Genomic DNA, 72,089 nt, shown 5'->3' with positions numbered 1-72,089 from the left:
CCTGAAGGTGCAGTTCCACGTAGCTGTAATTTGACCTCAGGGTGACAAAGTAAGATCAATAAACACGCTAAGGTCCCTAGCAGGAGACAAGGACAAAACCTGCCTGCCAAACACACAAAGTACAAAGAGCTTGGCAAGTCTCTCAAGTTCATTATATTTAGTAACTCACTCGCTATATTGGATTTGCTGTGCATGGTGCAAACGAGGATTTTAAACTATTGTGAATATCTTTCATAATGATCATCTAATGCTTTTAAGGACGTTGCATTTAGGGATCAAATAAATATATTCCAGAGCTGCTTGCTGCACAACCATAAAGAAACAAATAGAAAAAGCCAAATAAAATGTCTTCATTTTCTCCCAGAATTGTATGTATGACTATTCAGAAGCATGGATTTATCTATTGTTTCTCCACATATGAATTGTTCAGAAGGATAATCTTTAGAAAAATAGCTACTGTATGAGTAATTTTTTTCAAAATCTTTACAGTCATCTTTATTTTTAGTACAAGAAAAAGTTTTTTTGTACTATGAAGGACCCAGAAAAGACCGATCTGTTGACAGATTTTTGGTTCTGCCATTTAAAAATAGGCAAATAGTTTTTTTTAATAGATTTTTTTAATATCCTTCTGTCCTGAGAATATACACTATACAGCCTAGTTTTAAGGCCAAGATATAAATTCTCTGGCAGACCTGCCTACCCAGCACAGCTGTGATTAGTTTGATTCCAGCCTTGGACTGACTCTCCAGCTCCATTTGCATCTCTGACAGAGTTGATACTGCCTTTCCAAATACAATTACACAGCCACAAAAGGGAAAGTGGTTTAGAAGACACTGCAGCTCCATTTTTGCTTGACAAAAGAGATGGCACTGCTGCATGGAGCCGAAGCCGAGCTGCATAGGCTGGGGAAAGGTCTGGTTCAAACAGGCAGCTGTAGGGACCGGGAGCCCCAGCAGGAAGAGGTAAGGGATTATTGGAGGTGGCAAGCTTCAAGGAAAGGGAGGATGCAGAAGTTCAAGGTGTGTGCATATCTGAAACTTATGTAAGAGACCGATTATCTCACGGTCTTGCCACATTGGCACATTGTGTCTTTTCCAAAATCACTTCAGATAGAACAAAATATTTCTGTCAGGCAATTACATAAAAACCTTGGCCCTAAATCAATACAGGAATACAGTCCTATCTGAGGCTTGGGGATGTTTGAGAGGGGCGGGGGGAGGTTTCCCTGTCGTGCGAGCTCATGGCTGTTTGTATTTTCTATTAATACAAGTCACCACCTGTCAATTAAAAGCAAAAGCTCTAACATCCCATTGCATGGATTATTTTTAAGATGTCCTGCTAGATAAATAACTGCATTGAACTGAGCATGAATGCTTCTGCTTCTTTCGTGATATTTAACTCTTTCCTTTAGAATTCTTCCACTTAACATGAAACAATCAAATGTTCCTAAGGACAAAGAGAGCAAGAGAGAGTCCACTTCGGGCATCCAGTGGATGAAGCAGGGAGTGCAGGAATGCATGTGCTGCATTAATGGATATTGCATTACTTTGTACAAAATATTTGCGGGTAAAGAGGCTGGATTGCAGGCCTCCCTCTCATTTACATGTTTTATATTCGTGTTTCTGACTGATCAGACACCAAAGTGATTCCAGTAAGAAGTTTCCTTGAATGTAGAGCACAGAAACATTGTACGATAGACTCATACAGGCCCTTGACACAGAGTTTAGCTTGTCCTGTGCCAATATGCACAATATATGCCAACATCCCCTCCCTCCACAGGAATTCATACTGCTCACAGGAGGAGGAATGCTTATGCTCAGGGAAGTGGTCAGCACACTGTACTTTCAATATCCCTGCTAGATGTCATGAGCATGGGACATGATATGACGATATGATATCTGCCCAAAGGCTTAGGTTATCTTTGAGAATATAAAATGAACATTATCCACAATTCAGTAAGTTCTTTATGGGTAATTTGCCACCTACACATACATTATTAAAGCTCTTGATGCACCCGAGTGCTCATCTCTAAGTTACAGCAGTAATATGAAATCCCACAAAGTTATTATTACACAATTTTTCTTGCAAAGATGATATTTTACTGCTGTAATCACTTCCCTCTGGGAGACTCCAGAAGATTTCATCTCCATTACTAATGATTTATAGACTCAACTCTGTGCACGTATCTTGAGCTTTCCTGTGACCTGCTGAAGCACAATTAATGGAAGCTGTAATAAGGAAAGTTGACTTCCCTCTTCCTACTAAAGAGGAACCTTTGCAAATAGGGTCTATTTGGAAGTTTCATACAAAGTAAAATGGCAACGTGTCTCTGCTCTGTTAGAGAAGGAAACAGGAAGGGGGAAAAATCAATTAAAGTAAGAGGAAAATGGAGAAGAACAAGAACATATTAAAATAAGAACAGTTACAGGGAACTTGACTACAATGGAGCAGAGAGGTGGAGAGAGAAGCATTATAATGAAATAATAATGCATGTGCTACTCAGTAAACCCATTCTGGCAAGGGTCTTTTTTACACAGAAAAACCTTTTGGCTTTGTTTTTAAAATCTCATTGCCCCAGGGACAAAATGAGCTAAGATGTTAGTGGGGAAAAAAGCCTCAGACTTCATTCCTGTGTTGGAAACACATGAGCCAAAGCTCAGCAACAAAGGCAATGCCCGACCCCCCCACAGGAAAAGAGAGCTGTCTGCATCATTGCTCGGAGGGCCAGGGTCTCAGTCTCCACATGCTGAGGGGTTCTTTGGCTGAAGTCCCTCCTGATGAGATTAGGTCTGGAAATAGCACCGTGTTCTTTGAGGACAAGGAATATAGAGTGGAATTCAATAAAAATTCCACTGAGTATGGTATTCTCCTTCATTTCCTCTCCTGCTTTGCTTTACTGCAGCATCGCTCCTCCTGGCTACTGACTGCAACAAAACCTGTCTGGGGAGAATAAGGTTTATGTACAATGCCTGCTTGCAATAAAGCTGGCTGGGCTGAAGAAGAAAGCGTCACATAAAGCTGTGCTCTTACTTTGACGACTTGTCTTTGTTGCTTCAACCTTGTTGCACCAAAAGGGTTTGTACTGTTTTAATTCTGTAACATGGGAATGCTACTGAACTCACATGTGGTGTATGGTGAGATCTAAAACCTTCCACGTGGTACATCTCTCATTCTCTAGCATTATTACTTTTTAGGGGAAGTCTAATATTATAATTACTCACAATAAGAAGTATGTTCTTGACTGCTGTTAAACTCTTTCTGAAGTGGATTCCCTCTATGACTGTAAACTTACCAGTTATGGAAAAGGAACGCTTTCCTTTATAATCGTCATAGCATCCTTGCTTTTCTCTTGATTGGCAGAAAAAAGACATTTAAGGAGAATTTTCTTACTTGTTTTTGTTGCAGGTCCTGGGAGCTCAGAATTTACAGTCTAGTTTTTGTCCTTGGGAATGTATCTGCATGTTCACACCTTCAGATTGAAGTATAAATATTTTGGCTGCTCTGCTGAAGCCCTAACTTAGGTTTCCTGCTGGGATTTTACGGACAGAAAAGATACATCTCTGTTGTCTTTTTACTTTTGAAATATTTTGTGTATTTGAGTTGTGCTATCTTTTGTTTAGAATTTAGCTTTGTGTTGTTTTGTCTTGAAGCAGTTCAAGGACTGAGTGGCAGGGTTAGAGTGTTAGACCTTCAGGAATACATGAAACAAGCAATTGCAGAAATAAAATCCAAAGGCAAGACAGCTTGGAGATTTGGAGAGAAGGTATGGTTGCATTTTGTGAGGGTGCTGAATTGCAACTATTGAAGAAGAGTGCTAACGAGTAAGTAGGTGATAAACCTGTACTCTGGAAAAAGAGTCATCGGTTTGCAACTGAGGTTGCGATACTATTTGTAGGTGTAAGCCCACATAGTCTCATTTGTATGTGTGTTAATTCCGTGTGTGCATCCCTATGTGAATTTGTGCTCCCACACAGCAGGCTTTATTTAGATCCCTCATACATGTGGAATGTGTCATTTGTTCGTGTGTACCACATTTTTTTTCTTTTTTAATTTTGACTTGTTTCTTGCGCTACTCTTAGCTTCCAAACTTAATGCAAGGGTATAAACTTGTGTGAGAAGTTACATGCTTTGGGCAGTGATGTGCTATGATTTATACTAAGAAATGCTTCACGTGGCTTCAATTTCTACAAAGCTCCATGAAACAGACTGCCTATTTTTGTATGAACACATGAATAGATGTAGAGACAGAGTCATAAAGCTGTCATCTTGTCAACTCTGGTTGCTAATACGTACTTAGCTTTAACATATAGATATATCTCTTGATTGCTCTGCAACAGTTGGATAGATATATGCGTATGTTTTTTGACATCAGCACTTATACAAATATTTATCTATGCAAGCATAGATGCATATGTGTTGCTTGTGTAATTATTTCAAAAAAAAACAGAGAAAAATAACCAAAGCATGAGCATGTACTGTTGTTGCACTGAGTATTTTAAATAACACATGTATGTACGTGTAATGCATAAGTATGTAGTTCCTTAAAAACTACTAGTTTGCCCACCAGTAAGCAAAACTACAGGTCATATCTGTGTAAAATAAATACACATAACATTACAATAGTAACAGCTGACAACTTAATATACTGAAAGCATAGAGCTTACTGAAAGACTATTTAAATTAAAACCTTTGTCCTTTTACACAGGGATAAGTTCTTGTCCAGGTCAAAAGTTGTATCTCCTTCCCAAGAACATCCCCTTCTGCCTATTACATGATTATAGTTGAACATCTAAACAGTAAATAAAAGAGATAGAGAGCGGGGAAGAGAATTCAGGAAGCAAAGACATTTATGAGGGAATAAATTAGTTACTGACTAAACATTTTCAGCATTTTGATAAGATGTTTCTTGCATGCCAGAGACATTGCTGAGTAGGTGTCAAAAGTCCAAGCAGATTCAATCTAAAGATAACCTCAAAGAACATTCCCTGCCAGCGTTTTGTTGATTTTAGCAGTTCAATATGTTTCACAACATGAGATGAATTTTCATTACATAGTGTATCATACTGCAAGAACCTGCGATGACCTGACTTGAATTTTTCACCCACTCAGGAACAGTTTTTCCATTAGCCAGGCTGCGTAGGGCCTGGGGGTGCAAAGTTCCTGCAGCTCTCAGGGTGAAGAACATAGCAAGCATGTTTGGAAGATGAAAAATCTAAACACAATTCTAGGAAAAATGGACCATCAGAATTAGATAAGAGGTAAATAGCTAGAGTCTGGTGAAATCTGACTGGTGGGGATGCACTTTCTCAGAGCACATGACAGAGGATAATGAGTCTCATTCCCTGTCGTGTGGCAACTCTTTTATTTTGTCCCCATGACATAAGGGAGGATACAGATCCCTGGGTAGCACGTCCTCTGATGGAGAGTGGCACATTAATCTCTCTTTAAAATGCCCTTTACTGTTTTCCAGGAAGCACTCCAGTGAAAGAGGGTCATGGCTCTGGGGATTTTTCTAATTCCCAGTGCTCCAGCCCCTGGTAGATCTACCTTTGAAAGGAGACACATATCCAACGCTGCTGCGAGTCCGGCTCAGTCCAGCCGGATGGCAGGCCCAGGCACCAGCCGTGTCAGGTGTGCTTCCAACCATTCATACCCATCTGGTCACATCTGGAATGTCCACTCATGTCTTACCAAGATAACTTCAGATGGAAGAAAAAAATGCCTTTAAGCCACCCATGCTACAGCAGAGGCTCCTGGCTACGAGCTTGCAGTGTGTGCATCCCCAAAGCTTCCCAGTCCCCTGGAACGGGCAGAGTGAAAATGATGTGTCTCAGCACAATGCTAGAGCTCACCAGGTAAAGATGCACGTGACTGGGATAATAAGCTAATAGGTGGCAACTCTGTTTAAGGCATTAAGAGGGGGGGCACCAAGGGGAAACACGCAGTTGACTCAGAACAGTCTTTTTTTGTGGCTGAATTGTACCCACAAATGTTATATAACTAATGACATTATTATATATGCTATTACAGTATGTTATATTATAAAATCAATCAGACTAAGAAAATGGAATGCCTTAGTCTAACTTTCACCTGTCTAAGGGCTGCCTGTAAAGTATGAACACCTCCTAAAATCAGTGACAGTCTTTGCTGGACCTTCATTAAAACACTGCTTTTTCTGAACAGGACAAAATGTCTGAGACTGGCACAGTAAAATAATTCAAACATTTTTTATATTTTGACTTTATGCCTATCAGTCTTTGTTTGAACCCAGACTTACCAAAAGAAGCGCATCAAATTTACGGAGGAGAGCACAGTAATCCCTACCCTTTAGAGGACAGGACGAAAAAGTAAAAGGAGAGCTGAGGACATATTTTACTTGAAAAATTCAAAATTATGCTAGACGATTTTTTGTCCACACAAGCACAACATGGTTCAGCAGGTTTTTTATAGTGTGAAGTCTGAAATGGCCAGAAAGCAGGGAAAAGAATCTCAAAAATATTGGTATGTTTTCAAGCAGGTTGTACAATACGGAATAATACACCAAAGAACTGCTCTACGTACAGACTACGGGCAATCCTTGTGCATAACTACTAAAGAAATTAACTGCTTTATCCTACAGGATTGTACCTGAAGTGACTGTTGTTCCGGACTTGTATTTTGTCATTTGGTTGGCCAAGAGCATCTCTTTTGCTAAGTTTATATAGGGTCCAACAGAACAGCGTTCTCAACCAAACATAGGGTCTCTGGGCAGTATAGGAGTAATATGTAAAAGGATACTTTAACATTGTTCTTTGGAGACCTGGAATTAAGTCTTCCATTTAACTGTGATCGTTACATTGACAACACAGTTTGCGGTTATGAATGTTGGTCTTGTGGTTAATGGGGCTCCAGAGATCTGGGTTCAGCTCTTGGCTCAAGTACTGGCTTCAGCTGGTCAATTAATCTCCATGTGCCTCAGTGCATAATCTGTAAAAGTCAGATAACAACGTATTTCTTCACTATCCTGTTTCTGCTTCATGTAGTTAGCATATAAACCCTCCAGGGTAGCGACAGTCTCTTTCTTTAGGTCTCTATAGCTTCTAGTACAATTAGGCTCTGATCTTGCTGTGCTTCTGCAAGATCTGCTGTATTAGAACAATGAATAATTGCAAAATATTTCATGCTAGTTTTTAATTTTTTAGTGAGGCTCACAGTCTTTCTTTCTTCTGGTCTCCCTACATAGCCCTTGAAAAGACTTCGTTTATTCTGTGAAATGTGCTGGGCCACCTCCTAGAAATCCTTCTGTGCATAAAAATTCTTCTCACTCTGCTGTGATGCTGGTATGCTTTTTTTCACAAAAAATGAGATGCTGCAAATTATTAAAGAGGATGACAGACCCTGCCATCTGACAGTGCCATCAGAATGCTCCACGGTCCTCTGATCAAGGCAGAGATCATCATTTATTGTTAAGCATTCAATTAAAAAAGAAAAAAAAGGCACAGAGAATGCTTTCCAAGGTCATTGTCTTGCTTTCCTTTTTTTTTGGTAGCAGTTATGCTATAGAGTGAATGTCCCCTCTTTTTGCACAATTTTTTCAGTGAACAGTTAGAAACAAAACCATTTTTGAAGGAATAACACCTTCCTAAGAGAATTGCAGTGTATTGACAGAGTACCAAAATGAATTTACTCCAGGGCCAGAGAGGAGACCTTGTGCTAAGCCTCTGAGTGGGCACAAGCGCTCCTCTTAGCCATGTTTCCTTATCTCCATCTGAAGAAATTTCTTCCTCATAGCAATGCAAATGGCTATAAAGTTATTAAATCCCAAAGACTATAAACACATTATTGCAAAGTGGGACATGGTGTTTATAATATGTCTTTGCAGGTTCTTGTTTTGTTTCATTTTTTTATCTGCGTTGGGTAACGGGTAAGTGCTACTCTATGTCAGTAGAGACAAAACATATTCTTGATATGTATAAAAACGCTCATTCCTTTTTCATTTTCTGTAGGTTCTTGACTACTGTGATTCCGCAGTCCCCTTATGCATGGTGAGAAAAAAATATGTCCTTTACGAGTTTTGAGTTTGCCGAGCATTCAGTCCATTCACTGAATGCTCCCTTGCTGCTGCAGGGGCAGTGATCTCTATCATCAGTGATATCTATCATCTCTAGCTCTTTCATTATCCTTCAGACTTGTGCGGTCTCCCTTCTTATTATTCTCCTTTCTAGGGACAACGATTCCAATCTTTTCCATTTCTCTGGCATATGAAAATTTTTCTGAGCCTTTGCTCATTCCTATCAGCCATCAGCAAAATCCTTCAGTTCTGTCATATTCTCTCAGAGATCAGGTGGTTGGTACCACATACTGGATTCTGGAGAAGTCCTCAGCATTGCTTTAGAGACAGGCATCCCAAGAGAATCTATATTCTTCTCTGTCCTGCTCTTCATTTCAGCTGCCTTTAAGATGTTTTTAGGGTGTGCAAGTTTTCCCGCAATGATGGATGGGAATTTCCTAAGTTGGTGCAAGAGTGGGGTGCTCACTGCTAAAGAACGTTTTGCTCCCTAATAGATGGATTTGTTAGAGGAGGACAACAGGACTTTCATGGGCAGCATGCATACCTACACCAGATACAGTGAGAGTTCCTCCCAGAAAAGAAATGCCTCATGGTGTCTGAAGCATTTACAAGAAGCTCACAGGTTTCTGCTTCTGTGCCCCAAAAGTAATTATTTTAGAAACCCAGATTCAACTGACAAGATCGTGGCATGAGAAGCAAAAGTCACATAAAAGAATAAAAGAAAAACTCTGGGCTACTCGAAAGTGTGTCATGGACTTGCAATTTTTTAGGTGAAGGTCTCTCCTAAGATACTGCTCTTTGCAGACAAGAGTCCCAAGATAATATTCTGTCTGCAGAAAGGTTTTTTCCTGATTACTTATCAGCTACTTTTCAAAGTGAACTTAGTGCTACTGAAAGATGCCAATTCAACAGCTGAGAGGACAGAAGGTCCTTCAGAGGGACACAAGGACACACATACACCCATGAGCTGTTCAAGCTCCAGTGTGCTGGCAACGTGGCTCGGTCCAAAGGGAACTTTCTCAGTTGGAAAGAATTCATCTTCTATCTAGATGATATTTATATGGCCCTAATTACAGTGTTATTTAAATTATTCATAATCTTGAACTGCATCATTGTCAAAAACTGGGACATTTTGCAGGTACACATGCAGTCACACACGCCACGTTCTGGAGCCGCATGGCAATGGCCTTTTCCTCAGCCATGGCTGCTACTGTGGCACCTTACCAGGGAGGACACGTGGGAATCTGTGTTTTTGCTGTGGAAGACACACAGCAGTTGTTGAGCATATGCATGGCAAGTATTTGCCCATGCTCCTCTTTTTCCTTCCCAGCTGCAGAGCTTTATCCAGGCTGCCATTTGGATTGCAGCATACTGGATATCCGTCTGGCTTGTCTGCTCCACTTGCCAAGTAATGCACATTAGTTTGGCCTTTGCTATTTTTTCAGTACGTGAATGTGCTTTCTCAAAATACGGAGAAACCATGATCTCATTTCATAAAACCCATCAGGTTTCTAAGCATTGAACTGTAGTTTAAGGATACATTGACTCACTCACTGACACAAACTCCTTATCCTTCAGTCCATTTAATGCTTAAGACATTTTCTACTTCCTCTGAAACCTTCTAAATATTTGTTTCCTTTTCCATTTGCCTGGATGATAAGAACAGAATTACTTACCATACTGAGAGTAAAGACCCAGCTTCTAGAGAAACAGACTGACAGTCCCTGAATTTCACCTCAGTGCCCTGTCATTCCTCCCTCCGGAGCTGCACAGGTGACAAAGGTTCTGTGCTACCTGGGGCTGCTGCGAATTGCAGCCTTTGCCCGGCTTCGTTCATGGGGCAGGGCAGCCAGAAGCAGCACGCCGAGCCGCCACGCACTGAACCAGATATGGGACATGCCAAGAAGGGGAAAGGATGACAACGGGCTCATCCAGTCAGACGTAGATATGCCAGTCTGAACAATGTCCTTGGCAGAGAAACTGCAGCTGCAGCATTTCGGGCAGCCGGGCACGCCAGGCAACAGGAAGGGATGGAGCGTGCCCAGTTCAAATGACTCTGAGTGACGGAGACCGAAAGCGCTGGTGAATTGACACGCAGCGGCCTCGCTCTAGCCACAGGTAACAACACCGTGTTGCAAACACAGCTGGGTTACCGTTCTCCAGAGGGACTCTGGTGGGACCGAGTGAGGCTCTGCCAGCCATAAGATAAGTGGCCGTGACGTCCTCTGGCTCTCTGAGCTGCTCCTCACCTCCAGGTCACAGCAGGGATGGCAGGGGGTGGTGTGCGTTCATTCTGCAGCTGCTACAGTTCACAGCGCCGATGACAGCGCATTTGCACTTACATGACTGACCATGCACTGCAACCACTTGAGGCACAGGCACACTTGGTTTTCCCCGCCTTACTTCATGCCACCTTTTGCCACCTTACTGTGGAGACACTGGCAGAGGGATGGAGCAAACAGCTGAGGGGCCAGGAATGTCTTAGAGGACTTGGTTCATTGCACATCATTTACAATGCTCAATCCAGCCCAAGCCAGATGCGCAGAAGAGAGGAAAGAAACACACAGGAGATGCTTCCTGTTGGCCGTAGGAGTCAGACTGCACAGGTTTATCCTCAGGCATCTCTTTTTAATGGTGTTCTGTAAGTTTCCAAATGCTATGTTGTGAACATCTCTCAAGAAGTACTGCCAGACATCACATTGACATTCACAGCTTCATTCATTGCCAGCTCTTACATCACCTGTTGTTGGCAGACTCCATCAATGAGGATGGTTTTCTGGCAATTATGTCAGCCAACCTTCTTCTTTATATAGCTGTGGTGTTCTGCATTTGATATCAGCTGGTGTGGTTTATGAACTGCTTTCTTGAGAGCTTTCAATTGACATATTTGCCTGTAGTTTCCAGTTTTACAGTTTTAACACACCTTGACTGCAGGTGCAATTCTGTCTTCTGCACATGCACTGATTATTCTTTATTTGGAAGTGGGCTGTCAATTAAAGGAAAAGCTAAAGACCCTCTTTGGGGAACAACCACCAGAATCCCTCTAAAACGTTCAGAAAGATATAGAAGGTGCATCCTGCAAACCTATCAGTCAGCTTCCAAAATCCCCAGTGAGGGCTTGGAGGTTAGGGATGGTTGGTTGGGGATTAGGTGGAAGCTGTTATCACAGGCTGGCTAGGTTATGCATTTCCTTCAATTCAGTCCCTCCTGTGCACACAGCAGCAATGTACCTAACAGCTGCGTGTTCTTCACTTCCCTTTCAAGCCCTGCTCTGGCCAAAAAAGCCTTTATCAGAGGACACATTTGGGTACCTTTGTTCATTAATGATAGCTGAGATGGAATACAATTTCTTCTTCATCTCCATTGCCTCTGCCATAAACCCCCATGGAATAAAATCTCCTGGGACTTTGCAGCACTACAAGTCAATAGCTAAAGGGAATTTAAATAAACAATGCCTAAGTTTGGCGGCAGTAACCAGTTGAGGTTTTTTTTTTTCCTTTGATGTCCGCAGTCTGCAATCACAGCAAGCCTTACTAGCCCAGCTTAAGGGAAAGGGGATGAGTCCGCCGCAGTTTTGTGCTCTCCTCTTGAGCACTTGCGTGCTTGTCTTTCCCTTATTCATTATAATGACTGGGGGATCTCAGCCAGCCACCAGGACGGGAGGGAGCCTGGATGCCGTTCTTGTGGGAAGTCCACATTCCCTGCAAATCTTGCATAACGCAGACTTTCCCTCGGACTCAGTCCAGGATTACTTCCTGCCAGACACTTTTCCTCCAGCAATGAGACCATATGAGGAAAAAAGAAACATTTATTCCCTATTAGGGAAACACCTCATTCTTCTTCTTCCCCTCAGACTTAAGATACGTTAAAACTCTTATTATATAAACATAAAAGAGCACTCTAATGAAACTGTCAGTGTCTTTCTGTGGCGTCCCAATATTCTGGTTCAACAAGTTTCTGTGTGCTCTTTGCCAGTCTCCCTAAAGCTTAACACCTTCTGCCACCGGCTAATGACATTACTTAAGTAATCTGTGTTATGACACTGAAGGTCACGGGTTTAAATCCTGCTGATCAGTCAAAGCAAATGTCATCACAAAAGCAGTGACTTCTTTCCTCACTCATTTTTTATCCTAGAATTGCTGCTGATGAGCAGCACATGTCCCACTGGCATGGATGCCTCAGCAGGTAGGACTTGCCGTGCCATTCGTGTTTCAGTACTGGAAAAACAACCACTTATGTAATTCTCATACTGCCAAAAATCCACACCACAGATGAACCATTAAAATACAAGCTGAATTTACTGTATGGCCAGATGAGCAGTCAGAAACTAAATACTTACTTAGAAAAACTGCAAAAAACAAACTGCTGGAGCTCACAGAGGTTACTCACAGCAGAGTTGTGCATGGCTTTATCAAAATCATATTTTAAGCACAGTTTTAACGACCAGCTCTATATTGTAGAGATTTAGTTATCTTTTGGACCATAAACTCTAAGGACGCACAGGCAACGAGACAGAAGCTAATCTTATGGAGTGAAACACCAACCCTCTTGTTCGTAACTGCTTGCCCTTAATTTGCCTTGTTTCTGCTTGTGAACAACCATGAATCAGACTTTGTGCTCACTGGCGGTGTGAAGTTAATAGGATGTTGCGCAGCTTTAGGTCAGCTGAAAGCTGATTCTTCATATCACTGAATTTTCCCAGAAGATTTGCAGCATAAGCTTGTGAACATTACTAACAGGGAAATCTCTGACCCAGGAAAACATACAGCTGAGTTTATATGGTGTAATTCTACTGAAAGGGGTAGAATAACAGCCCAGGTGGCCTTCGGCCAGAGGGGAGCCAGCGTCCTAGAGGAGAAGAGGTCCTTAGCAGTGCCAGGCTGCAGTGAGTGCCAGACTGTGGTGGCAAGAGGTCCTCAATGAGAGCAGATGGACTGGTGGCAGGGGCCTCCCATTTTTCCTCCTTGTTTTCCCATTCACCTCCACTCACCCTCTGCCCTTATGTCTTGGCCCTGCCAAATGCCAGAGGGATAACTAACCTCTGCAGCGTTGCAACTTTTCCCTTTACCACAGGACAAATCAGTTTTTCCAAGTAAAAAGCAGGGCAGTACCCTTACTCATGCCGCTTGTGAGAAAGACAAAAGCTGGGAAACACAGTGGAAGAAAAACGTAAAAAGAGAAGAAAGATGACCAATAATACACACATCACGTGGCATCTCTGCAGGAGAGAAGAGACCTACTGTACAAAAGAGGTTTTTTGTAATGTGTGAGCATGCTAACACAGAAAACCGGAGTGGATGGCCACTCCTCTTCTAGAGAATAGCCTAACTCATTCTCACTCTCTGACTCTCCTGGAAAAAGGAGGAGGATTGCTGGGCTGGGTGGGAAAAGTATTTTTCCGTGAAAAAGTGAGACAGATGAACTCTGTCTCCCCTCCATGTGTGTTTTTTTGAGCTTAGCTCCTAGTCATGGCTGGGGTTAGCACAGGTGAGCCCTGGAGGCAGCATAATGTGAGACACTGAAACAAGTCGAACTGCTGAACACATTTGTGCCGTGACCCAGATTTCATCAGTGCATGGAAAGTCCCCAAGTTGAACTAGGAAAATATTCCCCAAATTCATTAGAAAATTAGGGGCAATCTGAGGCTTGAACTCAGTATTAGAAATGCACTCACACCTTGTTCGTTCCAAGGGCTGTGAAGCAAAGTGCAGTGGAGATTATTAGAAGTTAACCTGATGGGTCTATTACTACGTTAACGTGGCAAACCACAGTAGGAAATCTTGACTATGATTTTGACCAAGATTCCTATTATAGAACTGTTGTTCTCATGACTGGAACAGGTTCAAGCACCAAGGACACGGTTTTTTCAACGTCAACTCATGGGCAAAGTAACCAGATTTTAAGAACTGCAGCTGCTTTTCTTTTTTTTTTTCTTCTTTTCTTTTTTTTTCTATGTGTAGTTAAATATTATGACCGTAAGTGCCGAGCCACAGGATAAAAGTAGGGTAGTTGGAAGTGGCAAAGAAGAGAAATTACAGTAACAGAAGAATTGCAGTGACAGGTTGACTGAAAGCTCCTCTGATCTGAGGGATGAGTGCTCACAAAAACTCCCAAGCAATGTCCACAGCCTTGGCTGTTCCTTTTGATAGTCATAAACCTGGGACTGCATATCAGTAACAGAAAACCACTAAAACCAGCACAGTATAAAAGAGTCAGAGCAGTGAAAAAATTATAGAGGTGGACAAGAAAAAGCTGTTGTAGAGGCAAAATGGGGAACAGGAGCCAATGTGCCCGACTGGCCCTGCAGCTGCCAGCATTGACCAGCTGATTGCCCCAGGGAGCCTGCAGAGCCTGGTCAGAGCCAGGCGACCTTGCCTGCTCTCCTTGGTGGCCTTGCCTGCGCTCTCATGGACCTTTTTTGTGTTTTAACCATTGGCAGGCTGGATTGTTCTACATGTTTTTTTATGGTGAGGTGTTTTATGGCAGTGTTGTGCTTTGGCCTGCTGCTGATGGCAAAGCTTCGAGTCCACAGGTCTATAACGAAGCAGCCTGGCCAAAGGTCAGGGCTGGCGACATGGGGGTAATGACAGTTGTTTGCAGTATGAGCATTATCCTTTGTCACGTCCTGACGTAAAAAATTTTCAGCTGTTGTAAAATGTGAAATTTCCCATTCCCCACCTTTCAGAGAGGTGATTTTTTTTTCCTGTGAGGTGAGACCAGAGGAGTCAGACAACCCCCGAGCTCTCTGAGAGCCAAAGGAGACTCAGCCACATCCCTGTGAGAACAGTTGTCTACCTGTCATTATTTAACATGTTGTCAACAGTATGTTCTGCACTGTGAAGGCAAAAAAAGAAACAGGAAGATAGATTAAGCCTGTCTGTTATAGTGACTGTGTTTAAAAGAACAAAGGGCATTTCACGCTGCCTGGAGTTAGATGCCTAGGGTGGGATTTATCTTTCCTAGCTTTCCTAGTCTGTCAAGTCAGTCATCTGTATCTGAGAAGGCAACTTCGGCTGCCTGCATAGTCAATTGAGGAGAACAGGAGCTTCCAAAGAGCAAATCACTGTCTTATTTCAGACACCCATAGCAGTCAAAAGGACGACCCACCATCTACAAGGTTTTCACTATACACTGTCTCTGGTTTGGTCCCAGGGACAGGACATCCACAGACAGCCAGGGCATGTCTTCAGGAGTCTGTTTCATGCAACCCAAGATGATTTGCAATATGATAGCATGCAGCGTGTGGGGGTGACCGGGACTCCCATTTCAAAAGCACACTCCTGATGTAGGCAGAGATGAAAATGTACACACACAGAGTCTCTTCACAGAAGACAAGGCTTTGGATAAGCATCAAGTACAGGTTGGACCAGGCAGGATATTCTTGCCTGGTCCTTATGCACCACTGTCAAGTGTAGGTGATCTACTTGCCTAGCACTTGCATTGGGGGAATATTTATCACTTATTCATTAAGGAGTAGGCAAGAATGATCTTTGAAGAAAGAAGATTTCTAACTTTGTATTCAGTAAACTCCTTCTCTGTGGACATAGAGTCAACCTGATTTAGCATCCACGAACCTTTTGTTCCATATTTTAGTCAACATTATTGCTGCTATAAATAACTTTTATTGCTATTTACACTTTGCTTACAGTAGGTGTAGCCAGGACAGGAGAATGGGAAGTGGGAAGTGCAGTGCACAGATTCATTCCTAATTTATTTTGATTTAGTTTCTGCCATAACTAAATGATTTTGACAGTGCTCCAGATGTACTAGATACTGTATCATTTCAAAGATCACTGTCTTTGCTGATCTTACAGCTGCACAGAGAGACCAATACAACAGACAGGGCAGAAGACAGAGCAACACCAAACATGGTTGTGGAAAGATGAATAATTATGCCTCTGAAAGCTATTTTCACACACTCAGTTTTTCCGAGTCGTTTCATATCCCCTACACACACACACCTAAATGGCTATTGCACTGTGCTCGTGTTTAGGGGGCCTGTTCCTGTTGCTATGGTCCTCAAGTCAATAAAAGCTCTTCTAGCATGTCTCCCCTTTCACGGAAGTTAATGCCGGGTTTATTTTCAGTAGTTCTGCAGTCTCTATTCCTCCATTTTGCCATGAACATCCCCCATGAGAACGCAGGGAGGTACCTTATAGTTGTGGGCACTGTCTGTGTCAGCAAACGAGGGTCCTACACAGGCAAGAACAGAGAAGGAATTGAATGCACCCAGGCTCGGTTCTCTGGATTTGGGATTTTAAAATGGTAACTAATCTCAGTGAAACTGAAAGGGACAGTTGGAAGCATGTTGATTTGAAGCTGTGTGTTGATACCTCATTCTGAAAACTGACAGCAGGACATTTATATGGTGCACAGTGTCTCAGAGTGTAGAGTGCAGAATCACTTAGTGTCACATGCTCCGTGCCAGAACAGTTGGGAACCCCTTGGGAAGTCTTTTGTTCTAACATTATTTAAGATATGGGTTCAATACTGCCCTTAATGGGAATACCTAAAATGTACAAAGGGTCAATCACCCTGTAAAGGAACAGGAAATAGTTGCAAAATACACAGGGAGGGGCCAGTGTTAGAGAAGTCCAAGGAAATGTGTTGCCTTAAGTAACTGCCGATGTCTTCTGTGACTAATGTGTTATTGTTCATAGAACAACACAGGTTATACACTTGCCCATACCGCTTAATGAGGTATAGAAGCAAACAGTTTTGTAACTTAAAGAAAACTGCTATTTTTCTCCTACAGCTTATGCATAAGGCCCAGATTCAAGGGAAAACTTCTCGTCTCTGAATTCCTATAATGTCTGAGAAAGCAGTAAGATACGCAATCGTGAATCATAGAGAAGAAAGTCTTGCATTTCAGCAGCAAATACATGTTGTCAGTGCAGGAAAGTAGAGCTGGCACTGTGCAACTTTGAATTTGCAGCTGCCGGTTTGGCACTCAAAATTGCCTGAAGGCGTTTGCAGTCAAAGTCTGAAAGGTACAGCGTAGCAGTTCCAAGGTAAAGAAGTGCAACTGCTTGGGCTTTTTTTTTTTTTGCGGGGGGGGAGAATAAAAGATTTCTAAAGAAGTGTCCAAACAAGAAAAGGGAAGAGGCTTAGCGCATGAGAAAGTGGAGGTAGCACCCACTATGAGAAAATGTATGGTAAAACACCCAGGAGGACAAAGATGCCAAGCAAACAGCCTGCCTGGAGCTACTGAGAAGCCAAGGAGCAAAGCAGGTAGAAATGTAACTGGAGAGGAAAAACATTTAGGTCTGTTGTGGAGGAAAAAGTAGCAGAGGTTTTTGAATTTGAGTATTGGAGAACTGTAGTAAATGTTGGAGTGACAACCAGAAATACAAGCCTGGACAGTAGGCAAAAGGTCAGAAGTGAAGAGAGAGATTTGTGAGTCACCACCACTCAGGTAGCACCTCTAAGTACTGGAGCACATGAGGTCATGAAGAATTGTACATATGGGAGCCCATAATAAATCCTCACCCTCCTTCACCTTTCAGGTAGTTGGATTTATTCCATTTCAAAGCCAGGGATTCTTTAAGGTCCTGGTTGTATTCTACCTACCTTCAGCACCTCCTTCTTAGATACCCTTCTTCCTTCACACGTACACTACAGCCATGTCGACATAACAGCACAACGCGCTCTTATACTCCAGCAAGCGCCTCAAACTACCTAATGTTTACACACAGAAATATCAGGTGTAACATGTGAAGCACCTCCTCCTCCCAGAAAGTAAGATATTCAGGTCAAAGCTCTGGCATTCCAATGGTGCTGTGTGGACATAGCAGGTACCTAGGTCTGGCATTGTAAGCAGGAACATCTCCCAGTTATGCTTCACTACCACGAAAGGAGGACGGGTAAGCAGCATCTGCCTTTCTGCTTCTCATATGCAGAAAATTTAACTTTTTACCAATAGCACAGTTTCACAGCAACTAAATACAGGTTTTGCTCAGACTAACTTGTTATGGCTTGCCACATTGTCAAAAGTCAAACTGGCAAATTCCTTTTCTCAACTCCTCAGGATGTATTAATTTGTTAAAAAAAAAAAGTTACATCTAAAAGACACCCTTAATTGTTGTGTGCCTTTGATGCAAACTCCTGTTTGTTCTTTTTTTCAGTTCATCTATGTAGATTGCAAAACCGGCACCATTATTTTCTCTGTACTTAAGTGCTAAGAGCATTGGTGCTTTGGTGCAGATTTCAGGCTACAGGAGCTTGGAAACCTAAGTGAATCCCATTCCACAGAGACCCATTAGACAGTCATTTATTGAAAAGAGGAGAAGGAAGCTCTCCAAATTCGTCTCTTTCTTGGAATAGCTTTCATATGCATACACACTCTGAAAGAAAACAAATTCTACATGAGCAAGTTTGTGGAAGAAGGTCACGACATTTCCACCGAAAGGACGTGATCTTGTTCCTGTTGAGATTACTAGTTAAATTCCCATCAGCTTCAGTCAGAGTTAAAGTGGAATGTGAACAAAATCCAGAATGGCTCCCTCGGCTGCCTAATAAATTTTACGCAGTTGTTGCTGGTTTTAGGAATTTGTTTTTTAGACAAATGATAGAGATATGGAAAGTGGAGGAGCTAGAAGAGAAGCAGAGAGAACTGTTTTGTCTGGACCAAAGGAATGCTGTTACAACAAGTTCTTTAAATAATAAATTGACATAGTGAGTTGAAATGAAATGAAAATGTTTTTCTTTCTCAATGTCACTTTGAAACAACTTTTTTTTTTGCATCTTGCTTCCCATGAAATGGATAATATTCATCAGAATTCAAATGTTCTTGTGCCAAAATGCTGCCCTCCCATATTGAGTTTTAAGCAAGCAAACTTTTTCACAGAATTGACAAACTTTGTTTATTTATTTACCGTTCAGAATTTCCAAGCATATGTCAGGTATATCATCAAAAACCAGAAACAGCTGTTCCTGCTCTGCTGAGTATAAACAGCAAATTTAAAGACAATGCTGCAATTCCCAAGCTGGTCATAAGGGTTTTGTGGTGAGGAATGAGGATAATCTCCTCAGGCCTCAGGACTTACCTGGCAGCCTCTGGAAGGCAGTGAAGATGACAAGGATCGGGTTTTTGATCCTCACATCTGGCTAGGTTTATTTTTGAAAAAGCACAGGTACAGGATGAAGGTCAGTGAGAAGGACAATTTTACCCACACAGACAAACATGGCACAAGCAGAGCAGTCCAGGTGCCCAGACCTGAGGGTGCCAAGGACATAAACTCAGCTGTGACTCAGGTCCAACAGCAGACCCTTCTGGTGGAGCAGCAGGAGGTCAAGCAGCATGGCCAAAGGTGACCTCAGACACCTCTGCGTAGGCATTTGAATTGCTCCTGGGGCGTTTTGGCGTCCCCACTTCCTGCCTCTCGACGCTGCTCCGGTGACCGCTCAGCCCTCAGGAGCAGCGCTGGACCGTGAAGCCACAGGCTGCTTTTCCGGGGAATCATCCTCTCCTGGAGAAAAACAGTTTCCTGGTCACTGTGGGCCGGAGGGGCACTGAACTGCCAGCCGTGGTCAAGTGCAGGTTGTAGCTGTCTGTTGCCAGAGAAGTAATTAGGACAAAGCCAAGCAAGCAGCAGCTCTTTTTACTCATGGTTTATTCTTTCATCTTTTGATTGTGGCTACTAATTGAGGTGTTAGCATGGCTGTGGTCACATCAAACCCAACATCAGATTTGCCACTGGCTCTACTAGGAACCTCGTGATGTCCAAAGGAAGCCTAAGTGCTAAATGGAGAAACCTCTTCCTAACAAGAGAGAAAAAAGACAAAAGCTCATTATTTTTCAGTTTGAATACATATATACGGACATTCTATTTTTAGGTATTTTTTACTCGTGATCTGTCCTGCCTGAAACTGAGCTTCTCCAGCTGGATGTGCTCCGCTCCTGTGCCTCCCACTCAAGTCAGTTAGGCCCACCGTAGAAGTCTGAAAATGACTTACAACATTTGGAGGCTTTAATACAATTAGTGGAAGTACAGGAGGATCCACAGGGCTATCTAGCCTGACCATTAAATTATATTACATGCAGACTGTGAAGGGAGAAAGCCAGAGGGGAAAATGACACTATACATCAGCTGCTACAGTATTGGATTGTGTAGTTGCAATCCAGACAAATTAGGCAATCACATAGGCAAATTCAACATCAACTTGTTAAAAGCTTGTTTTCATTCCAGTTCCTAGAGTGCTTTAGGACCCAGACAAATAGAGGCTCTTCAGTTGTTAACCACTCAGTGGATTGCAGACTGGGATGACTTCACTACCTATTTCAATTTGTTCTAACTCAGCCCCAGGGAGAAAAAATGACAGCATAATCAACTTCAGGAAGTTAGTTATTTGGATGAAAACATGAAGCATGAAGTAGCATGACGCATTTTAAACTGTTAATCAAAAATACTTACGGCTTGAATGTCTTCGTCAATGTGCTTTTGCTATTATTTTTCAGCACTGTGCAGCATAAATAGCCTATGAGACCGTCACATTGTAAGCTGATTTTGTTTTGGTGGCATGATCACTTCCTGTGCCTGTGACTACCTCCTTCTGATCCATGGTGGGAACTCTTGAGGAAGTTTGGGGTCAAACACATGGCATGACTTCAATTGGCTGATTAAGCAAGTTATCATTGAGGATGACATTCCAGCCTGAGGTGGTTCCTCATAGGTGGCACTTAACTTTATGTGTAATGTTAAGACACTTGCCGTAGTTTATAAGCACAAAATGACCAAATCAGGAAGCTGTGTCACACCTCCATTTTGCATAATTTGCTCCAAGAGTTTCAGTGGTTTGTGACACCACCACAGATGAAGGTATTAGAATGCAAACTTCCTTTAATTATGCAAAACAAAACCAGCAGTGCACTGCTTCCAGAAGGATTTAACATCTAGCAATTGTGGGCAATTCAAAAGGTCATGGGGTTCACGCTAGCTGTGTTTATATTGAGACAGGCATTTGGGCCTTCCACACATTTCTTCGTTCCATTCACCTTCCCATCCTTCAGCCCCCTTCCTCCTGGGTCCTCTTAGCAATCACATACCACTTGGATGATCCTTAAAGCACTAAAAGACTTTTCATGGAGCTGTTACAACAGTGAAAATGGATCCAGGATACATGATCTGATGTCAAAACCAGTGACTAATGTCAGGGCCCTCTCTCTACTCATCCCCCTTTTGTCTATTGATACTTTAAATCAAAGTCCTTCTGCTGACTGGCATGCATTTCCTAGCTGGCTGCTAGAGACATTTGGTTTAGGCAACGTGCCTTATCTGGTTTTTACCCTAGTCAGCTGGTGGGGAAAATCCCACCCATACCAAATATTTAGAAGGTATCATTATCTGCCTATCCTTTTATTTGCATTGAGCATCCTTTGTTTGGGACTCAGAAGAGCTGTGTGGTTCAGGAACAGGAAGAGCCGAGACAGACAGACTGGGACTGTGCAGGGAACTGAGGAAACTCTAAAGAAGAAGAACGTGTCCTGTGTTGTGTCCTGGTTTGGCTTCGGGGTAGTAAGCGCTGATTTATTCTCTGAGGCTTGGACAGGAACTGCATGTATGTCAGCCAAAAGGGTTTGGAATATCTGGGCAACACCTGTGGATTGATTTGCTTTCTTAATATGCTGGTTTCCAGCCATCCAGCTCTGCAAGAACTGCAGACCCTATTCCAGTGATTACATTCACAAAGGGATATTTTGGTGTTGTGGGACCAATGCTCCGCTTTCAATTAGAAGAACTTCTAATTCTATTAAATGCTTATTAGTATTTTGAAAAGAATATATGTTTCTGTGAATGTTTAGAGTATGGTTTTCATTTCCACTAAACCAACTTCATCTTCAGATGACCTTAAAGTGCATTATACAGTACAGATCTATCATCCCCATAGCAATATGAGAAGGGGTCACCTGACTCTGAGCACTTATTATTAAAACTGAAGGATTTTTCTGAACAAATTTTAAAAAATTCATTGCAATAAACTTTCTGAACTTCTGAGGAAAGTTTTAAAAATAGTTGTGATGGTTACTTCACTAGTAACCAGGTAATTACTTGAGAGTTACTTTCAAGGGGACAGAACACACACTGTACAAGATCAAGCTGGTAATGGCCTGCAGATATTAGTTAATGAAGCAATCCATCAGGACTGGGCACTTGATGTTTGAGTGATGTTTATTACGGTAATAGCCATTGAAGTCAATGTGAATAACTGTGACAATGGCATTGTGGAATTCCAGCCTTATTTCCATATCAAATCACTTTCGATGACAGGTGAAAGGGTGAGGCTCCTGCTTGCCAGGCCGTCAGTCACAATGGGCAATTGAGGTTATGTTGATGCTTTCTCTTTAATGTATCCCCTGTGATCAAGATACTGAAAGCCAGATTCTGCCTTCAGATACAAGTATGTAAATTTGTTGTCTTAAAACTTTGTCATTGTTCTTGGGAATGAAGCAGTCAGGGCGCTCAGATTGTATCTTCGGTCACAGTTTAAGCAATCTTCACAGCAGCTTGCATGAGAACAAAGAGACTTTAGTTAGGAGTGCTTTCAGCCAGTTATGCATCAGATGAAGCAAGGGGCATCTACATCTGTAGCCAACCTGGCTATGCTAATGTAGCTCTTTTGCATTTGTGAGTGAAGAATCTATATAAATGATTAACACAAGGCTCAGCTGAGACCTGTCATTAAATAGCGCCTCCTGCTAGTGCAAAATACCCAATCTCATGTAAATGCACCTTTGAGCTCTGAAGTGGGAAACTGTCTAATGAACAGTCTGATGGATCACCCAAGATAAACTTGCTGCTTTTGGGAGTTGGAGATGTGCTTGAGTACAATAAATCCACATTGGGTAAGACCTGTTTACAGTTTGTCTTTTGAGAATCATTCAAAGGTTTGACCAGGAACACCAAGCCACCAGGGCGGCTCATCGAGTTTGGACAACTCCTTATAAGAGCTCTTAGGAGAAGGTCATGTCAAGGATGAGACCATATCTACCAAACCCTAGATTTAAAAACCTAACACGTAGCTAGGTACCAGGCAATTCCCCTTACTGTGTAGGTGCCTGTTTTTATCAGTTGCCACCCTAGCCTGATACCTTCCTTGGAATGGGTCTTCAGGCTCTTACACATGCTCCAAGTCTGATCTGGGAGATGGCTTGTGAATTATGTCCAAAGCCTCCCTCTCCTTGCCCTCCAAAATTAGTCATGGTATCTGTTTCATCCACATGCTTTCTTCCCAAGAAAATGCAAGGTCTTGGCCTCTGCAGTTGAAACTTCCTTTCCCACATCCCGAGGAGGTGCCCTAACTGCAAGATTTCATATAGTTCAGAAGATTAGGCCATGGAAAAGCCAGGAGTGCAGTGTCTCAAGACCTAAGGGAGAACCCTACCTGATGGCTATATCCACCTGGCAGGCAAGGGAGCGCTGGATTATAGACCCAGCTCCTTCAGTTCCTCATATGTTGGATCCTTCATGGCTGAAGAAAAACACTCTAGGAAGCCCTTGATATCTGTACTCCTGTGAAGCACGGAGAGTCAACCCTGCACACTAAAGATTTGCCTGCAGTCTTCTCTCTTTGCTTCCTTTTGTTTTGAGTTTTGGGCCAATCCAGTATCCCCTAAATTAATGGGAATCTTTCCATCAGCTTGGAAGGATATCAGATCAGGCGCCATCTGACTGGAAAAAGTGACATCATGCTTCTAATAACACAGATATTATGAATAGCTTGGCTTTATGTAGTGCTGTTAAGCAGAAAACACTGTGTAGTTTTAACCTCTGTGTGCAGGATTTGCTTTTACCAACCACCAAAAAGCAACCACATGTGGAGAGAAATGTGACTGCAATTAGACAGTTCACAGCAAAGTTATATTATGATAGCACAGCTCTGCAGTTCATGAAGCTCCAGGCAGCAGATGATATACTAACAACACAGCGAAGACGTGTGGTGCAAAGCCAGGTGAAAAGCATCATCTGCATTAGTTGCCCATGTCGGCATTTTGACTAGAAAAGGTCATTAAGAATTCTTTGGGTTTTTTTCCTTCTTGTCTCTCTTGCATGCACTTTCATTTCTGAGCAAATGTCCTGTTAATCTGACTACTATTTCTCATTTTATCCCCTTCTGCCTTTGTAAAGGAATAATAAATGAAATTGATGATCAGTCCATGTGCAAATCTGTTGCATAGTGACACATTTTTCAATAGACTATATTTGAAAAATTCTTTATATTTTGCAGTCACAGGATGAAGAAATCTCTACAGATTTCAAATTTTGAAACACGTTCTGAATCGTTTGCAGATGGACTCAAAAACCAAGAAGGAATGTATCTGCTGTAGAGACACTACGTCCTTTGAGGGTACCCTAATACTGGAACTTAAGGAAAAAAACCAAACCTGCTCCTTCCTCCCTCTCTCAGGCAGCTATGTTCCAGCACAATAACACTAAACTTTTGAATTACATGCACCTGTCAACACCTGCTTGCTTGCTTCATTCCCTTAATTTTAACAATTATTAGTATGTTTCCTAGAGATGCTATATTGTGATTAAGAACTGCGGATTCGAACTTACCCTGATACAAACATGAAGGAAATGAAGAGCTGTTTCCAAAAACAGATTGTAGCACTGAGTGATTGTAACTGTCCAGGTCATCCACATGTTTGGACAGCTGAGTCGAAATGCATGGGGTCTGTGTTATGAAGGGGTTGCAGCCACAGGGTACCTATAAAGGGCACTGAGAGGCTGGAAAGAATTTCTAGGAGGGATTTTCACCTCCAGAATGAAAGCAGTGGGATTTAATTTCGGGGAAAATATTACAGAAGCCTACCCTCCCCTAAATACACGTAAAGCAAGTGAAGAGCTCAAGCCCTGGATCCGAAAAACAAAGGCATTGGCAAAGTTAAAGCATTGAGAGATGGGAGGGGTTTTGTCAGCAGGAGATTCGTTTGCTTCAGGCTTCTTGCCATATGCCTCCCAATGCTGCCTCTACTGGATTGAAATTTACTTCCACAGGACAATCAATTAACATTATTAATAATGTTATTATGAATCTGACATTAAGGATCGTGACCAAGCAGCTAGGATGTGAGTCAGCTGCAGAAAAGGGGCCTGAAAATTGTCTGTCCTTAGGCAGTAACAAAAAGCAGAGCAACGGCATTTTTCATCAGATCCGAGCTGAAAGCTTTGCAAAAGATCGGGCAGGACACCAATTCCCTTGCGGTCCATCTTTTCCAGGGTATGGACTTCTTCTATCTCCCTCATTACATCTCAGACTGATTTTTGTTTTGGATAAACTGGCTTTCAGTAGTAAATACCAACTCGTCATCCAAAGCTTCAGCTCCAAGTGAACGTGACTTTGTCTTGTCTTATTCTACAGCACATCTGCCAGATGAAGTCTGTGGTTCCTCGACCTCAGTGATAGTGAGGTTCAGCTCTTCACAAATATAATTAAAACGTTTGTAACAACAGAAGCAGAGCTACAGAGCTACACCCCCCAGCATGACTTCAACAGGCTGTTCTTTTGCTCCCTTCTTGCCTCAGTTTCCCATCTGCTAGCCACTAGCATTTCTAAGCCAGAGTAAGGCCTAAATTTATGGTTGCCATAGGAATGCATGGCACCAATTAGTTTTACATGAATCCAGACAAAATACAGTTTCTTCTCCTCCCTCAAAGTCTTCAGTTTTTGCTCTCTGACTTCCAGCTCCTTCTTCCCCTGCACCCAGACCCAACGAAGCACTCTCCTCTCCTTCTGAACAAGTTGTCCACCCACTCTGGAGAATAAACCTTCCTTTTGCCCCCTTCCTTTCGGGCTGTGGTAGCGGCCTGACAAATCATGCTGTTTCCTTCACAAACTCTTCTGTGCCTCTCAGTCCAACCCATACTTCTCTTCTTGCCATGGTCTAGGCTGTGGTCCCTGCCTTTTTGGAGGGATTTCCCAGCCTGTATCAAAACATTCACAGCAAAATCTTCCTTTCCTTTCTTCACTATGGACCTGATGTTACCCTTGTATTTCCTAACAAGCTTCCAAGTGCTTCCCCCCAGTTGACTTTATATTTATTCCCTTTCCAGGACTGCGGGGCTAGACCTAGCCAAGTGCCAGTCCTAGGCTCCCTTAAAAGACCAGACTGCTTGGTTATGCTTGGGAAAACAGCATGGATTAAACTAGGCTGAAACGATCATCATTAGTGGTTTTTATTTTAAGGTGAGAAATGCGCATTTATAGAATGCCAAAAGAACATCTCCTTCCTCAGACTTCACATAAAGTTAATGATATTAGACATTAATATTAATATTTGAAGGAGGTTTGCAAAATTTATGTGTAATTAGTATATAAGTGATTCCTGCTATAACTGTGACAAAAATCACTATATTTCTGGAAAAACTTATAACTTTTCTTGCTGTCTTTTCATTAAGGCAATTAAATAGGAGTTGCTACAGGAACCTAAAGCTTTCCATCATTAGCATGAACTGTATTTGGCTATTTTCTCTAATTTTAAGAACTACTCTGAGGAAAAAAACAAGGAAAAAATGTCATCCACTGAGGTTTCTGTTTTACATTTATTCTGCTGGAAAACGTACAAAACCACCAGTTATTTCTTCTAAGGGATCTTATGGGACGTGACAAATAGTATGTACAGGAAAATCATGCGCCTACTTTTGTATATGTAAGGGTGGAGGAAGGTTCAGGATGGCAATTTCCAGCAAACCCAAACTGCTGACAGTGAGAGGCACAAAGCTGCTCTTTGCTGTGTAGTCCACTACCCTGGCTGCCAGCCCACGGCTGGAGGATCCCAGTTTGGGGTGGTTGTACCTTCAAAGGTGAAGTCCTACCCTTTGGCACTGGGGAAGTCATGACATTAGCCTCTCATCACACTCTGCTTCATACTCTGCCACTGTTACACTTGGACCGTTTGGGACAGCAGTGTCACTGCCTATGTCAAAGCATGTTATCTTTTTGCTTGCAGTCAGAGACCGGGACCGGGCTTTTCAAGTCCAGTGTTACAGATCTGCTGGCAGCCACAGCAGTCTCTAAACATTTTCCTGTCTTATGGGTGTTCAGGACATATTCCACAGGTTTTTTTGTCTCTTGCCCGTAAGTCAGTGTTTTAAAAATAAATCCTTGGGGAAATTGGACCTTTGAGATTCGGCACAGAGCAAGGGCCACCGTCTCTGAACTCTACAAATGAAAGCAGCAGCTGACATTGCCATAGAATCATAGAATCATAGGGTTGGAAGGGACCTCTGGAGATCATCCAGTCCAACCCCCCTGCCAGAGCAGGGTCACCTACAGCAGGTTGCACAGGAACGCGTCCAGGCGGGTTTTGAATGTCTCCAGAGTTGGAGACTCCACCACCTCTCTGGGCAGCCTGTTCCAGGCCTCTGCCACCCTCAAAGTAAAGAATTTCCTCCTCGTGTTTAGGTGGAACTTCCTATGCTCAAGTTTGTGCCCATTACCTCTTGTCCTGTCATAGGGCACCACTGAAAAGAGCCTGGCCCCATCCTCCTGACACGCATGCTTTAAGTATTTATAAGTGTTGATATGATCCCCCCTCAGTTGTCTTTTTTCCAGACTGAAGAGACGCAAATCCCTCAGCCTTTCTTCATAAGAGAGGTGTTCCAGCCCGCTAATCATCTTGGTAGCCCTTTGCTGCACCCTCTCCAGCAGTTGGATGGATACCTGTTGGACCTTTTCTGCTGATACTTGCACAGCTTCAGTCAGTCAATGTCTGTCTGACTGTAGCCAGAATCTGTTGAAAAATATGGACATAAGCTTGCATTCTTTAACTAATTTATCTTTTTCTCTCTTCTTTTCCTTCATATTTGATGACACTGATTTCTAGTCTGCTTGGAAGCCCCAAATACATAGAGCCTGGCTAGCAGGAATGTGGTGGGTTTGAATGATGTTGTCCCAGAAGGTCCATGAGATCTATCAATCAGCTGAGAGGAGACAGAATCATTGGGGTGCATTGAGAGTCACGATTTACACTTAAAAAGGGAAACTGTAGGTTGAATAACAACAATTTCCTATGGTCTGTTGGACCATGAATAGAAGCCCACAGCAAAATGACTAGAGAACTGTAAAGTTAGGATGTTTAAAATCATCTTGGGACAACACATTGCATGGGGAATGTGTAGGGAATAATCGTGCATTGTTGCAGGAAGGGACTAAATGACCAAACTGTCTCCAGCTTCTGTGAGTCTGTGTCTTGAGCAGTTTTCAGCTTGTACAATTAGAATAATTGTTTTGTCAGTTAGTCACTAGAAACTCCCTTTTGCTGGAGAGATTGTTCTTGGCTAACAGCTCCGGGCAAGATCCACTCCTGGCGTGACAGAATTATTCCAAGGATGAATAGAGCGAGTGTGTTCACTTGTGCCATATAATCTGTGCTTAGCAAATCAAGCCACTCTGCTAAATATCTTTACCTTTGATCTTTACCTTAAAAAATCAGCAAGAAAGAAAAAAAAAATCAGTAGAAGTTGGGCAAATAAATCTCACAGGCTCCTATGTTATTCCTAGCTTTGGCTTGCTGTACAGAGAAATTCTGGGTAAGACACAGTAAGGTTCACTCTGAGTAGCAAAATCCAAATTCTTTAACTTCATCATTTTCTATGCTGAAGTCAAGGCTTTTTTGTGACATCCTGGTTGATGTCATAGAGGATACTCCTTGCTGGCTGGAAGATGGCCATAAAAAAAAAATATGTAAACCTGCTTTTTAGCTTGTTTGATTGTATTTACTGGTGTTTGCAAGTTTCTAACTGGTGAGCTTTAAATGAAAAATTTAGTTTCAATTCAATTATGCATTGATCAGAATGAAAGTAACATGGAGGCTTTTCAGCTCTTTGCTCTCTAATTTGACTCCCTGTTATCTCATGGAAAAGCAAGATAGAAAAGCAGTAAAGTGATGTCAGGGACACCAAAAATGACCACCCTCAAGACAAAAATATTCAAATTGAATCATGTGAATGAAAACCTGAAAGTGTCCAGTGATAGGTATTTGTACAGGAAAGAAAAAAAAGTCATACTTTTCCATCAATGTATTTTCAAAGAGAATTTTTACAGAAGAGTTATGTTATTTGCTTAAGCATGGAAATGATCATAAGTGCTATTTTATTAGTAGCAGTGATGGAAAGGCTTGGCTATAAAATAATTTTTCTGTATATTTCAAGATTTGAGTGTTTCTCTGAGTTGCACTTTAGACAATGAGAAGAAGGAAAACTCTTTGCTTAGTTTTTTTACGTACAATTGTTTATAACAATAGCTTTAGCCAGTGGTCATGCACCATCTGCTATCTGCTATCCGATATACAGAGTATCACTAACATTTTTTTCTGACTAAAACAAAGTTAAGTTTGCAGTGTACTGTTCTTGAAGGCTAACCTCCCACTGCCTCCTTGGCAAGTGCCTTAAGCACAAGCATTCAACACAATGGAGCGACAACATCTCCTCATCCAGGAGCAGCAGCAGGTACGGCCTGTAGGAAAAGAATGAGATGAGATGGCTGGCTGTGCTTGAATGGGTGACTCAGGTGCCTAAGTTTTGAAAGCAGCTTCGAAGTACAGTTTCCTCTTTCACTCTGGTGTAATATTCAGGATGAGCCGCAGGAAAGCGTCTTAGTCCCTGAGAGTGACAGGGTTTCAGATTAATCCCACTCTTCAGCCTTTGCCTCTTGGCTGTCTTATGGGTTCTGGTGTTGTGTGTCCAGTCTCCCCTCCTCTAAACCCCCTGTTCGCAGCACTGGGAAAACAAGTGGCTTAGACAAGGCTGTGATTTCCACTCTCATAGCCAGGACCTTCGAAATTAGAGGGTAACAGTGTGTGGTATCATCATGCCTATATCTCTTTAGTTCTTAGAAGTGGAAAAATAGCCTCCAGATACAAATGCTATCATAAAACAGGTGTGGGAGTGGTTGCAATTTTTTTCCCTGCTGACCAGCATATCTCAAACTGTCATTTCAATTAAGTCAAAAGTACTGCAAACATTTGGGCATGGTGATAAAGGGAAGCCACTGTAAACACATCGGAACCCAAGAAATAAACATGAGCCCCCATATCCAGAGTAGTTACTCCTGAGCATCAGTTTCTTTCCCAGAATTAGGAAGGTAAGAAATTCAAAGGAATAAACCCACATCTTGTCTTTTCATGCCTTTTAGACTGTAAAGTTTTTCTGATGTAAATTCTCTCTGATACTTTGGTACGAAGCTAGCAGAGCAGAATCCCTAGAACAGAACTTTAAAATGTACAGTTTTAACCTAGTATAAAGGTTTACTACTTCTGAAGATAAATTCTATGTGTGAGAGTCACCATTTACAGGCTGGACCTCAAACACTCTATCAGCTGGTATCACTAGACAAATTGAAGTCTTTTCCTGCAGGGTTCCATTTTCCACCCCCCTTTTCCAGTTTCCTCCTCCTTTGAAATGCTTCATTTTGCACGTTTCTCTTTGTCGAGTGTTTTTAAAATGCTTCTGGCAGAAACATTTTACAAGAGGGGAGGATGCCCCGGGCTTCTTCCCGGAAACTAGGAGACTCTGTGTGTGGGGAGGCCGACGCCAGCTCTGCAAACCTTGTAGCTCTGCCTTAGAAAAAAGTCTTTCTTTACTTTGAGTAAACATTGGAAATCCATTATTTACAGACTGTATTGTAAACATCTATGGCAGAGAAGTCTTCTTATTGTATGCCTGCGATGACAAGGGCAAACCCAGCACAGGAAGAAGGAAGGACCAACCCACTTAACAGAATGAGACTTATTTGAATTCATTTTAAAGCCACCAACAAACAACCGATGGTTTAGCTGACGCAGGACATAAACAAATAAGGAATATACAGGATGCCTACATGACATTCTGGCTTCATCAAAATGAGCAGGAGGTTTGGTGTTGGCATTGGGGTCAAGGCTGAGTCTCTATTCTTTTTTTTTTCCTAAAAAAAACACAACTGAAATTGCTCAGCTCAGATCGTAAAAAGACTGTTAAAACTAAAGTTTTCTGATTGATTGGGGTACTAGACACACATTTTTTAGAAACGTCCAGGATATGTAACTACAGAAAAAGTGAAAATATTGTGCTAACTCTAAAAAAAAAGCAAAGAGGCAAAGACCTGTGTGTGTTCAGGTCTCTTGAGGCTGAGGGGAACAGGGTCTCACCTTCCACGTCCTCAGAAGATGGTCCATGGCAGGAAAAGTAATAAGGTAAGGTGTCTCCTGGACAAGATTAGCCACTGTCAGGCCAAGAGGAAGCTCACAAGGCTGGAGAGTGATAGCAAGCTGGAGGAGCATAACTGGATCTCAGTGATATCTCTTGAAAGAGAGCGGTCCCTACCTGTATGGGTTTTATTCGTTGACTTTTTAATGCAAAATAGAATCATAGAATCATAGAATGTATTGGGTTGGAAGGGACCTTTAAAGGTCATCTAGTCCAACCCCCCCTGAAGTAAGCAGGGCCACAAATATACAAATACATTCCAAAAGGCTTTCAGTATCAGACAGATGCGCAGACGCTCACTTTAGTCACAATGCCTAAATCTCTTCTTGGAGTTGGATTTAGCTTGCTATTAATTTCCGATCCTACCTTGAATGCAAAACGTGAGATGCCCCTTTTCATGCTTCGATAAGTTTATCTCTGAGCTCTGCCATAACCCTGAACTAGTCTTAGTTTTTCCTTCTTTTAAAGGATATTGTTGATGTCAGTGTGGTGACCTCATACGTTCTTCTAATAATACCCTGCTTCTTAACACCATAATTAATAGTACCTCCATGGCAAAAAAAAAAAAAAAAAGGCCAAGCATCTTTGCTCTCTTTTTAATCTAATTTGGCAAGCAAGAAGGTACAAACAGCAAGAGACCCATCATGAGAGGTCATACATTAAACATTTCATAAATCCAGTACCCCACTGCAGAGGGAGTGGAAGCTCACATATCTGAATTGTTTTTCCTAATCTCCTTTTAACACTAACTTACACAAAATGCACCTGCCCAGAAGTCTGGGCACTTTCATAAGGTTTGAGATTCACGCAGCAAAGCATGCAGTGCTAATGCCCTAGAGTCACTTTCCAAAATTACCTTCTTTAACCATGTCTCATATATATTTTCGTTGAAGTCTAAGAGAATGGGCAAACCTTCGGGTATTTCCAGAAAGACAGCCAGACTGGATGCCATCAGAGAGAAACTCTCGTGACATTTGTATTCTCTTCTCTTGCCACTAGGCCATGGGTTTTTTTATCCATAAAAAAGCACGTTTGGGTCCTTTCACTGCAACCAACTGCTGTGTCTCAAGGAGGGGAAAGTAGTCTCTGGGGCAATAGAGGCCCATAGTGTTAAATGCTGTAGAATTAGAAGATCACATTTTAAGCATAGAACAGAAACTAATTAGAAAAGAGTGCAGGCTAGTGCTGAATGCTGGCCTATTATGTTATTTTTCCTCAAGCAAAGGTCTGAAGTCAGACGTATTCTTCACTAATTAAAGTGCGTGAATGGTCCCAACATGTATCTTGCCACAGGAGCTTCCAAAGATTTCCTTAAAATACCGGCATTGCCAACAGCGGCAAAAGGAGAAGCAGCAAAACTGCTGCTAGGTGAGCCCAGGGAGTCGGGACGAGTCCCTCGGCCACGGGTCAGGGCTCACGCAGCGCTTGGAAACAGCCAGCACACGGGCAAGGTGGGAGCCCTTTCTTGGTAGGCATTTGGCAGCGTGTCACAGCAGGGAGCTGTAAAGGTCTGTCACAGAGCGTAACGGAGGGCTCCCACAGAGAACTGTTGATCACTGTCCCGCACCCAGAAACTGTCCCCAGAAGCTACAGGCAAAGGAACAAGAAGTGGCTGAAAGGAAGCTAGGGCTGTTGCACTAAGGAACAGGGTAAGATACTCCGTTTGGCTGAATCAGGACACCATCTGATTATTAGAACCGGCCACAGCTTTTGGACAGAAGACAGAAAAATGTCTCTTGTCAGAAAGATGATGCTGCAAAAATGTTAAATTCCACTGCATTTCAAAAACCAGATTTAAATATGCTGCCTCTGTTTTCCCAGTTATGTTTGATGCAATCAAAATATTTTGAATTCCTCATTTAGTTATATTTTCATGTTTCATTATGAAGTCAATATATCTAAATGCACCGCTAAATTAAATTTGAAATATTAATATTTCATATTTTTTTCCAGCATTATACTGCAATATTTCAGCATTACTGAAGGCAAATACTGTTACCTCAGCAAATGCTGCAGCATTATAGAAAAAAACCACATTTTCTTTGAAGTAACACTAAGAATTTCAGTGACATGGCAAGTTTGGGCATGTTGAATTTTCATTCCAGTTCAGAATGAAAACAAATGTCAAATCACTGTGAATTCTTATGGAATAGAAATGCTATCCCTGACTGGCTCTCTAGACTGTAATTGTAGATGGCCCTTAAGCTGAGAATATTTTGAAGGTCAGTACAAGTGGATCTGTGGCAGAGCACAGCAACTAATGACGCCTTTGATTTCAAACCCAGCCAACGTAACCAGCTAGCCAGCCGACGAGCAGCGAACAGCTGCTTCCTGAAAGGGGAGAGTAGATTAGAGAAAGGGGACATGAGATCACCGTCTTGAAGCATCCTGAGTCAGCAAGTTAGGTGAGAAAGTTTGCTCTGGTCCCAAGAGCTACATCTGCCTCCAGAAGTGCTGACTGGGCTGGTGCTGAGGCTTGCTCACCACTGACTGGATACCCAGGTGGCTGGCGGACTACAGTTTGGTCCCAGCACCCAGGCAGGGTATGCATTCTGTACTCACACTGAACCTATAGTGTCCTTGCTGACACAGGACGCTTTCAGATAAGAGCTCCAAGAAGCTGGTGGCTGGATAGCAGTGAGTAGAGCTTGCAACAGCATCTCCCTGACTGAACTGCTCGTTAATCATTCACCTGCCTGCTGGCGTGGCCAGCAAATCTCACTGGTGGCTAGCAGGTGCTGCTGCTGGCACTGGGATGGCCAGTGATGACAGCCCTGTTAGTGGGTCCCTGCCTTCGTGGGTACCTGTCTGACCTGCAGAGAAGATTTTGCAAGTTGAACCTTGGTGTAACAGCTAACGTAAAAAGAAGTGGGTGATTAAAATAGCAAGGTAGTGTCTCCCTAGGATCTAAATCAGATTTTTCAATTGCGACGGGAGTTGCAGCTGGATTAACTGTGTGTGTCGTGTGGCCAGACCAAACCAAGATATGTTTCCTGCTGACTGCCCGGTGAAGAGCGTTGTCCTGGGGTGTTGCTACCGTCAGTGGCAAGTAAAACACTGGACGGTCACTGGGCACTGCCCGCTGGTGAGGGCAGGGAGCTGGGAGCTTTCTGCTCTCTTGTGAAAGCTCACAGGTGTGAGCAAAGGCTTCTTTCCCACTCAGACATTCTCAGAAATTATCTGTATGCCAGCACATACACGCCCTGACTCCTTAATCCTAAACCAAATATTGCTTTGTTTATTATTTTCTATCAAAAAGGGTGGCTCATCTATGTGCGCATTCATTTTCTTTTCCTCTCTCTTTTCCTAAGCATGTAAAACTTCTAATTTTGAAGGAACAGGAAAAGAGTTCTTTATCTCAGAGATACTGCCTTGTTTGCTCCACAGGCAATCTAAAATAGCTCCTGGAACAGAAGCACAGGACACAGTTGCCTCACGTCTATCAAAATATCCTATCCATTTCTCCTTCCCCTCCAGCTTGTGTCTGCCGTGCCGGTTTAATCAAGTCATCTGAATTCTGCCACGTGCAAGCTGCAGTTACACAGTATCTCACAGAGCCTCCTACCTGAAACTGGACCGCAGAGCACAAGGAAGAGCTTTTATTAGTTTTGAGGTTGTTTTTTTTTTCCTCTTTTCTTAGATTTTGGGCTATAAGTGACTCATTTCTCCTTATTTTCCTAGTGATAAACCACAAGATGTTAAGAACTTCTGGCCTGGATACTTATCCTGACCTTAATGACAAATTGTAGGACCCTTTCTTCCTGTGACACAGAAACAACCTCTTTCTCAAGATGTCCTGGCTACTGTGGTAGCAGAAGTTTCTTAGGAAAGCCCTAAGAAACTCCCCACTCCGCTCAATGAAGCTGCTCTTGAGTCACTGAGGAGGCATTTTTTCTTTCCACAGTATATATTCAAGGGAAGAATCCTTTCCAACATCACACCCACAACATTTCTCATCTTCTGGGTGTGGTGTGGAGTGGGGATCTTAAAATCAGTAAATAAAAGCATTAAAAAAACCAGCCTGCTTTCAGGCTGGGAGACTAAAGTTACAGAAAAGACCATGCTGTGTCCCTGAGGCTCAGGAGAAGGGGATAGCCTTCTGGGATTCTGCAGCCACTTAAGATTCTCATTTCGTGTTGAAATTAATAGAAAGCTCCAGTGTTTGTCTGGGTCAAAGAGACGTGAAGGAAGCCAGCAACTGTGATGCGAGGAGGGAGGATAAGAAACCACTGAAGAAGTGCTTCAGATGATGGTCTGCGGCCCTGTTTTCTCCTCTGAGTTGCGGTAGTGGCCCGTGCAGACACCTTGCTGCTGGCTTGTGTTGCTCCGAGAGTGGCCATGTAGGGTGGTACTCAGAATATCTCAAGGACAACCTTGCTCAGTGGCTCCCCAAGGGGTTTTGCAAAGAAGCCACAGCATGAATGTGTCTCTCAAGGTCTATGGCAACCCGGCTAGAGAGGAACTGAGAGGCACAGAGGTGTCAGTAACATCAGGTATGTGCCTCTGCAAGTGTCCTTCTGGACTCACTGCCCCATGCGCTTACCATCGTGTAAGACTCCCTTCCTCTCAGTCCTGTAGTCCTAACTCGTTTCTCTGTACAATACTTAAATTACAGCTTTCAGATGCAAAGACACCTGATGCCGTGCTGCAGACAACTCCGAAGCAGGTCCAGAAGGTCACACTGAAACAAGAAGCAGACCTCTCCCAGAATAGGTAAAGCTGCCCTGGCATTTCAGTTGCTCTCTTGTCCCTAACCCGATGACTTTGCCACCCAAATGAGATGACACCAGCTGGGGCGACACTATTTCCTCAACATTCAGTTTGCCTGGTGTCTGGCTGGCTTTGGTGTGTGTGTAGGGTGCTGCAGGCACACGTATCCTGAACAGCCAAGAGCCTTGGAGCAGGGCTCCAAGTCGCTGCCATCCCCAGTTATGCTCCCTGGCTACACACGCCGGCTGGATGGGCTCAGAAAAACCACCAATTGCAATGCACCGTCGCGCTTCAAACCCGGCCAAGGAGGCGAGCCAGGGCACAGGGAAATATCACTGGACCCCGGCCAGCGTTTGGGGATTTTCACTTGACTCGTAGGAATGCAAAATAACACGCGCAAAAACCAGCCGGGGTGCCAGGTCAGGCCTTTTCTATCCCTTTTATATTTATAAGTGTAATGTGAACTGTCATGGGGTTCATTTATATATGACTTTTAGCAGGCAGCTTACAGTTCAGCTGTGCCATAGAAGTCCATGTTTTTGTAAGACCTTATTCTGAAGATCTATCTCCTCTCCCTCAACATAAGGCAAACAGCACCATAAACCAGGCAATTTCTGTGCAGGGCAGCGTGCTTTCAGCCAGCACGGTAAAGCAACTGGGTCTGTTTTATCTGTTGTTACCTTAATAGGAATCATTTTGTTTCTCATTTTTGGGGGCAGGAAGGGAGAGGAAGGAAGGGAGAAAAGGAATTGCCTCTGTGATTCACCTCCCCTGACAAAGCTAGAAGTGCCTGGTTATTCCTTAGAAAATGAAAAAAAAAAAAATCCACAGGAATGAGGTAAAGACTTTATCATTTTGGCTGGCTAATGTGTCCATTTGCAGCTTTCAGTAAACACAAATGGAAAAATAAGTTCAGCTGCAGCCTGGACAGTGAGCCTAGAGGCGGTCTGATTTCTGCAGGCTGTTTGAAGTACATTTTTGAAGAAGACCTGGGAAAGAGGCTGAAGCTGGCAGCCCCTCTGCGAGGGATTAGTACCCAACCCTGCCCTCACCATAGAACAGCCACGCTGCGCGGAGGGACGAAGGGCCAGACATTCCACTTTGGATGCTATAATCATCCTGGTTATAGAGGTATATAAATACAGGATAGCATGCAAAGGAAGCAACTCTGCAGACAGAGATTAAGTTATAAGTAGAAGGAGGGAAAATATCAGTGGGCTATGAGACAGCCAGTGGAAGCCAGGAGGACTTCATCAGTCTTCCAGCCACATACCTACCAGTGCTCGAGTTCCTTGTTCGTGAAGTACTGGCACGGGCATTAGCTGACTCCGCACGTCCCATCCAATACATGGTTTTAGCACTGACAACTGGCAGGCAGGAATCCTTGGTGCTCCTAAATAACCACTTATAACTCCATTTACTCTCTAATGACCGCTCATCTTCCATTCCATCTCTTCTGTTACTCACTCACAACCACATTTCAGTGTTTTTTTCCCTGCTCTATCTATCTGACTTGTTCTAGAGAGGTTTCTTGGTTAGCAGCAACAGTGTGTCAGCTGCAAATCTGTGTTGGAGTGTAGTGTAGTGTAGTGTAGTGTAGTGTAGTACAGTATAGTATAGTATAGTATAGTATAGTATAGTATAGTATAGTATAGTATAGTATAGTATAGTATAGTGGGCAGTAACAATTTTCAGGTAGAAAGAGATAGCATATACCTCACGTTACATAAATATATCAATTCTAAAGCCATTGAGAGCGATAAAATCAAAAGTCAATCTATATATGGAGAACATTTTGTGTTAAACATACAGCTAGCATTACATAAGAATAAAAGGCACCAGAGTTTTTCTTTGCTTACTGCATCCTTTGCAAAGGAGCTAGCCACAGCATCTACTCATAAATATTGGAAAGGTTGCGTCCCACCAGGTCTGGTCTCCCCAAAGTGGATAAAGAGGAAAATGGACCCATGGCCTATAGCTAGTGCTGATCCAGTCACCAGAAGTGAAAGAGAGCAAGGAGAAACTGTTAGTTGAATTTGGTTTAGATGCCCAAGTTTTAAGCTGGACTCTTAAGGTATGGGAGATGCAGAAACTTCCAAGTTCATAGCCCTTGTGCCAGGCCCAGAACCAGCAGTGCCAGGTCATTTACTATGTGGAAAACAAACTAAAAAGCCATGTCAGCCAAGTGCCGGCACAGAGAATCCTCTGGCTAAGGAATCCTGTTTGACTGGACTGCACAATGTGTGGAACTTACTGGCTTGGGTCTCTTCAGTAGACTAAATTTCATCCTGGGATAAACGTGCCCTGAGTAGACTGATGTAACAACTATTGGCTCAAGGCTACATTCAAGCTTATGTTTGTCTAGACAACATCACTGGTTAATATCTGAAGCCATTTTAATTGGAAAATAGTCTGTGTTTTTGCAAAATAGCATTATTTATACCAGTTTACTTTTTTTTTTTTTAATTAGCAATAAAGAAAAAAACATAGAAATACATCTGGATCTTATAATTTCACTATATGCATGTTTTCAGCTTTTGTGGAGTAAATCTGTATGTCTGCTACTCCATGCTTATACCACCACAGCTTGGAGCAGAACTTGGCTTTAATTTAGACTGGATCTCTAGGGTACGGATGTGTTGTAACTCGTTCTGCTGACTTTAGACACAGCCTTATGATTCATTATTCCTAAAGGCTTCCTCAGAAGTCCAATGATTACTGAGAAAACTCAACTTCCATGTAAGAGAAAGCCAAGAAGTTTTAGACACACCACTGAAAAGTCCAAAATACATGAATCCTTAGTCGATTTAAAAAAAAAAAAAAATCTCAGCATGGCTATTCTTTAAAATCACGTGCTTTTAAACTTGGTGGGCATTGGGGGTGTGTTTTCAGTGCTTGTTTTGGCACCGATGCAGTCTGTATTCTTCCTTGTTCAGAATTAAGCATGTGTTCAGCCATGGTAATAAGCCATGAAAGAGTCACGGCAGAATTTACAAACAGCACAGCGACCCCACTCCTCAATGGTGTTCTTCTATCCCAGCACACTTAAAAAGCAGAACATATATAGGGAAGCTTATATAATGATCTACAATGGAGCGAGAAGGTGAAAGGCCAGCCCCGTGATGTACATTTAGGGTAGGCTTGTAACTAATGGCTTCCTAAAACAGATGAATGAACAGGTGGTCCCAGGTAAGGGTTTTTGTCAGAATAACCGTCATCTCCCTTCTCAGCCTTAGACAAGACACACCAAACTAAATAACAGCAGTGAAAGGCTCAGATGTCTGCTGCTTTTCAAAGTGGTCCTCAACATGGTGACATATTGATTCACAGCTGTAGTGAGATCTTGCCATGCTTTCATGGGCGGGTTCCTGTAGAACAGCAGTTCCTGTAGAACAGCAGTTCACGTAGAACAGCCAACAGTGCTCTTGATGACTAAATTCTCTTTTTGAAAGTCAGGAGTGCACAGTGGCTTGAGAGGTGTCCCTAGGATTTTGGTTTTCTTCTTTACAATGTCATTTTTGGCCAACAGCTGATCTTCATATTAATGCTGTTGATTTGCATTTGGTTTTTGTGGCTACACATTTGCCTATAATGAGCCAAAACCAAAAACTTTGGGAAAAATGTGGATCTAAATTTGCACATTCCAGTTTTTGCTCCTCTCTAGCTTGATTCTTCTAGCCCCTGGAGGATTTGTTTGTTTGTTTGTTTGGTTTGTTTGTTTTAAGAAGCAAAGGCCATATATAAATTTACAGTTCCCAGAAACCTCTTAAAAACTCCAAATGGCATGAGCTTATACAATAGCAAATGCCCCACTAATGCAACTAGGAGGTGGGAATCTCTCCTGCATTACTCCAGTGTTATGCTGGTGTAAATTTGCTTGTGCCAGTACATTTCATGCAGTGGAAAACTGAAGCAGTATAGTGGTGAATCAGGCCCAGTGGTTTGTTTCATATGCAAGTATGAAATACTTAGGAGTTATTGTGCAAGTTCCCGCTGTGTTTATGAGGGAAAATAGTTTCCATGCGCCATTCAACATGATACCCCTGCACCAAACAAAAGGCTATTTCTTCCACTAGACACAACCACTGAAATACCAAGCATCTAGACAAGCAGCAAGGGCTGGATAAAACTAATGCCATTTCCTTGTTTGAAATATTTTTTTGTTAGTTATGCGCATCTTCACACCCACAAAATAAATGTCAATATTGTACTAGAGAAATAAGATGGAGAAGACTGCAATTTTATCTAGGTCATTCAAAGAAGATACCCATAAATAGGAAAACACAGGAAATTACTGCTGTTGCAGAATGTTCCCTCTATCAGCTTACTCACATGTGTCCACTGAAAGGTTTTCAGCGTGTTCCCCTTCCTTGCTTGCCTGCCATTTGCCAACCGTTCTCACCCTTCCTCTCCTTTCATTTCTCCCTTTTCTCTGCCTTTCTCCTTTTCCTTTGGGATCACGTATCTGTGGCGTTGGTTGTGTTTTACCCTTTCCATTGCAATCTCCCCCTCTCTCCCATCAAGCCAAATGCAAACCCCGTGCCCTTGCCATCCTGCTTTCCCCTGGCCTGGCCTGGCCTGGCCTGGCGTCACCTTGCCATCAGCCCTGGCTTCTCTCCAGCCTTACACGCTTCACCTCAATTGTCTGGTCCCCTTAACACTTTCATCATCTCACGCCTATTGCTCTCTTGCATCATTTCTCCTTCATTTCTGCCATGATCTGGCACCGTTGAACTCAGCGTGACCTGCTCCCTTCAGCTGTGGCTATGCTGAACACCTAGACCTGCCTGATAGTCTTTCTGCTGCTCATTTCTTCTCCCACGCTCCCCAGACTGTAAAATCGTCTTCTCCTCTTTCATTTCTTCTGTCTCCAGTTTTCCCCACTCTCCCTTCTATATGAACCCTTATCTTTCCTTCTCAACATTTCTGTCATCCATGGACTACCCAGGTCCTTCCTCTTTGATTTGAGTTTGCTTGGAAATAAGAACTTTTATTATTTACTTCATGCTACCCTTTGCATTAGGTAGTTAGCACTAGGAAGTTCTCTAAAAAAAAACCCACAAGAAACTGTCCTCCATATTTCCAAGTAATTTATTTATTTATTCTGAAAACTTGGCAATGGCTAAGCTGCTGATGCGCTGAGGCAATTGTCAGAGACATGTTGGTCAGTACTGTGTTACTGGACCTGTTATGGATGTATCCATCTTTTATGTCTCAATTTTGAGTTACGTTATAGCTCTTTGTAAAACACCCCCATCCCCCACCCTCCTTTTTTGCCCTGTGTTACTATAATGCCTGACACTAAGGAGACTTGATCTTTTTCTTGGGTTTCCAAACTCCATGGCAATGAAAATGGTAAAGAATGTAGTTTCAAAACATGATAGCAAGACATATGATAAATGAAGAAAAGGTAAAAGAAAAAAACAAACAACAAACTGGACAATCCTTACATTGTGAATATTCAGAAACATGGTTCGCTATCTGGGAAAATATATCTGAGAGGAAGAAGGTATAGTTTTCTGGCTATATCAAAAATCGCTTTTGAAGGATGATACTGTATCGTGTTTTGGCAACTTACCAGTGATTTAACTGTTTCTGTGGTATTTGTGTGGCCTCCCCCCAAAGAAGAAATGAGATGAATTTTAACAGGCCCTTTGTTCAGCTCTCTAGGTAGTAGCCAGCAGTTCAGGAGAATTCCTGCAGCGTAGACGGAGCCTACTCTTTTTCCACTGTAAGGACTTCTACAGGATGAGAGTGCAGAGCAGAGTAGCCAGGTGGTTTTAAGTAAAAAAGATAGGGTACTGGGAGGTATTTAATTGTCATAGTATGCAGCTCTCCTTGGTTTAATTTAACATGAGAATGGGCACCCTGCCGTGTCAGTATAACCTCAGCAGCACTGTGAGAATGAAAAAGGTCTCTTCTCCAATGTAATCTAACCTCAGAATCTTTCATTTTCTGTTGCCAGAACAGCTCTAATGAACACATGAATGCAACTTCAGCTGCCCCAGATTTAGATGGAGAATGGTTGTATGAGTGTTACAGAGCCTTAGGCAGACTTCCACAACATTTGGCGACCAGCAGGAGAGACAGAGGAATAGAAAATTAGTTTCTTCTGAGACATTCACATCTTTTCTCTGTGCTCTGGACTGGAAAAGTATCTAATGCTAACAAACGCCTTTAAACACACTTCTGGTAGCCCAAACTGCAACCACTTCCCTTGCTTTACTTCTACTGTTTCTTTTTTTAACCAAGCACAGATCTAGAGATGGAACTGAAAGGACTTCATTGTCCCCCACCTGTTTTAGGAGAGGCTGGAGGGGCACAAGGTCCTTCACCATTTGTGGTGTCTGTGCTCTGTCATTTGACTCAGGGTTGGATCCACCTCTGTTTCACAAATTTTGCAAAAAGCTGGTTTTTATCAATTTGAAAAGCAAATATATATCTCTTGCCTTGGAGATTACGTTTAGTAGAAATATCTCTAAATGAAAATTCCTGAGAGGGAGACAATGCAGTAAGATCAATACCCAGCACGTAAAGATTTATGGACTACAAAAGAAGTGAGGCTGGACTTTGAAAGTCCACCTCCGACACTATGCTCACATCACTGGTGCTAGAACAACTTAAGCCCACTGAGGCAGCTCCAGATCAGCCTCCTAGGAGTGTTTTTTACTCAATTAGGGTTCACCATAAATCCACAGAATAACATGCTAGTTCTACTAAAGCCCCCTGCAGAGGGTCTGCAGAGAGAAACATTTAACAGATGGGATTGGATTCAGCTCCCGCAATGCCAGCCATCAAAAAATTAGGCAGCTAGCCTAGGGTTGGGCAATGATGTGCTTCTAGTGAGTGATTCATCCCCTTATAGGATGCAATAAGAGGGTCTTTGTCCCATCTTGGGTTGTGGTAAGAGGCTACCTTCTCTTCTGTGACTATATGCTACAGACTATTCCTAACACTGAAACTGGAGAAATAGCAATACGGACTGTTAGAATAGGAAAAAATGTTCCTGTCCTTCTTCCCTGCCCCATTTTGCAGTTCTGGTAAGTTCTGTCAAATGTTTTGGAAATGCTGATGGAGGATACTGGTTGGTAGCAATTCCTTTGGGCAGCTAAGCCTCAGCAAAACAGCCGCTCCCAGCAAATGATGTTTCAAACTTTCTGAAAGGCTCTGCTGACCTTGTTCAAGAAGGCTGGGAACGAAGGCAAATCACAAATCCTGGTCATCCCCAATCCTTTTTCCTGGGAGATGTCTACTCCCAGCCAAACTAACTGGCAGTTTTGGAGAAGGGGATGCCTCAGCATAACGCACAAGGAAATCTGTGTGTTGGTCTCTCCTGTGCCTTTTCTGTGGGTAAACAAAGTTCTAACCTTCTGGACCATCAACCAATGACTTCCTGAAACTGTATTTACACCACATGCGAGGCGAACTGAAGCTCCACAGCTCAGCTGCGTTCAGGTTCAGGACTGAATTCCGAGCACTACAGAAGACAATGTCTTTCACGCCAGTTGTTTCCCTGTTATAAAGATTCAAGTTCGTTATTGAACATAGATCTGATTGAACTCCCTTGCAATTGGAATTTTGATTCATTGCTCTCTTGTAACCAGTCTCTGGTACAAAACACATATGCACGCATACACATGCATGCATACAGTACTGGGCTACAAACTCAAGTGTTCAAGAAACCAGCAAACTGCAGGATTACAGTTTTCTATCCTTTCAAAGATGATTAGGGGACTGGAGCACCTCTCTTGTGAAGAAAGGCTGAGGGATTTGGGTCTCTTCAGTCTGGAAAAAAGACAGCTGAGGGGGGACCTTATCAACACTTATAAATACTTAAAGGGTGGGTGTCAGGAGGATGGGGCCAGGCTCTTTTCAGTGGTGCCCTATGACAGGACAAGAGGTAATGGGCACAAACTGGAGCATAGGAAGTTCCACCTAAACATGAGGAGGAACTTCTTTACCCTGAGGGTGGCAGAGGCCTGGAACAGGCTGCCCAGAGAGGTGGTGGAGTCTCCAACTCTGGAGACATTCAAAACCCTCCTGGACGCCTTCCTGTGCAACCTGCTCTAGGTGACCCTGCTCTGGCAGGGGGGTTGGACTAGATGATCTCCAGAGGTCCCTTCCAACCCCTACCATACTGTGATTCTGTGATTCTTATTTCAGCTGTTCTGGGTATAAGCCTTATGGCAAAGATTTTTTTGATTACAACTACAGATTACACTGGCCCTTGCCTCAGTCAGGGCCTGAAATATGTGGTTTTTCCTCCTCATCTAGTGGCTCTCATTCCACACAAGCCAAATCCCCCTCCAAGGGCAATATTATTTATTAGCTCATAAGCTAATAAATGAGCTCTGCAAGTCATTACCAAGAGATCTGAGAGCCTCTATGGTTACCAGTGAATTTGTTCTCATATTGGGAGGGAGGAGAGCTGGGGAAGCTGGAAGGAAGCAACCTGGACTTTCATGTTTCAGTGCCCAGTAGCTGATGTCTAGAACGCGTATTCAAACCATGTCACATAGGGAAATACTGTGATCTATGGCAAATCTTTAGTAAAAGCAATTTTCCCAGCATCACTGAACCCACTCTATATAGAACTAAGGCCACCTCTGTTACCTCATGTGATAAAAGTCCTTATTTACAGTTTCCTCCACACACATAGGGTTTATTACTTTTTAGATTAAAAGTCTAACTGGGGCTAAGGGTCTTTTGATTCGCTATTTTATTAACATTTTTGGAAGGACACTTTTGGATAGAAACAGGGCAAGAAAACAAAGCGGGAGCTTTTACAAAGCAAAATAACAAGCAACTGACTTTAGTTACACCTCGTACCCTTGCTTTTCATATATACGCATCCCAAGCCCCCATCCTTCCCCAGTTTCTTTTGCCCCATTACTATGTCTCCACCTCTCAGTACTTTCAGTTGAAAGTTTGGGTGCTTCTGAAAGGTCCGTCTGCCCCCTTTCTCACTGCCGGTTTTGCTGATGCTGGGGAGCACAGACATGTGATGTGCTGCCCCCTCAGCTATGAATAGATAGCAGCCTAATAGTTCAAGCCTCCAGCCAGGACTGCCACCTGTGAGGACTGGGTGACTTGGGACAGAAAGTCCTTGGCAGGAGCTAAACCTTAATGAGCTTAAAATGCATTGAAGAGCCCGGCAAATGCGAAGCAAGGCCGCAGAATAAGTAGTTGCAGAAAGTTTCCAATGCGAAATGTTTACAAGACAATTATTTACATTATCTGGATGGTTTTAATTACAGGACAGTTCAGACCAGTTGCTTAAGTTTTCCCAAGGGGTAATTAGTGACCCTGTGAATTTGCATATTTTCCATTGCTGTATTGAAGCAAATCAGCCGTACTTATCAGAAGATTGACCTGGCAACCTCTCTTCTTGGCAGATTATAGTTTGAGTTTCATCGTGACAGTAACGTATTAGCAAATGTTCCACTGTAGCAAGCAAACTTGGGGAAGATCACAGTGCTCCTCATTTTAAATGTAACAAATTTCAAGCACAGACAGAAGAAAGGGGCCATTTTTTACAGCCACTACTCATGACAGCTGCTGTAGATTTCAACATCTCATAAATATGTTAATATTCTAGCCTCTGTCAGTGTGGCAAAAGGACTTGTTCATCTTATTCATAGTAGTAAGCATAATAATCCCATGAACTTCATACGTTTCCATGTTATACAGACTGTGCTTTTAGTTATGCCTAGATTTACTAAACTGAACGGCAGTAACTTCGTTCCCACCACAATTGCTCAGAAGTAAACGGGTTTCACAAAGAAATAACAGCACAGTACATTTCAGCTAGCTCATTTTGTGGTATTTTATCAGCTGTATTCTTTTGCTTGGTCATAGGAGGCATGGAGAAATCCACAGCTGAGATTATCAGCCATTCTTATGTGACAATCAAAACCATCATATAAAGAGAAAAATACCCAATACTGTCAGTATATAAGAAATTATGTATTACCTATTGTTACAGATTTCACAGTAGAAAATAAACTATTTTTTTCAAATAAGTTTGCAAGTGGCAGCATTTTTTAAGATTCTTATATTGCTTCATATTACTCACATTTTCCACTTGTTTTATTTCTAATTTCTGTTACCAGAGCAATGATTGCTTCCACTGAGAAAAGGTGATAATGGACCTAAATCACAGTAAATTTAAATTGTGATAGATATTTAAATAAGTACATTACATTTTTTCAAAAGGACCTAAAATTGGTACTTATCAAAGTAGTAAATTGTAAAATGACAACTGTCATTATTCAAGTGCTCTCTAGCCAGGTTAGATGGGTTATCCTTGAGCCTATGTGTATTCGTATTATGCAGTGAAATGCAGACTAGACAAAGTAGAACATTTTGGATCTCTTAAGTTACTTTTGTTAATATTGAAGTTGAAATATCTGAATGCTCAGAACAAGCAAGCCCTAAGGTTTTATATATAAGAAAAAGGACAGTTGAGGAGTGACAGACACATTTTCAGATATCCTTGTCTTATGAAGCGGGTCAGAATCTGATATTATATAATATCTCATACATGTATGTATGTATAGACACACATACACTTATATAAATATACAATATATGTAATAAAAACTGCATGGCAAGTTTAGGTAGATTAATATCCATTGTTCTGTATGTGAAAACAAACTCGTAATCCTCCTTTTCTTGACATCTGTGCCTTTACTTTACCAGGTAATGAAGCTAATCACTTGGGTCAGTTAGGTTTTCCCCTGGTCATTTTTTAAGCCCCTGTTATCTAGAAGGTCAGATGTCACGATTGGAATAGTCTCTTCGATCTGAAAGTTAGGGGAAATTGTTGGTTTTCAGACAGGGGAAAAAAAAACACATGACCAGATTCTCTTCTACTGACAGCCTCACCAGGCAGAGGGGGATCTTTAGGGAGCTGATGGCTGCTGACATTTTGGAGCATTGACCAGCAGCCCATTTATTGTGTGCAAAGAACAGAACTGAAGAGGGGCTCATATTGCACACACCACGTCCGTGATAAAGACATCCTCTCCGCAGAGGGCAGTAGTAGTGAACTACTGTCCTGCAAACGCTTCACATGTTCACTCTCCCTCCTAATGTACAGCTTGCACCAGGGAATGGGACAGAGAGCTGGCCTGGAGCAAGAGACACTTCTCTGTAGCAGTTCTGCAGGATCCAGTTGATCCTGCAGGAATTCCTTCCTCCAGGTTTCGGCTCCTGCAGACCATCTGAGCACTGACAAGACCCTGGCTCTTTGCCTGCCTGCCACATTGCCTCCCAGAGTACTTACGAAGCACACAGCAGAATGTCTTACTCATTGTCTTTTGCCCTGCCACCCATTTAAAAGTTCACAACAATTGATGTAAAGCAGGAGAGCTGCAAAACCTGATAAAGAACAGCAATAAAGCCAAGGTGGTCTCACCCCTTTTTCTCACTTGGGATAGAAGCATCTGGATACTCACAGCCTGCTGGACAACCAAGTGCAATGAAAAAAGTTCAGTAAGTTGCGAATAAGCACACATGCATACATGTCAATTCATTTATACGTGCAGTTATTCCTTACATACATGTAAATTCATTTATACTGTTTATAGGTGCAGTTATTCCTTGCTTTCCGAAATGCTATCTGTACTTAATTTAGATCCAAGCAATAATATACCACAAGAACAAAGAGCTTGCAAATCTTCTAGGGTTAATATTGAAATTAATGATCTTGAAAGGAAGTTTTCAGGAGGGAGGGAGGAAGCAATTCAATAGTAGAACTTCATCTGAATCACATTAATGCGACGCTATAGAGGAAGAACTTTCATTGTAACACCAGCCTAGCACCAATGTCTAGATATTTAAATCAATGTTCTAATTGTTAAACTCCATTTCTTTAATTTTTTTATTATGTACCAAGTTTCGAAAAGGAGAACAATTGTTTACTGTAGGTGTCCTTTCATGAATCACCAAGAGTCAGTGAAAATGTACTCACGTTGCAACCCTTAAAATAATAAATTAGTAATAGGGACCTACACACGAAAGTGCTTTGCAAGTCATACCTTCTGTTCTTGTTATTTAACAGAGACATTTCACAGCTTGTGGCAAAAAATAATTTCTCCTCTTTAAAATAAAGCAAGTTGATGCCTGCTTTATTTCAATGTGCTTAGCGAAATACAAGCTTTTACTGAAGGTATCAAGAATCACCCAGAGCGCTTCAGAGTTTCAGTCTTCTGCTACAGGCAGCAAAGTGACCATGATTTTATTGCCTAGTTTGCCTTTGCCAGAGATCCAGGCTGGCTTCTGCTACAGCTCATGAAGACTTCTGTAGGGATGGGTAGTACCTACCTACTGTAGCTGTAGTAGCTACCTAGAAGGGTAATTACCCTACTCTAGAAGCAACAGGGTCATTCTGGCCCAGCAGCTGCCATCCGTCATCTCAGGTCAGTCACTGGTGGTAGTAGAGTCAGGAAGCCCAAGTCACCAGACCTCTTCTCTGCCTTTCTTTGTCACAGGTTGTAAGTTCATTATCTTTTTATGCCATTTGTGCAGCAGCAAACATAGCGGACATCCAGGTTTGTAAATATGCAGTAAATACAATAACAGCAACCTAAATAATGGTCATTGCATCACAAGAAAAGTTTTGATGTGCTGTGGGTATGATAATGTGAGAGAAAAAAATAAGTGATGGCTCACATTAAGCTGAGAAGTGATTCAATTTTTATAAGAAATGTTGTGAATCACAGAATCACAGAATGGTAGGGGTTGGAAGGGACCTCTCGAGATCATCTAGTCCAACCCCCCTGCCAGACCAGGGTCACCTAGAGCAGGCTGGACAGGAACGCGTCCAGGCGTTCCTGTCCAGAGAATATCTCCAGAGAAAGTGACTCCATAACGTCTTTGAGCAGCCTGTTCCAGTGCTCTGTTACCCTCAAAGAGTACTTTTTCCACGAGTGATCCAGCTCTACCCATAAATAAAATTGATTCCAGTGGCAGTCAAACTGCATATGGTTGCAGCTCACTGTTCTCTGGTGAATGTGTGTGATGGGGATGTCTCCATCTGCACAGAACATAAACCCACTGGCGTTTAATTGTACCCAAAACCAACTCTTCCACAGAGTGCTCAATACTGGTTGGGAATATGGACATAAGAATCATGTTTAACAAAGACAGGTGAGCTGAAAGCTTTAGCAAAGATTCCTTTATATTGACAAAGCTAAATCTACCTAGCACTAAGGCAGGGAAGGGCTTATGCATGTAGTTCTGTTGTTAATCCATGCCAGCAAACAATTTGAAGCACAGTAAAAGCCCAAAGCTAAAAAGCACAGTATGTTTGTGAACGCATTTCCACCGAACATGATGTAAAGAATTAGTCTCCCCGTCTAATGTTCACAGAACTAAAGGAGGGATATTTTATCTCTTTATTTAAAACATGAATAAAAATATCATAATAATAAAGCTGTGCATAACCCAAGAGCTGTAAAATATATGTTCAGTAAAAATTCTAGTGGCTCCTCCTCATCCCCCTTCCTGAGTCCCTTTCACCTGCCCCAGAGCTACATCTGGAAAAAGAATAGAAGTACAGTCTCCTGAAAGAGCTGGTTTTGCTAAAGTTGGCATGGGAGCAGTGGGCAAGACTTCAAACCCAGGCATCAGCTGAGGATTACGTAAAGTCGATTCTCTTCATTGTTTCTGCTGATCTTTAAGCTGTTAGTATAGAGTCAGTGTGACTTGATTCCTTTGAATGGAAAACAACACAATGGTTTCATGATGAAAATGGCTGTGCTGATTAGGAAAACACTTTTCCGTCATGAAAGCAAAGATGTGGCCACACTTCCATGCAGGTATGGAATGCCATGTGCTTACTTTTCCTTTTTCTTTTTATGCAGGCAGAACAATACCCCCCAACTCTTGCTTGCTATGGAGGATTTTATGTATGATGTGGAATCAAGAGCTGTTTGAAGACTGGGGATTTGGGAGAGTCATCAAAAGCTGTCTGTTTTCCTCTGGATTTTGCCTTGCAGGTGACTGACCTTTTAACAGGTCAGTCAGAAATTCTATTCGTTTCTGTCTTCTCGCCAACCTATACTAGCAGATCATCCTTTCCTCCTAATAGCTGAGCCAGATTTTCTTGAATTAAGCAAAAATCTGCACTGCTGTCCTACCTTGGGTTTCAGTTGAGATCAACATGGTGCTTCTTCCACTTTTTTGGCATGACTTCTGCTGTAATGAGCCTGTCTCTCTCTCATCTCCCCTTATTTACAAAATTCGCAGAAAGCAAAATATCTTTGTAGCCTATCTGCAGCTCAGCCAAGACAGCTTCAAATCAGAAATTGATCACAAAATATGTTGATGGGGATTAGGCAAGGTGCACACAGTTATACAGAGCACTCATGTAAGCTTGTGTTTCTCTGGGAAGACAAGATAAGACTGAAAAAGTGGTCCACGCTGCTCACAACAGGTTTTTTTTTCTCATCTTTTGCTTTTTTTGTTTTTTCCTTTTTTTAATGAAATATATGACTAACCTCATTTTCTGCTAAGTTGAAACGCTGTGATCAATTGAAAATGAGATATTTCATTTTTTCTTTGGGAGATACTTTACCCGGTAAAATCAGATCTGTTTCAAAACCAGAAGTTGAAATTCGTGAAAAATGTAATCATGAACACGTTTGGTCTTTTTGGGTTTTTTTTGTACCACAACCCTTCAACTTCAGCTGATTGATTCAAATGCAAACCGCTTGTTTGCTTGAAACCATTTACTGATTTAGATCCAACTTACAAATAGTTTCCACTCTCCCTGAGTGCACTTTCTGGCAAAGCAATTCCTTGCAGCTCTGTTGGCTGCACTCTTTTCAATGTCTTCCCTCTCAAAAGCAAAGTATATGAGGCTATAACGTATATCGTAGCTACACACAAAGAAGGAACAAAGGTGCATAAAGCTGTGGAGGAGGTAGGGGATCTTGAACTCATTTTATTTTAAATTCATTCAGATTGGAAAATGTAAGAAGAGCATTTCTTATGTGCCTTCATGAGTGGGGCAATGAATGATTTATGTGAGAATTGAGTCAGGCCTTTCCTCCCTGCTTTTGCCATGGTGGTATTCTGCACAGAAGTGACTGGCATGAAGAAATTCCCACATGCTTCATTCCTGACAGCAACTGTAGAGACTTTAACTTCTCTTTCCCAGTCTCCTGCTGCAGCTGAGGAAGCTCAGCTTTGCCAGCAGAGCATCGGCAGCTTCTCGATGGTTCCTTTGTCCCATGCAGCCGGTGCAGCAGGACACAGGGAAGGCTCAGCACTGCAAGCGCTGAGAATGTGATGGGGGCGGTGATACTGCTCCCCTCCAGCCTGCCCACTACTTGCCAGCATATCCTCAGGAATCTATACTGGGACCGGTGCTGTTCAACATCTTCATCAATGGTTTAGACAGTGGGATCAAGTGCACCCTCAGCAAGTTGACACCAAGCTGAGTGGTGTGGTTGACAGGCCAGAGGGACGAGATGTCATCCAGAGGGACCTGGACGAGCTAGAGAGGTGGTCCCGAGCAAACCTTATGAAGGCCAAGTCGTGTGCTGTAATTTATAATTTAATTGAAGGAAGGTTTGCCAAACAGTGGTCACATGGAGAAGATTTGAATGCTTCAGCTGATCTTTGGGTCCTTGAGGTTCTAAGAGATGTTGTTGAGCTAAGAGAGCTAAAACTTATGCTACTGTAATTCCTCCCCCTGAAAGATGGGACATACAGTGTGTTTCTTGCTTCCCCTGTGAGGACAACAAGGCCAAGTGCAGGGTCCTACACCTGGGTTGGGACAATCCTTGTTATCAATACAGGCTGGGGGATGATGTGATAGAGAGTAGCCCAGCAGAAAAGGACTTGGGGGTACTGGTGGATGAAAAGCTGGACATGAGCCAACAATGTGTGCTTGCAGCTCAGAAGACCAATTGCATCCTGGCTGCATCAAAAGAACCGTGGCCAGCAGATCCAGAGAGGTGGTTCTCCCCCTCTACTCTGCTCTCCTGAGACCCCACCTGGAGTGCTGTATCCAGCTCTGGAGCCCTCAGCACAGGAAAGACATGGACCTGTTGGAGCGAGTCCAGAGGAGGGCGATGAAGAAGATCAAAGGGCTGGAGCACCTCTCCTATGAGGACAGGCTGAGAGAGTTGGGGCAGTTCAGCCTGGAGAAAAGAAGGCTCTGGGGAGACCTTATAGCAGCCTTCCAGTACCCGAAGGGGGCCTATGGACAATGGCCACTTCAGGGCTGAAACTCTGAAACTTTCAACTTGTAAGGAGAAAAGTCCTCACAGGGGAAGCAAGAAACACACTGTATGTCCCATCTTTCAGGGGGAGGAATTACAGTAGCATAAGTTTTAGCTCTCTTAGCTCAACAACATCTCTTAAAACCTCAAGGACCCAAAGATCAGCTGAAGCATTCAAATCTTCTCCATGTGACCACCGTTTGGCAAACCTTCCTTCAATTAAATTATAAATTACAGCACACGACCAGGAAACAAAAAAACAAACCCCAACCTATTTAGCAAGGAGCCAAATCTGGTCTTTACATAACAACCATGACTTGATTTTGGAAAATACTTGAAAGCAAAGATTGGATAAATCAAAGAACAGCAGGAGTATGTTTTCTTTTGTCCTGTTCGCTGTACTACATAACTTTCTGACCAAATTTTGCTAGAACCGGCTCTTGTTGGCATCAACAGGTAATTAACAGACAGCCAGTATACGCACTTATAAGATTAATTTCTAATCCTTCAAAAAAGTAGCGCTATTGCCTTGCTTCCAAACAAAGGGTGAGAGAGGTTTAGAGAAAGAAAGTGCAGTGCACTCATTAACTAACAGGATTAGAAATCCAAAGGTACAGACTAGTTTGAACAACATATTTTTCACAATATTTGAGTTGATAAGCCATGTTGACTACAAAAACATCCTAAATCATAACCAAGCACTAGAATAAGAAAAAACAGTGGGATTTCCAAAGAAATAGAGGAGAAAAATGTTCAATAATAATTGATAAAGAGTGTTTGGGAACCAAAACTAAAACTTGTTGAAAATTTTCTGGAAGAAAACTATTCTATTAAAAAGTGGTGATTCAATGAAATCAAAATATTTCACAGGAATGTAAATAACTGTTGGACCCTTTCTCTAAAAATTCATAAATATACATGTGAAGCATCTGATGGACTTGTGTAAAAACAAGGAGTCAAAACGGAACATTCTGACATAGCAATTTTATAAGGTCCTTTGGTATTTTGTGGGCCATTCTGAAATGTCATTTTGCCCACTAGGGGCTAAAAATAAAATTTCAAATGTTCACATTTTTCATAGAATGGACGTAATCCTTTGCAAACCCCTCTAATCAAAAGACAGATGAGTATACTTGATAGCAGTGACTGCCACGCCAAGTACTCATTAGAGACTCCAGAAAAAATGTTCCCAGAGATGGAGTGGCACTGAAGAGAGGTTCAGATTCTCAGAATTAATTAACCAGGGGCAATTGTGGAGATGTATCTCCTAGACAATTGTAAAAAGAATACTGGGGATTATATGGTCAAGCAATCAACTAGAAATGGTATGAAACCAAAAAATTTTACATACCACCACCACAACAGATCACCGTATTATGCAGCCACTCTGTAAGGTAAACGATATAATCTTGTTACGGTATTTCCAGAACAATTAAGAGAGTTATTGAAACTAGCCTATGTCAGACTGTGGTGTGTCTACCACTAATTTCACATGTCTTCCTTTGTTTGTACTGTTCCAGGTCATAAGAATGGCTGGATCAAATGACAATGAGACAGTTCTGTCCAAATTTCTATGTAGTACATACAGATGAGAAATTTGGTCTTGAAGGCCTGGAGAGCTATGCGTCACCGATACACGAAAGCTTCTTGGGAAATGCAAAAATTCAGATATCTACAACTGGATATGCAGCTACATAAAATGTAACCTTTTTTTTTTTTTTTGCTGCGGCAAGTATTCTATCCTTTAATTTCACACATATAATTACATCTTCACATATTGCTGCAATATCATGTCTGCTTTCATGTCTTAGCCGTTCTCTCAGAGGATCAGTTCCACTCCGTTTAGGACCAAAACCTGAGAGCATTCCCTGAATCGTACACAGGGTTGTGCTGACTGCAGGGAGAGTGGCACAGTCACAAGACTTTGGAATGGGCTTTTCATTGAAGTTCTTTAACCTACAGAACAACTGAAAAGCAGTCACGGTAGCACAGAGTTCAGGCAGGTTGGTTTACGAGGCTCCTGAGCAAACTAGCTGTGCATCCATAGTCTGCCTATGTGTCTGTCTCCAGCAGCGTAGCCATAGCTTACTATAGAATCATAGAATCTTCGTGGTTGGAAAGGACCTTTGAGATCATCGAGTCCAACCATGCACGCACCAAAAAAAAAAAAACCCCAAACAAAAAAAACCCACAAACCACCACAAACAAACAACCTACAATCTCTGCCACTAGAGCATGCCCTGAAGTGCCACATCTAGACGTTTCTTAAATACCTCTAGGGATGTTGACTCAACCACCTCCCTGGGCAGGCTGTTCCAGCGCCTGACCACTCTTTCAGTAAAGTAATTCTTCCTAATATCTAATCTGAACTTCCCCTGCCGCAGCTTCAGACCATTTCCTCTGGTCCTGTCATTATTCACCTGGGAGAAGAGGCCAACACCCAACTCTCTCCAACCTCCTTTCAGGTAGTTGTAGAGGGCAATGAGGTCTCCCCTCAGCCTCCTCTTCTCCAAGCTAAACGTGCCCAGCTCCCTCAAAAGAATGGCAAAATAGCATGAAAAATACAAACATAAAGTCATGCTTGACAGGTTGCAGTTCTGTTCAAACAGTATTTATCTCAGTTACCACACCCTTTACAAATAAGCTATTTTTTTAAGCAATGCTTAATCTATTTCCAGTGTATCTGGAGTGGGCCTTTGCTTACACAGGTAAATGTAGCACCAGTGCGTGCAGGAGAGCTGTTCCAGGGCATTACAGATTGTGCCTGCGTTAGTACGTAATTCTGTGCAACAGGAGGCGATGAGTCAATTATAGCTTCCTCTTTTGTTCCTAGCCCACCACGATGCAAACCCAACCAAAGCAGAGTCAGGGAACAACCAGGGTATTTGTGCAGAAACACGCTGCCACGCCAAGCCAAAATGTCAGCACGGCCACGCTTGCCTTTCCAGAGGCTTTCAGAAACTTAGCTCTTCGGGGCTTTTGCTGTGAAGCAGATGATATAGAAAAGTCAGTCTTGCCACTGACAAACCTAAATGTAGACATGACCTTCTGCTTTTCTACACACCTCTCCCTTGCGCGTAGCCTCAGTTCTCTAGCAAGGGCATCCAGCCTGTCAGACTTGGGGCTACTTGTTTGTTTTTTGGTTTTGGTTTTTGGTTGTTTTTTTTTTTTTTTTAAATCGTGCCATACAAACAGTTTTGTGGCAGGTGAGTGAGTGTATTTAAAGGCATCTTTCTAGTCACCTGACAAAATTTGGCCCTAAGCTTCTGCATCAAATCTTTCTCCACTCTAGAGTGCAGCATGACACCAGGACGTAACACAGCTCTTTGTCCTACAGCAGCAGTTATAGTCGAACTATTGTTCTTGCCGCTTTAATGGAGTTGCTAGAAAAGGAGATTTGAAAAAGAGGGTTAAGACTAGGGTTATAAAACTTAAGTATGTACCTAATCTGTCTGGGAAAATTCTTAATTCACTTTGCACATTTTCGAAGCTGTCTCCAACCTTAATGTCAGAGCAGCATGCAGAGTCTGTAAGAACGTAATTAATGGTTCCACTTACAAATAAGATGCAGAGAAGTTTTTATTTAAAGATGTCTGTTTGTATGCTAAATATATAGAAAAAGGCATAGTGTATATTGTGTGTACGTGTACTTGTATATAAAAACATACCTACCTAGCTAGCACTGTATGCATATAGTAATAAAACAACATTGCTTAATAATAAAGTTGCCGCTTTTACTTCCAGAACACCATTGTAAAGATTTCAAACCCAGGCTTCAAGAGCTCTGCCTGACCTTTCCACCTCAAATATGAAGACAAATGGCCATTGACCACTTCTACCTCACCAAGAAACAGGATCCTTTCTCCAGCTGACATCCAGCCTGACAGAGCTCTATTAAAGAACCAGTGGGACTACAGCAGTGTTCACCACCTGAGGTGCTACTTTCTGATTATCTCTTGGTAACTCCAACTGTACATTTTTTGACCGAGCTGTATGTCTGTGGCATCACCATTTGTCTCTGTCAGTGCTGGGGGAGACTTCAAAGACAAAATATGTCTGACCACCAGGACAATTCATACAGCAACCAAGGGCTGCCTCCAACAACAGGTACAGGGTACACCTCTACAGGACAGTGCCCTATTGGCATGTCCTTTAGGTGTTGCAGTACTTAGCTTTTAGGTGCCTGCCTTGCAGCCCAGAGTTCAATGTCGGATTCCTAGATTCGCTATCCAGTACAGGGGGACAAATGGCTGCTTCAAAATGGCATTCAAGGCAGTCTGCAGAGGAGTTTCCTAGAGTATCCTAGCAGTTTCTTAGTTTCATTGAGATTTGCTCAATGAGCAGCTACTTAGAACCAACTAATAGGAAAGGCTGGAAACCAAGCCATTTCCTAAAATTCACCCCTGCCAGTCCATCACTTGCTCAGCTTTTCCATGTGACTACTTGTAAAAAGAGAGTCTCCATCTTCTTTGTAGCCACCTTTTACTGGAACGTGGTGATAAGGTCTCCCCTAAGCCTTCTTTTCTCAAGGCTGAACAAAGCCAGTTCTCTCAGCCTTTCCTCATATGACAGGCTTCCCAGTCCTTTGATCACCTTGGTGGCCCTTCTCTGGACCCTCTCCAGTCTGTCCACATCTTTTTTACATCAGGGAGCTTAGGTACTTACAGGATTTGACAGGAGGTGAGCAGGAGCTCTCAGCTTTACTTAAATATTTACCTAAGTACTTCCTTTACTAATACGTACTTGAATACAATGGAAGTCCCTTCTTCAATCATATTCTTAGAATTTCTTGGCTGTTTTTTTACCCATTGCAATAACAAGCACCTTCATGACACAAAGCCATCTGTCTGCCCACTGGTGAACAGCAGACAAGCTTCTGCCTGTTGCAAAAGGACACGGCCTTTTGCAAGGTAAACTTTTTTATCTCGCCTAGTCGCTGAGCCAGGAGAGCTGGAGCCAGAAGGGTGGTGGAGTGGGGCTGGGAAACGGCTGCAGAAAATGCAGGGGGGACACGACCCCTTCCTCTTGTGCTCCCTCAGTGAGGGGAAAGCCAGCTCAGAGTGGGCTTTTCTTCTTCCTCACAAGCTACAGAGTGATTTGCTCTCTTGTATTTTTACATCTGCTGAAGCAGAATGGCGCACGTCAGAGACACCCTCTTCCCCCATTTCCTCCCTCCCCCCAGTTTTTGGCTGTTCCCGGCCTTCTCGGGTTTGACAGTACATTAAGGAGAGTTTCAGGACACGGCTGCCACGGATTACCATGTTTTAGCAGACTTAGCATAGGAAAACAATTCCTTCAAAGTGTGAAGTCAAATTTAGAGGTAGTCTAAGCTGAGAAAGGCGGCACTGATTTGCTGTCTGCCTTTTAGTTGTTTTCAGCTATTATTTCAGTCTAATTCGCTCTGTAAGAGGAGAGACTATGCCGACAAGTCATGTTTTGCACAGCTCACCGTTGCAGAAATGGTGCCCATGCAATTTCCTATTCTCGGCACGTCTGGATGAGTTGCAAGTGAAATCAGTCATTTTGAAAACTGACTACAATTTTCAGCAATTTTCCAGTCATTTTTCAGTCATCCAGTTAGTGGAATGAGTAAAAGTAACAGGCTTTCAGTGAACTGACTAGTCTTCTAGCTTGGTTTTTATCCGGCCGTTTTACAAAATGTCTAAATGTTTCAGGCAGCTCCTGAAATGTCTGGGTTACTGTTCCCATCACACTGTGAAACCTGAGGTTATTATGCTTTTGTTGAGAGAAGTGACTCTCCTGAGCTGAAAGAGTCCCCGGCTCAGTGTGACCCAGGTGCCAGCCCCTCTGGATGCAGCAGGGCTGAGCCTGGGCTCTGCCCGAGACGCTTCTCCGGCATTTTCCCGGTGGAGAACAGGGCTGTGTAAAATGTCAGTATACACTTGGCACACAGGAGGAGAAAACAGACAGACGCCAGCGTTCAAAAAGGAAATCAGAGTGTAACAGACGATGTCGCAGTGGTCTTAATGGGGTAAATAAGCACTGGCTCCTCTTCAATTGCCTGTCAACATGCCTGCTCACATCTCCAACACTTGGCCTGGGGAGTGCTTTTTCCCATTGCAGTATCTGTGCCCCATGCCTTTGCCGCTTCCCACACGTGCTGGACAGACTGCTCCTTCTCCCACGGCTTGGGAATGTGCTCCCTTTGCCTGCCGCCTCCTGATTTCCTCCTGCTGGCCCTTTTCTTTTTTCCTTCCCTTCTCTGCCTTTATAGTTATTTCTTTCAACTCATTTGTGAGTTTAAAACAAAAATTTAAAATAAAAACTTGGCAGAAGACCCTGTATCTTCTGGGGCAGTTCTCACGTGACATGGTGCAGGTTAAGGCATCTCCATCCCCTTCCTCCCCAGTCCTCTGCCCTCTTCCATCTTTCCTTTCTCCTCTCAAGCTGTGGAGCTGAGAGTGACAAATTATAATTTTTACTTTTTTCTTTCCATTGAATTTAAATTATTTGCACATCTTTCTCTGACCAGTAATTTACACATTTATGTGTTAACTAAAGCTCGGTTATGATTTTTATTAGGCTATTTTATACTCTCTAGGTTCCTCCACATCCCCTGGTTTCCAGTCTCTGTGAGGTGTTGGTAGCCAGGGGGTGGTGATGGGCACTCACGTTGTGTGCGTTTATTGCCTCAGGGAAATCCTGTAGTCCTTGGCCTTTCCCCACCGGCTCCGAATCTTGCAGCCCTCTCATGGTACCAGTTTCCCAGCACAACTGCTGGGGGCAGAGGAGGCTCCAACAGCAGATGCAGCTCCCATAAAGAGGAGACAAAGGGGACTGCCTCTTCCCAGCGGGACGTTCCTCCATGCTGGACCCTGTGTGCACCCTGGCTCACGTCCTGGGGCTGGGGGGAAGACATAGGCTTTCCCCACTGCTGCAATTTCCCACTGGCTCTGAAGCAGCTGGAAAGAAGGCACAGCGCTGCCTGGGGGGGCAGATGTGCGTCGGCTCCTGGTGCTCAGCTGTGCCACAGCACAGAGTTACTGGAGAGGGTTTTAAAGCTCACCTCAAATCCTCTTCCCGGGGAAATCCAAATGTGAGAGCAGCTCATCTGCGCCTACACATTCAGACTTCATAGCAATGTGCACCAAGTCCTGAGAGCTAATCGTATATAGTTAGCTCTGTTCATTTGCTGGGCCGCTCTCCGAATTTGAAAGGCATCCATTCAATTAAGTGGTTGTAAGTGTAACAACAGAGGCTCCTGCTCCAAGTGCCAGAGGGTCCCGGAGGGTTTCATATAGCTCTGAAGATATGGAAATAAAAAAAAAAAGCCAGCAGAGCAGCATGTTCTCTGTTTACCTTTCTTCTCCTTTCCACCTTGCCTATTTTATTTTTAACCATTTATGATCAAGTAATTAGTGTTGACCCAGTTGCAGTAGATTCTCTAGCTGCAGTTTGTTTTCTTAATTGAAAGAGCTCTATTTAATCTCAAGGCCTAGCCAGAGAAATGCACCATCATGTCTTCAGAGATGAGGATGCATATGGTTTTATTGATCGTCTAATACAACTTCACTTTTCTTATATTGTTCAGTGCACCAGGCATATTAACTAATATTTGCATTTAATACTCTAGCTGAACAATGGAGCACCTTGGAGAAGATTTATATTTTTTTATCTGTTAACTGGTTCTGAAAGCAAGAAGAATCGCACGTTGGTAAGAAGGAGGAGGAGCAGATCACATTTCTAATCAGAGTTCAGAAGCCCCACAGGCACCTTGCCCTGCCCAGGTAGAGTCACCTGCACCAGGGGCCGTGCAGGGAGACTCTGTTCAGAGCAGCATCCACACAGCTGCGTACCAGCCAGGCCCCCTGGAAGGAGATGGGGACTTGGTTCCGTAGTTGTTTGAGCCTCAGGAATTGACAGAGAAGAAAACAGAGAGGGGCTGACTCGTGGAATACAGATTCATGTCACTGTATGCAGGCACGAGAAACATTGGTGGCTTTTGATCCTGGGCTTTCTGACTCTTTTTTTCACTATTTCTTCTTTTATTATCTGTCTCTCAATATTGCCTGCCTTGAGGACATGATAATGTTTGTTATTCCAGGCACAGAGTTTCTTCCTCCAAAATGGAGTTCATACAGTCTTTTGTTTTTCAGTTTACATGCTCTTAAAAACCATATTTCTCAAGAGAGCAGAGAAGGTCTTATGATACTACAAAGCCGGCTTAAGAAAGATAGCAGCTATTTCCAAACAAGCATCAAATTATAACGGTGGTATGTGCTGGATGGAAAAATTTCTTTCCTATTTCATTAAACTCCACAGGACTGAATCAGCTGAGTCAACTCAAGTGGCTCTTCCCAGAAAGGATAAGTGGCCACTTATTTCCCATTGCCACATAAAGTGTTTCTCAGATATACCTTAAAGTTATAAATAAAGACAAAGGACAATGAAGAATTTTCTTTTGATTTTCATCAGATAGGACAAAGTTGCAATTGTTAGTGCTGTGGAACAAATGGAAAGCGAGAGCCCTGTCTAACATAAAAATGCCTTTCAAGGAAAATTAAAGCTTTTGTGTAAATTCCTACAACATGTTTCCAGATGTCACGTCCAACCAATCTGTCAAATAGTTGATATAATGCAGACTTTCCTCTTAGTCTTCCTAGAGAATGTTTCCCCATTAGAGACCTTCCAACTGTTTCTCTTGTTTGTACCGTTTCTAGATTTCTTTTATGCCCTTTGCCAAAGGCACCTTTCCAATCACATTCCCTCAAGAGACAGATCCCAAAACCTTTGCTCTCACTTGGCAAGACGATGATCTCTTGTCCCTTCAAAAGGTGTCTCCTAGTAATGTCACCGGAGGTCATTTCTCATCACAGAGATTTGGAGGTGCATGCAGCATAGTATTTTGCCTTGGCAGTAGTCTTGCTGTGTCCCCTAGACAAGTAATCTTCAGAATAAGAGAGAACTCTTGTAGAGTGACTACAGGAGTGCGAAGCCAGATATTGTCATTTCTACTTATTCTGTGGATATGACCACGAAGCACACAGCATAACGATCAGGCCCTTGCTTATCTGAAGGTTATTCTAAGGAAGAATAATGTGTTACTTATTTAATGATGTCAAAATATTGTTGTCCTTGACTCCCACCGCTACAGCATTTAAAAATGAAAAATAACTCCTTTGCAGATGCTGGGTAGGATCTAGAAAGTCATGTTATAACTTCAAGGTTACTTTGGCAAGGGACTGAAGCAGAAAGCTCAGTGGAGTAGACTAAGGCAAGCTGTTTGATAAAAGCCCCTGTAGATTAGACCACTGCTCTGTTTCCACTTGTGGCGCTAATGGAAATGAATTGATCCACCTACAAGGGACATGTGCCTCTTATTAACACAGACACTTGTACATTTCTTCACTCTTCTCTTTCAGAGGCAAAAGATGAGAGGTCAGAAGAGGTCATAGTAGCTCTTTATGGTGTTTTTTTTTCCCCATGTTTGCTTCTCCTGCGTAGAACAAGCAGTTTTAACGAGCCCTGAAGCTTCGCAGCCACTTAGATTGCCCAACATCTTAATTGCTTTCTGTGGTATGTATCAGTGAAAGCATGATAAGGCTAAAATTCAACCCGAAATCCCGTGAGTGTTGACAGACATTGGAATCTGACCGGATGCAGGGTGCTACTGTACCCTTTCTGCTGGACTCTGCCAGCACCCTAAGCCAAACACCCTGAGTTTTGTAGAGTTCATAATCAGTCAAGATCTGCATCAAAAATGTGCATCTCAGATCCACTTTTGGTCTAAAATATGCCAGGCCACGTGCCAGAGGACACATACCTAATTACCAGGCTGTGCTGATTATTCCTTCTTCTGTACTTTTCTCAGTAAATTTAGAATAAATTATAACTTTGGCAAATTACGCAAAGAGATGATTATACATTTAATTAGATGTTTACCTCTCATTTTCTTCATGCAATAGTAACTAGTGCAGATTACAGGAACTCAGAATAATTTTTCTGTATGGCCACATTTTCCCAGGGTTGGATTCAATGAAAAAAACCAAACCAGTAAGGCTTTTGGTTAGGAGAATATTTAGAACACATTCAGCTTTTTTTCTTCCTTTAATATGAAAATGAATAGTATCAGGGGACAGTGTCTTGGGTATTTGCAATCCATTGGAAAATGCATATTAGAGGGGAAAATACATAATTTATTAAATGTATTGCTTAAGGTGAGAAACTTGAAATTGAGTTTTGTAAGTCTGGGGATTTTGGGTTATACTTGGCATAGGCTACTCAGTCTGTTGAATTATTCAGTGCTAAGCTCGCCAGTGGGAATAACAAGAAAACAGACATAGATTTTGAAATGTTTTTTCATTTGATTGGGAAAAAAAGTTTAAAAATTAAATAGCTACACTGAAAAAAATCTTTATTCCCTCCTCACTGAGCAACTGCTGATGGATGACTGCAGTTCTGCCTGTGAAAGGAGTACCCCTGTGTATTCACTTAGTGGCACTTAAACTTAAGAATGTTATAAGAGACTGCACTGCCCATTACACTGACACAAATGTTAAAAATAATTAGAAATTGCTTCCCATTGCAACTATTTTTTTTTCCCAAGTAACCAAAAAAATACATATATGTTAGAAGATAAGGACAGGAGGTGGTCAAAATGGTGATGTCCCTTAAACCTGTTTGAGGAAATCAACTTAAAAGGAAAACCCATCTCTTAGGAATGCCTACTGTCTGAAAGATTTCTTATATATATAAAGGAAAACAACTTCTTGGCAACAAATATCTTCAACCACCATAAAAAAAGAATAGTTTCAGGAACTGAAGTAAAACTCCTTATTTTGTCAAAGCCTATTTTTTTCATCATTAATAGGGGGTATCTCCCCTTGATAACAGCAGGCTCTTTTTCTCCTCATCGCAAGGTTGGGTAAGACCTCAGGAGGTAGGAGGGATCAAAGTAACTAAGACCACACTCCAACTTACCTATGCCGTTTAGTTGAAAACAGACATTGCTAGCCAGGGGGAAAAAAAGCATCTGAATCTGAAAGCTTTTCATTCCTGTCCATCCCAGTTTTCTGACATCCTATAATATTCTACCCACAGCTCTCCTGTGCCCTGCGACCAACACTTCAAATAACCTCAATGAGAATGGATGAAGACAGGGTCTTTACCCATGGTTTCAGTCTCACGCCTCTGGTTCTGCACTTGCTCAGCAAAATATAATCCCCTAGAACTGAGGAAGGGAAGGTAGCAAAATGATCTCTTGGCAAAACACCAGGAAGGCTAATGAATAAATAAAATAAATTGTAGCAAAATTCCCAGGTACTTCAAAGTGTGAGCATGGTCCTCCACACTTGGAGTCTTCCATGCAAAACCACATGCAGAATTGTGCACCACAGGACCACGGCATTCAAGTATGGGGTAGAGCGAGTCAAAGCCTCCACTGGAATAAACCAAATCCTGAAACACTGCAATGAAGCCAGCATGATGGACCCGCATGTGGACCCTGATCAGTGAGGAGTTGCTATGTGGCCAGGTAGTAGCACAGCACCTTACATGATGACTAAGGAAAAGGATGTACCAGGCTGTTGAATTTTACATCTGCCCATTTCATCGTATAACATCTTGCCTTATCTTTGGATAACACCGAACGGATTCACAAACCTCATGGTAAGACAGTGCCAATGTGTTCGTTCACAGAGAGCAAAGAGTTACAGCACGGCAAAAAGCTAATTTCTGGACATCCACTTCCTTAAGCTGTAGGAAATAATTGACTTTCACACTGAGACAGTTTTTCTGAATTTCATATGTGCGTGCTTTCTCTGAATCACTGTTTTTGACGTTTTGTTTAATATGTCATAAATTTTTACTACACTTGACTGGTATACATCATGATAGCACTAATGTTTCAATACAGCAACAATTTTATGTATTCTTCGTCATGTTTTGGTAAAAAGGAAAATGCTTTTTGTATTTTCTTTGGTTAATTTTAACAACAAGGGCAGCAGTTAGTTGTCAGGCCTGGAAACAGCACTTTTGCAGATTAAAAAGGCTGTGGAAAATTTCTAGGTTTGTCCAAGGAGAGAGTTTCTAGGTGAGGAAGAAACCAGTGGAACAATTTTAAGAGAAACACAGAAATATCACTTTAATCAACATGTACAACTCCTTTTGGAACAAAAAGTTCTGCTTTTTTAACACAAAATCAAGCAAATATGAGCTAGCATTTCTCACGTTCAGAGAGTTCACCAAACAGTGGCTAACAAACAAACTTTTGCAAAGCTTTCTAAAGGTCTTTTTATTTAGCAATATAAGGCAAATATTTCAGCTTGATGACAATAGATAAGAAGTACAGACTGACAAATACAAATTGGATTCTTTTTTTCACCCTAGGACTTAAGAAATATCTCCAAGCTGACTAATAAATCCGGTCACTTCCCCTCTGTCTCACTCTTGTCCAGTCTGTGAAGAGCTCCTAAATATTTGTCAAATGCAAACAAGAAATTAGAAATAGGAAAAGTGTGTCTATATACAGGAAAATGGATATCTAAAAAGTTTAAGGGGGAAAAAAAAAAAGTATAAATTACACACACTAGCCTGCTCCAGGGCTATTGAATTCAGCTGGAGCTTTTCCATCGGCCTCAATGACCTTTGGACTAGGCCCACCACTGTTGTGATGAAATGCAGAGTTCTCATCTCTCTGCCTATTCAACCCCAAACCCAGTCTCTGTGCTGGAGCCCTCCCACCCCAGCTGAGGCTGGATTCGGACCACACTTCAGCCAGGACACCTGAGCTGAAATCCAACCTATTCAGCGAACACAGCACATTGTTTATTGAAGCAGATACCGCACTTAAAATGCAAGCATCATGTGGAGGGACTCTGTCCAACTCTCCTTTGAGTCCAGCCGACTGGAATCAAATTTATCCGTCCACTTCTGCTGCTCTGTGACAGTCTGGCAACACAAAGCAGTTGTGAACTTCTGGGACCACTTGAAACATACTTGGCCCAGGTATAAAAAGTTACAAAAGGGACTGGGCAAGGTAGCGTGATCTACCCAGCACAATCATTTTAAGGGAGGGTCATGACTGTAAAGCTTTACTTTTCCTTAGGTGACCCCCTTGCTCTGTGCAGCAGTGAGAACAAGGGACTGGACAGTGGATGACAGCTTGCACTTGTTACAGGAGTTTTTCCAGTGTGTTTCCTGCGCTGTACAAGGTGAAATAATTCACTTGAATTTCCCCTGCTCCTTTGCAACTCTATAAAAAGCAAAACTGGTATGGAAGCAGAGTGCTTATGGGCAGGATGAAATCAGAGTGGTGCACTTTTGTAGTCTTTTCCAAACACAATAAATTAGAGGTGTGGTTTGATGGGGTTTTTGGTTGGTTGGTTGGTTTTTGTTGTTGTTGTTGTTGTTGTTGTTTTTAACAGAAAACAGATCTTGAAAAATTCTGGTAATTCAGAAATTACCTGAATCTTTCACCATTTGAAATCTTTTAGCAACTTAAAAGATGTAATCTTTTTAGCAGGAACCTTTTCTAAACAATTCCTAAAATATTACTGGTTTTTTTTTCTCTTTTTTCTTTTTTTCCCTTTTTTTTAAGCCAACCAACTCAGTCTTGAAACAGACTGATATTCTGAACAATTTTTGTGTTCTTTTACTGTGTAATGAAGTATCCCCTTGGGCTTACCCAGAACTGGAATAACTTACATGAAAAATAATATGAGCTGTTACAGTATTCTCAGCTTAACTGGAATAAAGACGAGATTTGTTTTCAGAAGTATTCATGCATTTGGAAACACATGCATGTGTTCAGTAAGTAAATGAACACATGGGTCCTCATATAAAATCAATTTCCATAACTCCTGTAATTAACCAATTTCCAGTAATTTCCCTACATAACTCTCTGTGCTGTTTTCATCTTCTTCCCATAGCCCTGGAAAACATGCCTGTTCCATTTGGTAGCTGGTTCTTACTGGTATGTATCACAGCACTTCACTAGGTCACATTTCTTCTTACTGACAGTTATACACTTTCCAGCACAAACCACAAGAGCAAAGCAGATTTCTATCTATATCTGCTTTGCAACAACTCAACTTTTGGAACAATTTGAAAACCTAGAGGCTTTCAGAGCCTCATTCACCTCTCCCTTTTTGTTATATCACCACACTCACTGCTTTTTAAGAAAGATAATAGAGGTTGGTGTCTCTCCATAGTTTGGTTTCTTTGTTCCTATATTAACTTGCATGTTTAGCTTCACACTTTTAGTTATTTAAAATGTTAACATATTTTGTCTTGAGAAGTTCATTCAAAAACCTAAACTTAGAAACAGTATGTCACATCTGGTTCCTGAGCTCAAGACAGCCTAATAATTGTGGTATAGAAAATTAACTCCAGATCTCTCAGCATTAATTGTATTTATTAATGTCTGTGCATTGACAGAATTACTCCCTATAGTGCAACTGATGGCATCACTTGAATCAAAATGAGTTGTGCTATATGAAGCCAAATTGCTATCGTGCACTTCTATGAGAATAAAACCCTTGGCAGATATCCCTCGCTGATGGTTGGTTGCACCAGCAGCAAAACAGGCTCTGAAGGGCTAGTATGTATAATAGTTAGCCACCATCTATAAGTCCTAGAAGAGCCATTCTGGGGTAATGCACAGGTGGCAAAGGGCCATTACTGGCCAGCAGAGAGTAGGAAAGCCTTCAGGGTGCACCAATCTGAGCGCTGAGAGTCCCAAATTAGAGTCACAGCTGACCTTCCTGTACTTTCGCTTCAACTAAACTAGTAGAGACTGAATATATACGTGCATAAATACATGTACATGTTTATATTTGTAAACATTTCCTGCCAGGAGCCAGATTTTCCTCTCCCATCTATTAATTCTCTGTCTCACACATACACATTCCTTAGACCGTAATTCGTCAATACTTGGATGTGACTTAAGTTTGTTGTGTTTGGACATGGCCTACTGTTACAGCCCATGCCTGGAGCTTCCATACATTTGTGAAATGTAAACAGCAACTAGACTAAGAGTAACAAATATAGAATATATCCTACAAACTAATGTTGGAAGCCAGAGTTGTAATTTCTTTCAAAATTGATTTAATTAAAAAAAAAAAAAGGTTACAATCCCCTCAGATACCCCTTAACATTTCATGTTGATAACCTTACTAGACATTTAGGGTATGACATAAACCAGTGAACAGATCAATGAAGACACATTTTAGGTAGTTTGGATGTCTGCCAGCTGCCCTTTTCTCCTCATAAAGGTGCTGCATGACCACTGCTCATAACCCATGCTGATATAGGCACATGCCTCCGGTACCAAGTGATTGGGCTCCTGGCGCTCCAGGTCCTTTGGCTGGCACCATGCGACTCCTCATAACTTACCCAGAGACTTCTGCTTGACGGCGGCACACGACACTGAACGCAAAGCTGTTTGAACAGCTTCTCTTGCCGCCGGGTGCCTTGCCCGTTGCAGCGGTGCCTTTGAGCCGCCGCGGCACCCGGTGGAAAAATAAAAGTCCAAAGGAGGGAATGGAGCCGTCAGCCGGCCGCAGCCCTGTGTAAAGGGCGCTATGGCTTCCCGTCTGGTAGGAAGTGCCCGCTCCGTGACCTGTGGTTTCTGCTGTCTGGACGGCTGTCTCTTCCCTTCCTGGAGCAAAACAAAGCGGCACCAAAAGAGAGTGTCTCTCTCTTCCTTTTGTTTCACGACTTCTCTTCCACTCTCTGAACTTGTGTGCCCAGATGGAATTAATACAGGCAGAGTCTCTGCGGAGAAGGCTGGGGAAGTGGAGGAGGCCCAAGGGGACGGGGTGAGTATTTGCTGTTGATAGACACATAAATCAGAACCAGCGTATCACTCTGTTGGATCTCTGAGGCAGAATCAAGGACAAAGGAACCTCAGTTTGTGATGCTCCTCTCCTAACTTTTCTGTGTCTGGTCCCCATACTTGTATGAACAGCTCTTGGCATAAGTAATAATAAATGTCAAGGAGAGAAAGGCACATCTTTCCATAGCTCCATATAAGCCAGGATGGATGCATCATAGGCAGGCTGCAAGGATTCCCATACATGTATCTACCTTAGCTTTGGAGCTGGCACCTCTTTCCAGAAGAGGCTGAGGCAAAGACAAAGTAGGCAAGGAAGACAACTGCAGAAGCAGTAAGCACTCCCAAATTATTTTTTTTGATGACGTTCTTGTAGAAGAAGCTTGGCACTCGCTGGTACATGACCCAGCAGGATATCACCCCGGCCAAACACCCTGCTGGGGCACCCATATCACAGGCAAGCATTCATCTTCTGAATTTCCCCTTTCCAGTACAAAGTGGATATCAAAAGAAAGAGGGAAGGAGGCATACCAGGGTCTCCTACAGATACTCTTTCTGAGAAAGTCTACCTTCTCATTCACACACAGAGGTATACCTCAAAGGTCAGCAGATATTATAGAGCTTTTTTTTCTGCCAATTGACCATAAGCCTGGAAAGCTTCCTGCTGTGAGCCTTTGCTTTTAGCTTTAGATGCCCTGCACACTGGTGTCTGTGAGAGATATCATAGAATCATAGAACCGTAGAATCTGTTGGGTTGGAAGGGACCTTTAAAGGTCATCTAGTCCAACCCCCCTGCAGTAAGCAGGGACATCTTCAACTAGATCAGGTTGCTCAGAGCCTCATCAAGCCTGGCCTTGAATGTCTCCAGGGATGGGGCCTCCACCACCTCTCTGGGCAACCTGTTCCAGTGTCTCACCACCCTCATTGTAAAGAACTTCTTCCTCATGTCTAATCTAAACCTACCCTGCTCTAGTTTAAAGCCATTACCCTCCGTCCTATAGCTACATGCCCTTGCAAACAGATATATTGCTAAATGGAAGAGGGCCAGCTGAGCACTACACATACACGAATCTACATTGCTCAAGTGTTACCTCAGTCCAGTTTGGATCACTGCAGCTAGATTTCAAAATACAGTTTGAGTGACAGGTCACTCAACAGACCATGTTCAAAAGTTTTTATGGATGCTCTAGAGTTGCCTCCCCTACGTTATCTAGTCCTTCAGTGGGCTTTGTTCCGTGCAGCGACTGCACATGGCTTCTAGCCTCGAGCCATAGCATGCATGTCCTCAGTGTCAGGACAAAAAAACACCAGCTGGGTAGACTGCAAAGCAACTCTTTGAACTGAAAAAAACACAAAAAGGGTAATCGTTATGTCTTAAAGTCAGAGACATAACCCATGGGACCTAAAGAGACCCAGGGCCAACTGCTACAACGCGTGAACATAGCCACTCTGCTCTAGAAGGACCAGAATGGAGCTGTGTGGATGAAGAACATTCTGCCATCTTTAGGAACCACTTCATTTAGTCTGCAATATAGTCACAGCCAGATAGACCTCAGTCTTGACATTACGCTGTAGTATGTGTTTCTTTTGTGCATTATTAAATCCAAAACCTGTTGCCAGTAGCAGTTACAAATGAGGAAAATGGGGTATAAAATGGGTGACGGGCTTGTTCAGAACCAAGTATAGAACTTTTGAGTTTAGTGCTCAGATAAGTTGCTCTGCTTACATTGCCTACGACCTTGAATGAAGATACGGGCTTTAGGAGAGGAATTGACAGAGAAGAGGGAGATTTGCTCAGAGAAGGAGTTCTGGTGTTAGATTATGCAAGAAATAACAAATTTGTGTTATGTAAAGAGAAGGTGATGAGGTCCAAAGTGTTGACACTGATCAAAGAAGAAGATAGGAGCTTTATGATAATTTTATCATAGAAACAAAAAAGTTGAGAAGGTTTTCTGAGGTAAAGACAAGAAGCCTAAATTTGATTCAGTAAGTCTCTGTACTGATTTGCATTCCTAAAAATAACCGTCATTTCAGAACATAGATTTGGCCCGCTGGGTGAAGTTATTAGTCAATCCTGTCTGGTATTCAGCCTGGGTAGTAACAAGTACCACGTGGTGATCAAATGGAATTACAGACAAAACGTGCTGTCCTTACCCAATTAGGCATTGCTACACACAGAGTGAAGCATTTCTTTCCAGTTCTCACTGCTGATGACTTTATACCTTCGAGTATCAGGCTGAATTACCCTTATCTCCTGCAAAGCTATATATAGTATTTAGCTGTTGTAAAACCTGGCATTAAATGCGTGGGGTTTGTACACATTAACCTTAGGCTGCTTGTGGTGGTTGGAACTACCGGACTTTTCAAGATCACGATATTCTAAAAATGCCATGGAAGGCCTTGACTGTCCACGTGGAAAGCAACAGACCCTCAGAAACTGTTGGAACAAGGTGTACAGTTTGCTTCCAGGTAAGTTATGGTGTCATCATTGCAGAAAGTCAGCTGGGAGCAAAGCTGAGCAGATAGAGCTGATGGGAGATTTACTGATCAGATGAGAACAATGTGTATGTGCCAGACCTCCTACACATCTGTACTGACAGATCCTGACATCTCCATTGAGTGTGGTCAAGACAGTCATCGCCCAGGGGCATGGATCAGAGCAAACTGAGGTGTATCAGCTAAGAAGCAGCAAAAACTAGCCAAGAGTTCCATTTTCTTTCTTGTGCTGAATAGATTTCTATCAGAGTAGAAAAGCTGGACTCCTGCACTCCCGAACCTGGATTTGTCCTAAGGGAACACCAATGACAAACTGTTCTTCAATGTTTTTTTCCTGACAACACAAACTGCCTGGAAATGATGTGAAGAAGTAGCCCGCAGGCAGAAATGGATGACATTAACTAAGAGGAAACACCACCTTAGTTTGTTCCTTGGACCCGATGCCTCTCTTTAAGATTGCAAATGTTTTTAATGCTCAAGCACTATAAACAACCTTAGCAGTAGATGCCAATTGATCGTGTTCCCAAGTGGCAGCTAGGGAAGGGCAATTCATGAAGCATCACAACTGCTGTGTTTTTGGAAATGTACATCTCCAAAACAAATGGAACAGCCAGGAAAGAGGCAAATAATCAGATAAAAGAAACCCCCCCCAAAATCTTTTTTTTAAAAACTTTTTTTCTTTTTACAATTTATCACCAGAAATGCTAAATGAGGAAGCTTTAAGAAATATTCTTGTCATCAGTATGGCTTTGGGTGGGGAAGAAGAGTACACGACCAAGAAAATAGTACCTCTCGTGTTCATTTAGCAAGTGGGTTTTAGTATTTGTTTTACAGTTCTGCTAAGGACTTGTGCTGTGTCTGTCTGTTCCTATTGTCAGCGCTGCGGACCTTCCTAGTCTGGAATTGCCTTGAAGTCACTTTCAACTTGCAGACTAGGAATAGTGACAAAAGTACACAAATTTTCTCAGCAAGTCACTTTCCCTGGCAGCCCTCTAGCCTGCTCCAGAAGCTATCCATATTTATCACCATCTGACTGAGGAGTTGTACTGCTCCCGAAGGAGCTCTTTGCCTTTTTGCAACAGAGCAGTCACTCCTTCCTTATCAGTAGGTCCAAAGTGATTCCAGGAGGCCTCTGTGACCACATTTTTTCCAGAAGGCGGTGGGCATGCTACCGTGGTTAACTGAGGAGATCCCTTCCTGAAGCTGCTTCCAAGCACACAATTTTTTTTAGCTCCTGTTCACCTTTAGTATCATCTTGATTTTGTCAGCTAAATGTGTCAACGCACTTTGACGCCTAAAGACGTAGATAGGCACTGACGCCTAAAGACGTAGAGAGGCACTACTGGGAGTCTCCAAAGCGCATCATCCTCCGGCTCACAAATCAATGGGAGTTAGGCACTGCCAGGTGTGCAAATTTTAGATAATTAACTTCTATCTATCCTCTATTTTGGAGCACTTAAATGCAATCTCATAAGCCTCAAAGGCTCCAGACTGCTACCACCTGTAGGAGCAAGGAGCAAAGTCCCTCAGGCACTGAGAGAGATGCTCAGAAAACAGTACCGTAGTGTCACAGCTGAGGAGGGAAGAAATTTGTTCTCGCAGGTTCCTTTCCCTTAGCCTTC

The 72,089-nt window shown here is 42.5% G+C and overlaps 1 long non-coding RNA gene across 1 annotated transcript; it reads left to right on the top strand.

Annotated features, from left to right (window-relative positions):
- The first annotated feature begins 34,745 nt into the window (after window positions 1-34,745).
- LOC141740083 (uncharacterized) lies at window positions 34,746-65,507 on the top strand. The gene is made up of 6 exons (XR_012585877.1): window positions 34,746-35,726; window positions 35,849-35,946; window positions 49,812-49,965; window positions 53,699-53,906; window positions 55,923-56,113; window positions 63,240-65,507. It is a non-coding gene; the product is annotated as an uncharacterized LOC141740083 (long non-coding RNA).
- The last annotated feature ends 6,582 nt before the right edge of the window (window positions 65,508-72,089 follow it).

Source organism: Larus michahellis, chromosome 3, assembly GCF_964199755.1.
Source record: "Larus michahellis chromosome 3, bLarMic1.1, whole genome shotgun sequence".
Taxonomy (NCBI): Eukaryota; Metazoa; Chordata; class Aves; order Charadriiformes; family Laridae; genus Larus; species Larus michahellis.
This window is presented reverse-complemented; position numbering and strand designations above follow the sequence as displayed.